The sequence below is a fragment of the Callorhinchus milii genome, unplaced genomic scaffold (genome assembly GCF_018977255.1).
Source record: "Callorhinchus milii isolate IMCB2004 unplaced genomic scaffold, IMCB_Cmil_1.0 Scaffold14, whole genome shotgun sequence".
Taxonomy (NCBI): Eukaryota; Metazoa; Chordata; class Chondrichthyes; order Chimaeriformes; family Callorhinchidae; genus Callorhinchus; species Callorhinchus milii.
The window spans coordinates 15,609,238-15,681,326 of NW_024704755.1; the positions used below are offsets into that span (position 1 = coordinate 15,609,238).

At 39.6% G+C, this 72,089-nt stretch overlaps 5 protein-coding genes across 5 annotated transcripts in view; 4 read left to right on the forward strand and 1 right to left on the reverse strand.

Moving 5' to 3' along the window:
* LOC103185892 (tyrosine-protein phosphatase non-receptor type substrate 1-like) overlaps positions 1-5,042 on the reverse strand; it is a 6,144-nt gene extending 1,102 nt beyond the window's left edge. Inside the window, exons 1-6 of the mRNA XM_007904634.2 lie at positions 4,962-5,042; positions 4,371-4,691; positions 2,854-3,165; positions 1,891-2,004; positions 1,122-1,165; positions 574-684 (exon numbers count right to left, since the gene is read on the reverse strand). Of these exons, the coding sequence (XP_007902825.2) occupies positions 574-684; positions 1,122-1,165; positions 1,891-2,004; positions 2,854-3,165; positions 4,371-4,691; positions 4,962-5,010 (951 nt within the window). The 5' untranslated portion in view covers positions 5,011-5,042. The remainder of the gene's footprint in view (positions 1-573; positions 685-1,121; positions 1,166-1,890; positions 2,005-2,853; positions 3,166-4,370; positions 4,692-4,961) is intronic.
* A 6,360-nt stretch (positions 5,043-11,402) lies between these two features.
* On the forward strand, positions 11,403-20,831 carry LOC103185943 (natural cytotoxicity triggering receptor 3 ligand 1-like). The gene is made up of 5 exons (XM_007904707.2): positions 11,403-11,473; positions 15,004-15,095; positions 15,439-15,759; positions 16,942-17,253; positions 20,719-20,831. Exons 1-5 carry the CDS (start codon positions 11,403-11,405, stop codon positions 20,829-20,831), a joined length of 909 nt encoding a protein of 302 aa, XP_007902898.2.
* A 9,551-nt stretch (positions 20,832-30,382) lies between these two features.
* LOC103185891 (tyrosine-protein phosphatase non-receptor type substrate 1-like) lies at positions 30,383-38,439 on the forward strand. Its single transcript, XM_007904633.2, has 8 exons — positions 30,383-30,445; positions 30,637-30,960; positions 31,776-32,084; positions 32,962-33,075; positions 34,779-34,822; positions 35,207-35,308; positions 37,154-37,270; positions 37,985-38,439. Exons 1-8 carry the CDS (start codon positions 30,391-30,393, stop codon positions 38,138-38,140), a joined length of 1,221 nt encoding a protein of 406 aa, XP_007902824.2. The 5' UTR covers positions 30,383-30,390; the 3' UTR covers positions 38,141-38,439.
* A 10,774-nt stretch (positions 38,440-49,213) lies between these two features.
* Positions 49,214-56,431, forward strand: LOC103171643 (immunoglobulin lambda-1 light chain-like). The gene is made up of 7 exons (XM_042340530.1): positions 49,214-49,296; positions 49,566-49,886; positions 51,361-51,663; positions 52,703-52,810; positions 53,563-53,606; positions 54,568-54,678; positions 55,892-56,431. The coding sequence occupies exons 1-6, from the start codon at positions 49,242-49,244 to the stop codon at positions 54,655-54,657; spliced, it is 921 nt and encodes a 306-aa protein (XP_042196464.1). The 5' UTR covers positions 49,214-49,241; the 3' UTR covers positions 54,658-54,678; positions 55,892-56,431.
* A 13,751-nt stretch (positions 56,432-70,182) lies between these two features.
* Positions 70,183-72,089, forward strand: part of LOC103171644 (tyrosine-protein phosphatase non-receptor type substrate 1-like) — a 7,297-nt gene continuing 5,390 nt past the window's right edge. The window contains exons 1-2 of the mRNA XM_042340531.1: positions 70,183-70,297; positions 70,567-70,887. Coding sequence (XP_042196465.1) covers positions 70,243-70,297; positions 70,567-70,887 — 376 coding nt within the window. The 5' untranslated portion in view covers positions 70,183-70,242. The remainder of the gene's footprint in view (positions 70,298-70,566; positions 70,888-72,089) is intronic.

Sequence of the window (72,089 nt, forward strand, 5' to 3'; positions counted from 1 at the left end):
ACCCGTAGTGGAAGCAGAGACCATGAATATTCTTAAACGGAAATGTTTAAATAGATAAATGAGTGACGACATCAATGAGTGGGGAGAGTAAGCAGAAAAATGTCATGTATGTATGTTTGTAGTTTTGTTTGTAGGTAGTATGTATAATGTATGAACGTATGTAACTCACATTCAATAATTATTATGATTAGATTATCCCATGCTGAAAAAACACAAGGGCAAATTTGACGAAACGATTGACCTGTTTTGGAGTGGTAACATTTTGTGATATGTGAAGTCCCAGTGGTGCTACTCTGCTGCACTTGTCGCTTAACATGAGGAATGGGCATTTGGGTAAATAATGAACGATTGCTCAAAGTATTGCAACACTGTGGTTGCAAAATCGGTGGTTGAGGTGGGCGTGTGAAAATTTTGAGAAGCAAGTAAGAATGTTTAGGAACAATTGTCCCCTACAATCAAGTATGCAAAGCCTGTTGAAAATTATTTATTGTACTTAGATTAGTGAAGTATCCAAAAATCGGTTGGATGAAAGTGATTTGTGTCTTGGTTTTCGCGTGTTTTGTAAATCTTTACCTGGGCATATACTGTCCTCTCCTCCTGATGCTTGGGTTTTCCAACTTTTTTAGAACCAGTTAAATCCAATGTGGCATACACCATCCTCTCAGCATCTGCTTCCATCGCAGTCTGTTAAAACACAGAATGGAGTTACATTGTCATTTGCGTTCACCGCTCTGCAGAATTTTGTTCCGTTCCTAAATAAGTTGTCTGAATGCATTTTTTTTACCAATCTTAACCAAGTTGGAACGTATTTTCTTTCGCACGGAGACCAATCACTTTAAGTTGCATTATATTTCTTCTCGCACAGTTCCTCTGTGAACTGCTGCGATCGCTCACTATCCTTCAGGAACATTGGTACCATTTCTGCCACAACCCCCACCCGATCCACCAGTGAAGCTATCCAACCATTCTACTCCGCGCTACGGTAACGCTTTCCGGAATCACAGCCTCAGCTGCCGGTCTCCTTTCTTTTAAGCATCCCATATTGGTTTAATATATCACTGAGTGGTTTTATATTTAAAATGGTCTCACTTAAATTGCTTTAATTGTGTTAAAAACCTTACCCGTTTTCCGGGGCAGTCCGTTTCATTTGGTATCACGCCTGAACCTAACCATGAATATAATTAAAATCAATCAATGAAATATTTATTCTTTTTTCATGCTCCGTAATTTCAAAGATATTTGGAGGTTCACTCAACATAAAATCGAACATAAAGCTTCAATACACAGTTATATACATAGTACATGTTTCTTCTATACACATTTGGCATTTATTTAAGCGCTGTATTTAAGGTTTCCAAGACGGTACTCGTGTGAATGGTCCTGTATTAATGCAAGTTGTTCTTCTTGTTGTTATTGTTGTATTGGATTATTTAAAAGTTCATCTGATTCAAACGCTTTCTGTCCCAGGATTACAATCCGCTGCCTATCTAAATCTTCCCTTTCACAATGTTTACCTCGCAAGTTCAGCGTCCCATAAAAAAAAAAATAATAATCCCTGCATTTGATATAGCACTTTTCACGTCGGGTGGATGTCCCAAAGCACTTCACAGAACACACTGTAAAGTGAATTGACTGTATATTTGTGGGCGAACGATAAGAAATACACCTTGATTTACAGTGCGCTTTATTCTACTTGTTCAGGTTTGTGGCTCCTGCACTTTGGGACTGGTCCCTTCACTCCCTTTCAGAATAAAAACAAGCAATAATCGAGGTCTATCATAAAACTGTGTCTTCAACTCTATGTCCCGGGATGGGGTGCTTTTACTCGCTGAATAATTTCTACTGATATTAAACTTTTAATATGAGTAAAAAAAACAAATGATTTCTTACCTTTCCGTTTCTTTAGTCTGCATCCGATTGCAAAAAGGATGAAAATAACCAATAATGCACACGCACCACCTGCACATCCAGGTGCAAGTAAATTGTTTGTCCAATCACCGATCCCTACAAAGGACAGAATAACCTAAGGTGGTGAAACCGACACCTTCTAGAGCGAGTCTTCCATCATAGAGTATGTTGCTTGTTCTGCAAAGCAGAGAGACTAAAAGTTGAAGCAATTTGCTGCAACTCTAATTGCCCAAATAATAATAATAATCATAATAATCATTGCATTTGATATAGTGCTTTTCACATCTTCGAGACATCCCAAAGCGCTTAACAGAATGTACTGTAAAGTGAATTGACTGTATGTTTATGGGCTAAACGCTGCAGGCAATTGCACATAGCAGTGACCAACAAACAGTCATGGATTGAAGTGACCAATTTTTTTTTCTTGAGGGATTATTATCATGTGCGTGGAGTCGCCCAATGTTTTGCACTGCCGAAAATCGAACCCAGGTCTCTCACTTGCAGAGCGAGTGCTCTAACAACTGAGCTACAGCACACCTACACGTCAGGAAACGATTTCCACAACACTATGCTCCAACCAATGAATCTAAATTTAGTGATTGTATTGCTAAAGATATTGCATCTTTGTTAAACCGGAAACAACATCGACCTTGTTTATTGTGGCAATACTTTGCAGAAATGTTTCAGTAAAAAAACGTAATGTAATCTTAGCTTCATTGTACAACAGACTTGTCCGTGAAGTGATTCTAAAATGTATATATTTTTGTTGATAAACATGAGGCACGCCACAGCATCAATATTCAAATACGTATACTTTATATAATGATAGCATGTTTCCATGACATCAATAGTGTACCTATAATTTCCAACACGGATTAATACTAGACACCAACCCCGTCACAACTTACCTATCATATAATAATTCTAAGATTGTTGGCGACCTACCTGTGTGAGGAAGCAAAACCGTATAGTTGGCAATCCCTGGATTCTGGAGGCTGACGTGAGATACCAAACAGGTATAAACATCTCCACTCTGAACAGGCTGTGTCTCCTCCAAATAACTGTGAGCTTTAAACAATTGCCCGGGATTCCTCTGCTCAGTGATAGTATTCACTGTTGTAATTTCTATGCCATTTTTATACCAAGTGAGGTTGAGATTCTCCGGGAAAAACTCAGCCGTTTCACACACAAGAGTCAGAAATACAGACAGATTTCTTTCGGGATCCATGCGGGAAATCGCCAGTGGGGTTGGGGGAACTGTAGAACAGATAAAGGGGTAGAATCATGATGTTACTTTGGGGGAATAAACCTTATTCTGATTTCTATTTCCAATTTTCTGACAGTCGAGAAGACTTGGAGGATTGTAAATCGTTGGAAACCTTTATAGCTTTTGGGGGGATGTTGATGTGCACATATCGGTGCCCTATTTGCCTACAAATATAATTATGAAGCCTTTGGAGACTGTCCAGGACGTGATTCTGTGCCATATCAATTGCAGTGACTATTATTGCTATTTAACCCACCAATGCAGCCCTGGGGAGGCTGATTTTTGGTGGGGATATCAACATCGAGGACACATTGAATCTGCCTCTTTGGTGCATGCGTAAGTTCCCACAGCATTTTTGGAAAAGACAAGGGATTTCTCCCCGGGTCCGGCCAAGAATTCCCAGATAAAAAATGGTCATTTACCTCATAAATATTTTTGGAACATTGTTGCTGACAATTGGATGCCGGCTTCGCGTACAAAAGCCACTCGTTTATACAACAATTCATGCCGATGTGAAAGGCGTCAAAAAATATATCATATGTGTTATTATTATCATTAGTAAGCCAAATGCGCCAATATCTTCCATAAATTGTACAAATTGGGCCAACTACTGATTGAAGGCAATTAAATTACATATTTAAAATCATGGGACATTTATCTTGTGGATACTTCAAATTAAATTATCTATATTTTAAACTGGGGGGAAAAATTAATGCAAGGTGAGGATCTTAAAGTTTCAGAGACTGCAAATCAGTTAGAGGGTACCGAACGGTTACTGCTGGAATAAACTGATGAGGGAGACATCACATTCCTTCCAACATGAGGAAATTCTAAAATCGTTTCTAATTATATTTAGTGTATTTGGTGTATTTAAGTTGAAAAGGGACGGACGTATATGCCATTAATGCTCAGATATGTCACATCATAAAACATGATCCATAATATTATATAACGGTGAATTTCGGCGGGCGGCAGTTTGAATTGTGCACAATTGTGTAATAAAAAAAATTATTCGGATTTTGCAGCGTAACTATATTTCTTTCCCCAGAGAGGGAACATTACCATTAATTTGCAGAAAATGACATTGAAGAATACCACTGTAAATGTAACGAAAACAATATAAAAGATTCCGAAACATTTGTTTGCGGGATATTTCAACATAGGAACAGTCTCTATATCCATATCATTCACTTACCGTACACGATTAAACGCGATCCATTTCCATTTCCTACTTTTTTCCCCTCTAACACCAGTTCGCAGTGATAGACTGCAGCATCCTGAATATTCACATCCAGAAACTGGAAGAAGCGATTTCCTTTACTTTTAACTCCAAACCGTTTCCTGCTATCCTCTTGTGTGTGCAGGTATGTCGTCTCTCCCTGCTTCCTCCAGTACACTTGGATACGTGAAGAGTGTAGAGAGAATGGATAGCCGCAGTAGAAGGTGATGTTTGTTCCTCTGTTTGCCGTCAAGTATTCAGGGAATTGAGTAATTTTAACGGAAGTATCACCAAAAACTATCAAAAATGAAATATTGATGTATATTAATATGGACAAGTGGGTAGGAAAGCAAAAAAAATTAAATTAGACAAAGATACATACAGACACACTGAGAGTAAGTCAGTAAACTGTGTTTATACCGAAACTACTCAATAATAATAATAATCCTTGCATTTGACATGGCGCCTTGTCACGTTTTCTCAAAGCGTTTCACAAAATATACTGCAAAGTGTAGTGGCAATCTACTTTCATTGCTAAATAAACTGGGTGATAGAGCAATCACTTACCCGTGGAAATAATCACCAGGACACACAGGTATAACAAAGGACTCAACATAATTCTAACCGCCTGGTGCTGCTGATCTGAATGTTGCTGGACTGTAACAAGCGTTTGCAGATTGATGTGAAGTACATCCTGTGACGTTTTACTTCCTCTCTCTTTAGAAAAGGCCAATTGATTAATAGATTGTCGCGATTTACACTGAAACAGTGGCTTAGAATTGTACCGACAAAAGCAAGGGAAGTGTGCAGAGAAAATGGTGAACGAAGATAAAATGTATCCGAAGTTCAGGTTTCAAAATAACTTTTTACTTCCTGAACCAGCATGTTGTCTCATGCACTAAACCCTGTTGTTTCCCAATGTAGATTCTGGGATGAATTTTATGACACATCTATTTACTTTACAGTTCCTTCATACTTCACTCTACTCTTATTATACACAACAAAAAGAAAATGCCAAACCTACTATTATTTACCGTATATCTATTTAATCGGCAGAGTTTTAAGAGATTTTGTTTTATTAAATAATGATTTATTGAAGTTAATGTGTGAGACTAAAAGTGCAGCTGTGTATCCATATAAACAGTTTACATACATTCAAACTTGTATCTAAAAGATGGAAAACTGCGTATTATTGATTGATAATAACGGACTATAAGCTGTGCACAGTCTAATATATCAGTAGTTCACGCGGAGACTACATATTTCTCCCACGGAAGGTTGATGGTGCAGGAAGCTAATCATTGAGGAGAGTATTGTGTCAGCCCGGTTCAGTTACGAGCAGTATCGCCTCTGAATCGGAGAGTTGTAAATTCACCACCACTACATAAGAACTCTAAGTTCACAGTCTAGACATACAAGAGCAATATATTTTAATATATTGTTGTTGATTTCACGATATCGATGCAATGCTTACTGTGTCTAGATCAGTTATTACTGTGTACATTTATGAAGACTGTGACTGCTTGCCATGTATTGCATAAAAGTACACAATGTTATTTTGGAAATTATTGATCATATGCCCAAACCTGGAGCACCAGGGCATTGAAGTCGCAGTAATTTAGAGAGTTTATCTGCTGGTGTTTTTTGTGGATCTGTTCACTACAAAACACAGTACATTTCCAATTTGCCCGAATGTGGACGGTACAAATAAAGACGAATTAACAGTTAAGAAGACTTAACAATTTACATACTATTGATTTACGGCGTAGTTTTATATTGAATCGCGAGGTCAATGTAGAGATTTTAGATTCCGTCTTCGTGGCCATGTCTATCTGTTTCACTTTGTGCAACTTGGAAGGAAGCCATTTAATTAGTCACAGAGCATATTTATATTTAGAGTTATAGCAAATTGTGAATTTCAGTCCTATCAATTGCGGTAAACCAAATTTGCTATTTTGTATTGACGGCAAAGATATTCTCTTTATACACAAATAAAGCAAATTGCAGACCAGAGGGAGTAATAGCGTCACAAACTTGGAGAGGCAAGCCTTTGGGTTGTATCAGAGGGCCGGAGCCCATGTGCAAAGATCAAGCCTCCAGATGTCGCTCTCTCTCTTTCTCTGGGGCTCCAGGAAACAGACCAAAGATCAAGCCTATGGCAAATGGATGGCCTGGTGGTTTGGAGCAAGGTGGATGGTGAAAATGAATGCTTGTAAGAGAGATTGTAAGACACCGATGTGCACCCCTCCCACCCCACTTAAGCCGCCCCTCTTGGATTGTGTCGTGTAAAGAAATGTGCCATAACGCTGTTGGGCTGCTAAGGTTTCCCTCCTGTTCTGATAAAACTGTGATGCTTTAACCATGCCCCTTATATACCAGTCAGAACTTTTCTTATAAACTATTTTGCAAGTAAATATGTACTCCCTGTAGCCCTGAAGTAAAAGTTCCCCTTTGGAATAGGTTGAGATAAATAGTGAAAAAGTATCAGAATTCTCTATGTTTAATCTATCTGTGTTGGTCTTGGATAAGAGTTGAACTCTTAGTCAGGTATCACCTAGCAATGGTTGTTGGACCCGAGAGTGTGATAACTACAAGAACGGGCACTGGCAGTCAAGATTAAATTTAATTCTAACGATTTTTCTCTTTACAGTTGTTGTAAAGTCGTTTCCAATGTATTAAGCATTATAACCATTATTTCACTCAATAATTATTTCACTTTAAATAGTTACAATGTCATGAAAAGCAAAACCCTATTTCATGATTATACTGTTCAATATAAGGCACCACCTTATCATCTTGTCGACGCCTCTCAATTTGCTTCACGGGATATAAAAATATTGTCATACTAATTTCAAGTGCTTTGAGATGCCGACGTGAAGGGTGCTATATAAATGCAAGTTGTTGCTGTTCACAAATATTAGTTCTGATCGACCTATTATGCAATACACGGCAGTGGGGTAAAGAGGAGAACGTAAAGGTGAAAATGGAAACGTAAAATTGATAAGAGTATAGTTCACATTTAGCCATCATTTCTAGTAATACTCACACAAAGTGACCCAAGATTACAATGCACTTTTTCCCCTGACTCTTCCTACACATCAACAAAGGCAATTTTAATGCCCAATCAAGAATTTTGGAAAATATTAACAAGAACAATAATAAAATTACATTTCTATCGCACCATTCTTGTCAGGAAGATGTCCCAAGGGGCTGCACAGAAAGAGTTTTGGACACAAGTTGGGGGTTGGGGATGGGGAGTATAGAGGGCAAGGGGGGAAGCAGGGAGATCGAAAGCACGGTCAAATAGGAGGGTCTTCAGATGGGTCTTGAAGGAGACAAGGGAGGGGGCGAGGCAGAGGGACTGCAGGATGGAGTTCCAGAGAGTGGGGGCAGAGTGGCCAAAGGCCCACTCACCAATATTAGGGCAAGCAAGGCGGGGGACGTGAAGCAGGCCTGAGCCCACTGAGCGGAGGGAGCGAGCAGGATGGTAGGGGATTACAGGGTCGCAGAGGGGTAGGAGGAGGTGACCGTAAGCACGGTCAAAGAGTAAAGTCTTCAGCTGTGATCTACAAGGTGGAGTGAAGCCTAGCTAGGACTGGTGTGATGGGGTTACTGAGTTTAGTGTCAATGAGATTACAGGCTTTGGAGTTTTTAATCATTTAGCTTGTGGGTAGTGGAGAATGGTGAGAAGGGCATTTGAGTAGTCAAGGTACGAGGTGGCTAAGGCATGGAGAGGGTTTTCTGCTAACGTGCGGGTGAGGTACCATCCAAAAAGTTCAAATAATCCATAATTCAGCTGCTCCTACCCACACCCACACTAAATTGTTATGTATCACCCCAATCCTCACCAAGCTCTACTGGCTCATTGTCTTAGAACGGATCAACTTCAAGGTCCTCACCCTCACATATGAAATCTTTCACACATTTTGAAAGGTTTCAGATGCTCCCGGATTCACACCAAAATTTAGTAATTGTGTAATTTGTAGGCTAAGGTATAACAACCAACAATTAAACAATTCAAAAACAACTCAGTTAAATTCCAATAAAAGAAATGCAATTTTCAAATAAAATAAGTGTAAAAATATTGAATAGGTACTGTGGAATAATGATACTGCAGAATGTTCAGTTGCTGATCAGTCTTCCATTTGAACTACGAGTACAATAAAGCTAATATTCCTTGCATTTGATATAATAAAAATAATAATATCCTTGCATTTGATATAGCATCTTATCACATTTTCGAGACGTCTCAAAGTGCTTCACAGATATACTGTAAGCTGAATTGGTTGTATACGTTGTGGGTGAAACACGGCAGCCAATTGCGCTCAGCTGTGTCCCACAAACAGTCGTGGATTGAGTGACCAAATTATTATTATTTTTAATTTTTTAGGGACTTTGTCAATATATTTCGAAACTTTCATATGATATATTGTAAAGTCGTAATGCTGCGGATATTTTATAGGTGAACACGGACGCCAATTTGTAAACTGCCATGTCCCACATACAGCAATTGATGGCCAATTTTATTGGGGAGACTGTTAGCCAAGTCACCGATATCAATTATTTTCTCTAAGTATTGTTAACATGTTATTGTGAGTATATCTCGAATGACCCAAAAACGTTATTCACAAGAAAATATACATATATAATAAGGTTGAGCGTGCACCAGTAAATAGCTACAACTCAAGCATCTAGCCCTCCACGAGATTATATTACCCACTAACCAATCATACGAGATCCTTACAGCAACACGTGTATGCAGAAAAAGTATACCATACATGTGACTACCGAGTTATCAGATTGTATGCATTGGTTTTCCGAGATAATTCAAAGTAATGTTTGATGGGAAACTGCAAGTGATTAAAGCACAAGCAGGTGCTAAGTGTAGTGTACAGACAATCGTCGTAACTAGAATTAAATCGGGGACACACAACGTTACCACGCTAGCCAATCCTGTTATCAAATTTTGTCAAAATAACAGAACGTTACAGCGCAAAAATAGCCAATTCAGCGCAACTGATTCCTGCCGATACTCCATAAATTACCTAACCTAATCACTTCTCCCTCACGTCTGCACCAAACTTCCTCTTAAATATGTTGTGCTTCAGCCACAATTTCCATCATGAGATCCACATTCTCACCAGCTTTTGGGTAATTGAATTGGGAAGCGTTTTGGATGCATTTAAGTTCACAACTGTTCTGAAAGTCGCACCAACCACATCAAATTATTTCCCGAGCTGACAAAGGCAGAAGGTCAAAAGTCATCGCAACTTATTCATTTTTGGCAATCGCCAACCTTTGTTGCAGACAGCAATGGGTTCAGATGAGTCCCAAAATTGCCATTTATTGCATTTATATATGTCAACCGGAATACCACCAAAAACTATAACAAATTAAATATCGATGTATGTTATATGGACAAATGGTTAGCGTAGCAAGTATTCGGAGAATTAAGTTATGTTGATCGAGGTACGGATCCATTAGAGAATAATTACAAACTACTAGGGAGAGGATGAAAAATTGAGCAAGAAACAGAGAAGTACCGAGAAGAGATAACGAATACGTTGGTGTATGTGAAACAATACATTCAATGTATACAAATGGAAGTTACCATCTCTTATTTGGTTGCTAAACAGACTGAAAGATACATCCCATTGTTTTTTTTAAAAAAAAACACATATAAACTGAATGCACACCTGTGGAAATAAACTCCGGAATCACATGCACAGCGCAACATTTGCTATTATTCTGTTCATTTATCGGGACTGGTTTAAACCCTTTGCTGCTCTGCAACCCAAGGGTTGTCGATTGCCAAATATGAATATGTGGCTTTGAAGTTTGATCTCCTCCCTTTCTCGGTTCAGGAAATAATTGTGTGTGGTTGGTGCGCTTTGTCGAACAATTGTGAATTTAGATAAACCGGGATTCAATCACTGGGGTAACAGATTAGCTGTAATGTTCAAATTAAACAACAACAAATTAAATAGGTACAGAGTCTCAAATACAGTATTTATTCTAATTTGCTGAACTTGCGTTTTGATTTATGCATCCAAAACGGTCCCCAATTCGATTATCTCAAAGGCAGTGAGAATGTGGAACTCACTGACGGAAGCTGTACATATTTTAACAGGAAGCTTCATGCAGCCAAGAGGGAGAAGGGATTTGAGAGGGGTGATTTCGCGAGTATAAAGAGTGACAGGAATTATTTGCTCTGAATTCGCTGTTTCTGCATGTAATGTTCTATGTTATTATACATGACAACATTTGATAAAAGGATGGGTTAACATATGAGTGTTGTATGTATGCGATTCAGTTCTAATTACATGTTTTTCTGTACATTATACTTGACACATAAAATCGGCTTGAGCGTTAATCACTTGCACTCTCACTTCAAATTGATTCAGAAGACCAATGCATACAATCTGATAGGTCGGTAGTCACTCGTACAGTGTACTTTTTTTGCAGGCACATATCGCTGTAAGGATATCGTATGACTGGTTAGTGGGTGATAACCTCATGGAGGGCTAGACGCTTCGGTTGTAGTTGCTTGGTGAAAGCTAAACCATGTTATTTATGTATAGTTTCTTGTAAATAACTGTATTGGGTCATTGGAGATAACATCGTAATAAGTAAGTGAAAATAATTTATACTGGTGGCTTGGCCAACAAGCTCCTCAATAAAATTGGTCAATCCATTCCTGTGTGTGGGACATGGCAGTGTACAAATTGAAATCCATGTTCACCCACAAAACAGCCACAACATAACTACCTTACAATATATGATTCAAAAGAGTGCGAAAAGCCTCATATATGAGGGTGAGGACTTGAAGTTGATCTGTTCGAAGACATTGAGACATTGAGCTTCGTGAGGATTTGAGTGACATGCAATAGTTTAGTACTTGTGCAGTTAGGAGTGGTGGAATTCTGGATTAGTTGAACCTTGTGGATGGTGAAACTGAGGAGATCAGCGAGAAATACATTTGAGAAGTCCAAGACGGAGATACAAAGCATGGTTCAGAATTTTGCTGTTGAATTCCAGTATGAAGTAGAAGCAGATGCCGTCAATTTGATGGAAATGAAGTAAAGCAGCCTTGATTAGGGAATGAATATGAATTAGGAAGGACACCTGAGAATGGAACCAGATGTCAAGGTTGAGGACTCGTTTGGTGAGTTTGAGGAATAGGCGTGGAGGCTAAGGCAGTCAGAACCAAGGGAACTAAGGAAGTTTGCTTCCATCTTGTCCATGTTGAGTTGCAGAGGGTTGGTGCTCATCCAGACCTTAATGTCTAATCAGCAGACAGACAGCACATTAGTGGGCCTGGTATTGCTATTGGAAGTAGAAAAGTAGATTTAGGTGTCATTTGCATAACTCTGGAAGATAACCCCATTTCTGTGGATGATGTTGCCAAGAGGAAGCTATAATCCAAGTTTGCAATGCAAGGGAAAGCCTCAATCAAAATCCATTCATACTAAATTCTGTACCCCAATCACACCAGCCCTAGCTTCTGTCCATCTTACCCCCTCCTTCCGCTCTTTTAGATCACAACTGAAGACCTTTCTCTTCGACTTTGCATAAAGTTAACCCCCCCCCCCACCACCATGCTCAGCGTCAGGCTTCAACATGTTTAAGCGCTCCGAGATGCTGCCCTATATGAAGGGTGCTATATAATGCAAATTGTTGTTGTAGATTTGCCTGGTTCAAAAAACAGCAATATAATGACAAGAATAAGGAATATATTATGACATACTGCACTTATTTAAAGTGAAATAATTACAGAAAATATAACGCTTGCAATGCTTAATACATTGACAACTTTATGCTCGGAAAAGCGGATAATATTAGTAGACAACTGTAAAAACAAAAGTCATTGGAATGAAATTTAATGATCACCGCTCGTGCCCGTTAATGTACTTATCACACTCTCGGGTCCAACAACCATCACTGAGTGTTACCCAACTAGCAGTTCAACTCTGAACCAAGGCCAACACAGACAGATTAAACACATGGGATTGTGATACCTTTTTAGTGTTTATTTCAATCTACTCCGAAATGGAACTTTTACTTCGGCTTAGCCTTTGGTCTGCTTAATAATAATAATAATAATAATACTTGCATTTGATATAGTGCTTTTCACGTCGGGAGGACGTACCAAAGTGCTTCACAGAACACACTGTAAAGTGAATTGACTGTATATTTGTGGGCGAACGCGGCAGCCAATTGCGCACAGCAATGTCCTACAAACAGTCGTAGATTGAAAATGACCAATTTTTTTTATTATTGTTTTTGGTTTTTTCGAGGGATTCCTAAAACAGCAGAAAGAAAACAAGAGAGTGAGAGAGAAAGAGCGACCTCTGGGGGCTTGATCACCCCTTTGTTGCACACCGGCTCTGGCCCTCTCTGATATCCAAAGCCTTTGTTTCCAATTTTGCTACACTAATACTTCCACTGTTCTGCAAATTGTTTATTTGTGTTTATGTAGTAACTTTCTTGGCAACAAAAAATAGCAAAATTCGTTTACCACAACTGATAGGACTGAAATTCAGAATTTGTTTCTAACTCTAAATATAAATAGACTCCATGACTAATTGAATGGCTTCCTTCCAAGCTGCACAAAGTGAAACAGATAGATATGGTGACGTTGCCAAAACATAAAAACTCCTCATTCACCTCATGATTCAATGCAAAACTATACCATAAATCAATAGTGAGTCAATTGTTAAGTCTTCTTAATTGCTAAATCGTCTTTATTTGTACCGTTCACATTCAGGCAAACTGGAAATGTATTTTGGAGTGAATAGATCCATAAAAAGCAGCAGCGGATAAATTCCTTAAATTACTGCTTCTACAATGCCCAGGTGCTACAGGTTTGGGCATATAATTAATATTTTCCAAAATAACATTGTGTACTTCTATGAAGTACATGCCAAAAGATTTGGAGTAAATGTCAAGCAGCAAATGCATGTTTTCACAAATGTGAACAGTTGTAACTGATCTACAAATCTCAGCATTGTAGCAATATTGTGAAATCAAGAACAATTTATTGTAATAGATTGCTCTTGCCTATCTAGACTGTGAACTCTGAGTTCTTATGTGGTGGTCACAAATTTAGAACTCACTGATTCAGAGGCGACACTGCCTCTAACTGAACCGGGCTGACACAATACTCTCCACAATGAATAGCTTCCTGCACCAACCTTCCGTGGGAGAAATATGCAGTCTCCGCGTGAACTACTGATATATCAGATTGTGCACATTTTCGGGCATGATCGACGTGCTTGAAGAGATGATTTATGATGAATAATGCAGTTCTGCATAGTTTAGATAAAAAGTAGAATGTATGTAAACAGTGTTGATCTTGCACTTCACCTCATGAAATGTGAAATGCAATTTCCTGCTGCATTTCACTCACAAATTATGCAGTCAATTCACTCTACAGTACATTATGTAAAGAGATTCAGGACTTCTCGAAGATGTGATAAGGTTCTATGTCAAATGAAAGGATTATTATTAATACATCCTTATTTAATAAAATACAATATCTTAAAAATCGACTGATTAAATAGTATACGGTAACTAATAGTAGGTTTGACTTTTGGTTTTATTCTGTGTAATAAGGGTACAGTCAAGTATGAAGAAGGAACTGTAAGGTTAGTAGATTAGTAGTAGTTTCTCTACATTGGGGAACAACTTCCTTCAGTGCATTAAGCAACATGCTGGTTCAAGAAGCAATGGTTATTTTTAAAAAAGAAAAAAAAAAGAAATATAGTTACGCTGCGAAATCTGAATAAAAAATATTATTATTTTAAATTGTGCGTAATTCAAACTGCCACCCACCTAAATTCACCCTCATATAATAATATCGATCATGTTTTATGATTTGACAACTCTGATCATTAATGTAATATAAGTCCGTCCCTTTTCAACTTAACTACACCAAATACACACATTTATAATCTGAAACGATTTTAGAATTTGCTCGTGCTGGAAGGAATGTGATTTCTCACTGTTCAGTTTATTTCAGCAGTAACCTTTCGGTACCCCACTACTGATTTCTAAAAGTTTAAGGTTCTTAATGTGTACAATTATTTTTCCAGTTTAAAATATAGATAAATTATTAATAATTAATAATTAACTAATTAATAATTAGTAGATGAATAATTATTAATTGATTAATTAATAATTATTAATTAATACATCCTTATTTAATAAAATACAATATCTTAAAAATCGACTGATTAAATAGTATACGGTAACTAATAGTAGGTTTGACTTTTGGTTTTATTGTGTGTAATAAGGGTACAGTCAAGTATGAAGAAGGAACTGTAAGGTTAGTAGATTAGTAGTAGTTAATCTACATTGGGGAACAACTTCCTTTAGTGCATTAAGCAACATGCTGGTTCAAGAAGCAATGGTTATTTTTAAACCTGAACTTCGGATACATTTCATCATCTTTCAGCGTTTTCCCTACATATCTCTTTTGCTTTTGCCGAAACAATTCTAAGCTATTGTTTCGGAGTAAATGGCAACTGCCTACTAATCAATTGGCGATTCCTAAAGAGGGAGTCAAACGTCACAAGATGTACATCATATCAATCTGCATATGTTACAGACCAGCAACAGCTTCAGATCAGTCGCACCAGGTGATGAAAATTATGTTGAGTCCTTTGCTTTTCCTGTGTGTCCTGGTGATTATTTCCACGGGTAAGAGATTACTCTATCATCCCGTTTATTTAGCAATGAAAGTAGATTGAGTAGTTTCAGTTTAAACACTCCAGTTTACAATAACAATAAAATTACATTTGTATAGCGCCTTTCTCAAGTCGCTGGAGTCAAGTCAATGTTTCACACCTGAGCTGGGGGTCAAGATCGGGGAGTGTGGAGTGCAGGGGGAGAAGGAGTGTGATCGAAGAATGGGTCTTGAGACGGGTCTTGAAGGAGTTTACTGATATACTCTCAGTGTGTCTGTATGTATCTTTGTCTAATTTAATTTTTTTTTGCTTTCCTACCCACTTGTCCATATACATCAATATTTCATTTTTGATAGTTTTTGGTGATACTTCCGTTAAAATTACTCAATTCCCTGAATGTTTGACGGCAAACAGACGAACAAACATCACCTTCTACTGCGGCTATCCATTCTCTGTACACTCTTCACGTATCCAAGTGTACTGGAGGAAGCAGGGAGAGACGACATACCTGCACACACAAGAGGACAGCAGGAAACGGTTTGGAGTTAAAAGTAAAGGAAATCGCTTCTTCCAGTTTCTGGATGTGAATATTCAGGATGCTGCAGTCTATCACTGCGAACTGGTGTTAGAGGGGAAAAAAGTAGGAAAAGGAAATGGATCGCGTTTAATCGTGTACGGTAAGTGAATGATATGGATATAGAGACTGTTCCTATGTTGAAATATCCCGTAAACAAATGTTTCAGAATCTTTTATATTGTTTTTGTTACATTTACAGTGGTGTTCTTCAGTGTCATTATCTGCAAATTAATGGTAATGTTCCCTCTCTGGGGAAAGAAATATAGTTACGCTGCAAAATCTGAATAAAAAATATTATTATTTTAAATTGTGTGTAATTCAAACTGCCACCCACCTAAATTCACCCTCATATAATAATATCGATCATGTTTTATGATTTGACAACTCTGATCATTAATGTAATATAAGTCCGTCCCTTTTCAACTTAACTACACCAAATACACACATTTATAATCAGAAACGATTTTAGAATTTGCTCGTGCTGGCAGGAATGTAATTTCTCACTGTTCAGTTTATTTCAGCAGTAACCTTTCGGTACCCCACTACTGATTTCTAAAAGTTTAAGATTCTTAATGTGCACAATTATTTTTCCAGTTTAAAATATAGATAATTTAATTCAAACTATCCACAAGATAAATGCAATTTAATCGCCTGCAATCAGTAGTTAGCCCATTCTTGCGAATTTTATGGAAGATATTGGCGCATTTGTATTATTCATGATAATAATAATAATACGTTTGATATATTTCTACTCATTTCACATCGACATGTATTGTTGTAAAATTGAGTGGCTTTTGTACGCGAAGCCGGCACCCAATTGTCAAACAACAAAGTTCCAAAAATATTTATGACATAGATGACCAATTTTTATCTGGGAATTCTTGGCCGGACCCGGGGAGAAATCCCTTGTCTTTTCCAAAAATGCTGTGGGAACTTACGCATGCACAAAGAGGCAGATTCAATGTGTCCTCGATGTTGATATCCCCACCAAAAATCAGCCTCCCCAGGGCTGCATTGGTGAGTTAAATAGCAATAATAGTCACTGCAATTGATATGGCGTAGAATCACGTCCTGGACAGTCTCCAAAGGCTTCATAATTATATTTGTAGGCAAATAGGGCACCGATATGTGCACATCAACATCCCCCCAAACGCCATAACGATTTCCGACAATTTACAATCTTCCAAGTCTTCTCGACCGTCAGAGAATTGGAAATAGAAATCAGAATAAGGTTTATTCCCCCAAAGTAACATCATGATTCTACCCCTTTATCTGTTCTACAGTTCCCCCAACCCCACTGGCGATTTCCCGCATGGATCCCGAAAGAAATCTGTCTGTATTTCTGACTCTTGTGTGTGAAACGGCTGAGTTTTTCCCGGAGAATCTCAACCTCACTTGGTATAAAAATGGCATAGAAATTACAACAGTGAATACTATCACTGAGCAGAGGAATCCCGGGCAATTGTTTAAAGCTCACAGTTATTTGGAGGAGACACAGCCTGTTCAGAGTGGAGATGTTTATACCTGTTTGGTATCTCACGTCAGCCTCCAGAATCCAGGGATTGCCAACTATACGGTTTTGCTTCCTCACACAGGTAGGTCGCCAACAATCTTAGAATTATTATATGATAGGTAAGTTGTGACGGGGTTGGTGTCTAGTATTAATCCGTGTTGGAAATTATAGGTACACTATTGATGTATTGAAAACATGCTATCATTATATAAAGTATACGTATTTGAATATTGATGCTGTGGCGTGCCTCATGTTTATCAACAAAAATATATACATTTTAGAATCACTTCACGGACAAGTCTGTTGTACAATGAAGGTAAGATTACATTACGGTTTTTTACTGAAACATTTCTGCAAAGTATTGCCACAATAAACAAGGTCGATGTTTTTTCCGGTTTAACAAAGATGCAATATCTTTAGCAATACAATCACTAAATTTAGATTCATTGGTTGGAACGTAGTGTTGTGGAAATCGTTTCCTGACGTGTAGGTGTGCTGTAGCTCAGTTGTTAGAGCACTCGCTCTGCAAGTGAGAGACCTGGGTTCGATTTTCGGCAGTGCAAAACATTGGGCGACTCCACGCACATGATAATAATCCCTCAAGAAAAAAAAATTGGTCACTTCAATCCATGACTGTTTGTTGGTCACTGCTGTGTGCAACTGCCTGCAGCGTTTAGCCCATAAACATACAGTCAATTCACTTTACAATACATTCTGTGAAGCGCTTTGAGATGTCTCGAAGACGTGAAAAGTGCTATATCAAATGCAAGGATTATTATTATTTATTCTTAAAATGGCCAGCATTGTCATCAGAATTGAATTATTGTACTGTATTCCTTTAGAAAGATATTTAGATAAAATATGAATTATTGTGTTGGATAAGTTAGGTATACTTTTGATCAGAACTGTTGTGATTAGAAGTGAATTATCGCATTGCTAGGTTAGGTAAGATTATTTCAAGCTGATTTGTTGAATTACAGTCTTTTGATTATGAATGTTGCATTGATATTGATTAGATGAAGGCTGTATGCTCTGTACGATATCCAGATGACTTGCAGAGAATATTGTTTTACTTACCTTGAGATGAGTTGCAAAAAATCTACTTAAGCGTGACAAGTGTTATGGCATGACTAGAATCATTCTAGATAAGAAAATCTCAGTATGGTGTGCCTTGAATAGTTAAAATAGTCAAGAAGAAAGAAGTATACAGCTGTAATTTGTTCTGTTAATTGTTGATGTGCGGTCCAGCTTTGTTAGACAATATCAAAACAACATTCGTAATCAAGATTATAATTCTACAAATCAGCTTAATCAGAGTCAGCCCAAGGGTGCCCAGGGTTTGGCACAGACTGATTAATCAGATAACAATCAGGTTGGTGAGGACTTGCAAACCTGAGCTGATGTTCAAAAAGGGAACCATGATAAAAAGAAGTTCAGTAGAGTTAAAACGTGTCAGGTCGAGTCCTCAATTTGACTTGGTGTGGGAGCAAGTACATCTCTCGCTACTCCCAGGCAGAATTCCCATCTGAGGTTCAGTAACTCAAGCCGTTAGAATGTCCAAGATTCTCACTAACATCGGAAGAAGAAAGAACAGAGTTGGATGATACAAGGACACAGCTATAAAAGATTCAATGCCCGCTTTGTTCACCAAACAAGAAAAGATCCCCTGCTGCCCTTGAACTCCAATACTTTCACGAGATTGATATCTGAGCATAACATCATTGCCTGTTATGATACTCCTTATTGAATCAATGCGAAGACTTTTTGCCATAGTAAGTAAAATAAGTAAATTAGCTATTAATCAAAAAATAGAAGTGATTTGGGGTTCTCTGATATGGACTTCTAGCCTTCTTATTTTGTCTTGTTATCTTTTCTGGACGCATCTTTTGTCTTTGGCTTCAACAGACTGACCGAACCTTCAAACCCAAGGATGTCTGAAATGATAAAATAACGATGTGCACTACGTGACCCACATGTACATCAGAAATATATGTTGTGGTGTCTTGCGGTTTAAATGCAAATTAGGTCGTGAAAGAGGTGCTGTTCCTCTGGCTCCGGTCTGCTCCACATCCCCCGCCCCAACTGCCTTACCATCGGTGGCCGGGCCTTCAGCCTCTCAGCCCAGGCTCTGGAACTCTATCCCCCAGTGCCTTCGCCGCTTCCTTCCTTTCCTCCTTCAAGGCCGGTCTCAAGACCTTTCTCTTTGACTGTGCCTTCAGCTCCCCTCTCGAGCCTCTACCCCCTCCTCGCTCCCTCCCTCCCTTCCCTCCCCTCACCCTGACCATTTCTCCTCTGCTCGGGTCCTGACCCAACTGTACAGCGCCTCGGGACGTCCTCCCGACGTGAAAGGCGCTTTATAAATGGAATCTTGTTGTTGTTGTTGTTTAATGTGAATATAGCATTGGTTAAATTACTGAAGTGGTACAGAATCTGAAATAATTTCAGCAAATTGAAAGTTTGGCATTCTTCTAAATATCTCAGCACAATAATTCAGCAACCGTGTAAATTCAGAAGTATATTTAATTTTTGCTTGTTAGTACATGATCTATGGTATGAGATGTATTATAGAGTCATTGCTGAATTTATCATTATTTTCAAAATGTGCAAGAAAGAGACATTAAAACTGTGATACCGCTTGGGTTTTCACTAAGAAAACGATCTCCCAGTTACAGTTTATCACAGCCTTGTTCAATTGGTAGCGCTCTCAGTTCTGAGTCAACAGGTTTAAACCACACCTTCCATGCAGAGATGGCGGTGTTTTGCATTGCTAGAGGCAGTGTAGCGCATATGCAGACCTTAAACTGAGGACTCGTCTGCATGTTGATGTGGACGTTAGAGATCCAACGGTATTAAAGTTCTGAAAAATAGAAGCGAGTTCCTCCAAGTCTCCCAGGCACCCCAGTAAGACCTTAAATAAGATTGGTCACTTGTTTCCTAGTTGTTTATGGGACATTGATAGGCATAATTGGGATGCAGCATTCGCCTCCAATTACACAGTCAATTCATTTCATAATAAATCATATGAAGCAATTTGGGATTCCCGCTGCCCTGAAAGGCACTATAGTAAATGCAAATTTTATTATTATTATTAATATCATCAGAGTTAAAGTTAGGCTGGGAGAAAGATGAGCACATTACAATAAATAAATAGCGTTCTTTGAAACACAGAGTTACTCAGCAGTTCATCGTCCAGACTGACACTCCAAGAGAGTATGTGGGGGCTGATGCAAAGTCAGAGGTTCAGTGCCTCAGATCCGAGGTCCCATGCCATTATCTGAAAGGAGAAGGCAGTTTCACTTTACGATAATAATAATAATAATCCTTGCATCTGATATAGCACTTTTCATGTCTTCTAGACTTCTCAAAGCGCTTCACAGAATATATTGTAAAGTGAATTGACCGTATATTTGTGGGCAAAACGATGATTGTGAAGTCCATAATGGACCATGCATTCAGGTGGCTCCTCACTTATTAAATATTGACTGTGTTTCAGTTAAATAACTTCAGAATGAAAGCACAGCCTAATGCCTCTCTTCACATTTCACAGGCGTTGATGGCAAACTCTATGAATTTGCAATTTGCCGGTTCGCATTATGCATTTGTGTTATATTGCTCTTGGTCATCGTCACTGTGGACCATTTCAGAATTACCTCCCTTTAAAGGTAAGGAAATCCTTTCTTTTCAACCACTTTTATCTTAACTTAAAAGTAATTACAATGCCCAGAATAACAACAACAGTGGCGGAGCCTGAATCTGATCTGGGAGGGTGGGGGAGTGGTTTGGTCATAAGCATAGTCGAAGAGGTAGGTTTTCATGCAGGACTTGAATAATGGGTGAGAGGGGCAAGGCTGAGGGATTGAGAGAGAGTGGTCCAGAGTTTCAGGGCTAAAATAAGTCCCAGAATGAGATTTTTTTTGATCAACCCTGGTGTTTAACACACAGAAACTCATCACCATAATAAGAGTATCCAAACCAGACTAAGCCTTCCACATATGAAAGCTACCTAGACATAGTAATTTCTCCATGTCTGGAATTGAGCACATGGTCTCCGAAGTGATTTATTTTGCTCACCTAATTCCACAAACTATTCCCATTTTCAGTTTTCTTTTCATTTCTGCATGTTTGATTTTGGATAAGTGACACCTGAGGTGATGGAATTATAAAATGACCTTGTTAATAAATAGGACACAGTTCAAGGCCTATTTTCTCTGTTTCAACCATCCTTTTCAAAAGAGAGGTTTTGTTTTGAATTTGTTTATTTTGAGGCAGTAATACTGAGGAGTAATAATGTACTGCACTATTAGTTATGAATTCAAAACGAAGAATAGTGCTCCCACCCATCTGAGGGACATTAGTTAAGAAAATAACCTTGTGTTCAAAAATACTTGATAAAGCAAAAATTACATTATTTCTTTAAACATATTACCTAACGGGGCAAAGCAAAACATTTAAGCAATAAACCTACTAATCATACTGTTTTTCAGTCCCACAGGGCATACTGACAGATGAAGGACAATCATCGTATAGTGAAGTGTCTCCTTACAATCGGAAATCTCAACAAATCTTGAAACCCATTTAAGATGTATCGACTGTGCAGTCTTTCAACATGAAATTGAGAAGTACTTATGGACATTGAACAAGTACATAGCATTTTAATTAGTTCATATATTCAAGGATGAAAAATACTTCCCCTTAAAAAGTAAGGTATCATTTGTAACACAAGCATTGCACATGATTGGGGCGGTGGGGGAGAGTATTGAATAACAATGAAGGTGATAAGTAACACATGAAGTATGAGATTTTGCCAATAACTTTCAGGACCATTATTATTTTGTGTTTAACATAGTACAGTTAGTGATTATATGTGATGGTTGGCCTTTTTTTCTGTCGGAAAGGTTTTAATCCTTCGTAATTTATCATGCGCAGCAACACATTACTTCAGATAATACATAAATTCTACCACCATTTTTTTAATTAACAACCACAATGTAATTTGGGCCCCATGTAAGGAATCTAGAACATTCCATGGGCTGTGCAGAGTGCATTTTTCCGAATGCAACTGAGAAACAAAGCGGAATACAATGAGACCAATTATTGTATAATGGCAATGGTTATAATGCTGCAGTTTATCTACAAACAAATGTGTCATGTTTAACATATAAATAAACAAATATTGTACCTGTTGTAACTTCACCTGCACATGTAAGTTAACAACTGATGAATCAGTTACTGCTGTGGATTTGTTAAAAGTGAAGAATAAAAAGTACCAATATAGCTTTGCAAAATTGCATAATTTTCTACTAGCACGAGTTGAATTTACATTGCATGAAATCAATTTTCTGTTGCGAATGTCTGCTAATAGATGCTAAATGACTAAAGAGATGTATCATTCTGCAAATGTCTGTGGAGTTTGAGTAATGTATTGTAGAATTTAAAGCAGAAATCATGCTGGCATAAAATTTCTTGATTTGCTTTTAATAAAATATTGTGATTTTGATGTTAATGAATCATTTTGAAACACTTCTGGCTTCATATGAAACGTGATTATGAGAAAACTTTTATGGCAATTTCATTGCATAACTAAAAAGAACGACTACATGGTTGCGTATAGTAGATAACAGTAAAGGAGAAACTGTTAGGAAAATAGATAGCCCACAAAACTTTAACAGGATTTGCTTGCAACAGAAACATCTTCAAGAGGTTCGCGCAAGAGCATGTTTGCTGCAAAATACACAATCACCACAGTCTATTCTGTAAAGCCCTCTCAGATGTCCTTCTGACTTGAAAGATACTACAATACAATTTACACTTATATAGCATTTTTCAGATCGGGAGGACATCTCAAAGTGTTTGAAAATATTGAATGGGCATCCGTAGCAAGGTGAAAGTCGAGGGGCTCAGGAAGGAGGAAAGATGTAGTGGGAGTCGAGAGGGGCAGCTGAAGGAGAAACATGACCAACATCATGTTTAAAGAGGTATGTTTGAACTGTGCCTCGAGGGAGGAAGCGAGGGAGGGAGGAAGGATTATTTTAATCAAACGAATCATGGTTAGATTGCTGTATAGTTAACAAGAAGGACCGAAATAGGCCAAGAGTAACATCAATTATACTGCAGAAGAAATACAACCCTGGCAATATACACCAAACCCATTGAGCTGGGGTTGGTGTAAAAACAAGGCGAATCAGGGCAAAATTCATCTGGAAAATTCCTTTCCCATTCTAAAGGAACGAGAAGATGTCTCTGCACATATTGGGTGTAACTCACAAAGAACGTTTGCCTTTCAGCTATTTTTATACTAAAAGTTATCGTTATATATAACACAGTGGCATCCATCGGCAAGATGACTTAAGGGGTTTCACTTGATACACTACAACATGTAAGACTAATTTGTAGAAAGATGCCACAGCCAAATTGAACGCAGTAATGTTTCCCAAATATTGCTGTTTTATTTGGTTTAATTTCTTTGAAGCATTATTTGTCAAATGCAGAGAGCCTGGGAACGTACTGAGGAGGAACAGAGTGAGAATTCTGTTTGGGAATTAGGTGAGAGTGGGAATCCTTCAGCAAGAGAGCTACCAGAGAGCAAGAGAACTACCAGGGAGCAAGAAAGTTGCCAGAGAGCAAGAGAGAACTTTCATTCAGCCAAAGAGCAGAAAATCTTTCCTGAGGTAGGGGCAACCTTACATGGAAGCAGGTAAACAAGTCAATTAGCAATTAATTACAGGCCAATTGCTGACCAGTCCTGACCTGAGTGTTTTTGTTTGAGTCCTATATAAAGGGGAAGAATTGTGAGAGTCATACTTGGCCAGAGAGCCCAGGAGTGTGAGGAAGGGGGAAAAGCAACAATGATGATGAGCGCCTTTCACATTGGGAGGATGTCCCAAAGTGCTGAACAGTTAGGTGTTGGAGCCTGTGCATGGGGGAGGGATGGTTTAGGGGTGAGGGAAGGCAGAGAGGTGTAAGGCATGATTGAAGATAAGGGTGTTGAGACCGGTCTTGAAGGAGGCAAGGGAGGAAGTGAGGCGAAGGCACCGTGGGATGGAGTTCCAGAGTGGAGGACAGAGAGGCTGAAAGCCCAGCCACTGATGGTAGGGTGGGTTGTGTGGGAGACATGGAGCAGGCTGGAGCCTGCTGAATGGAGGGAGTGGGCAGGCTGGCAGGGAGAGCATGTCAGAGAGATAGGAGGGGGCAGGCCTTACGTGTGAGGAGGAGGATCTTGAATAGAACAGAGTGAGAAGGGAACAGAGTGAGAATTCTGTTTTGGAATTAGATGAGAGTGAGATTTTGGTGCAGAGGGGGAATTCGGTACAGGTGAGAACTTGTAAAGGAGAGACAAAACCCCCAAGAGCCTGCACAAAAGATCACATTGCTGTGGCGGTAGCTGCCCCATCCCCATTACCGCCACAAGCCACCCCAGAACCAGACCACGGGGGTAACCTTTCCTTCCTCATCTGCATCTCCACCCTCCCTGCCAACCGACCCACTACCCATCCCATCTCCCTGCCAACTATCCACTCCGTATTGGTCTTCAAAATGTCTGCTCCTTCTCCAACAAGAACCTGGTCATCAATTAATTCATCTTCGATGAGCACATTGACAGTATGGCCCTCACTGAAACCTGGATCATCCCAGGTGACACCTTCCCCCTCACTGAGGCCACACCACCCAGCTACACCTACCACCATGCCTCAACCATCATGATGGTGTGGCCCTCAAATCCAGGCCGTCATTTGCCCTAGGGGGTAAATTTCCACATATATGCGGACACCTAACTCTACCTCTGCCTCCACCCTGAACTTCAGGACTACTGGCAGCCTGACCAGCCTCCTGTCCAATATCAAATCCTGGACGAGGAACAACTTTCTCCAACTCTAAGTCAGCAAGACCGAGGCCCTCCTGATCGTCTCGTGCCAGCATCTCCACACCTCAGGAGCTGGCAGCATCAGCCTCCATGGCTGTACACTCAACCTCACTAAGCCAGTCAGGAACCTGGGTATCTTGTTTGACCCTGAACTGTCCTTTCTGCCCCACGTCCGCGTCACGATCGGCACTGCCTACCACCAACTCCACAACATTGCCAGACTTCGCAACTGACTTACCCCTCAGGCTGCCGAAACCCTCACCCACACATTCATCAAGGCTCGATTACGGGAACTCCCTCCTCATTGGCCGACCCAACTCTTCCTTTCACAAGCTGCAGATCATCCAAAACTCTGCAGCTCGTGCACTCCATGCCAGGCTCCATCACTCACCCGACTCCACTGGCTTCATTCCCCAGAGGATCAAGTTCAATATCCTCAATCTCACCTTTAAGGACATCTATGGCCTTTTCCCCTCCTACCTCTCTGACCTTCTGACTCCTTACCAACCTGCCCGCTTCCTCCGGCCTCCTCCCGATGTGAAACGCGCTATAAATGTAATTTTGTTGTTGTTATTGTTGAATATGTGTTTAGTATATAAGGAGTGTGAGCAAGGGAACAAAAGATGTGAAATTACTTGTTTTAACCTATTTGCACTGAAACGGTTGAGATATAGTACAAAACATGTCTGAATATCTGGCAGGCAGCTGAGACCTATTCCATGCACACCGTGTACCATGTGGGAACTCCAGGATGGTTCACGTGTTCTGGACAAACATGTGTGGAGGAAGTGCCTCCGGCTGGTTGAGCATGAGGTCAGGGTCGCTGAGCTTGAGGAGAGGCTACAGACACTGTATAGCATACGGCAGGCTGAAGAATTTATGGTTCAAACTTTTCAGGAGATGGTCACCCCACAGCCACAGAGAGTTCAGGAGGTGGTCACCCCACAGCCACAGAGAGTTCAGGAGGTGGTCACCCCAGCTACACAGAGGACTCAGAAGAATGGTGAGTGGTGACCATCCTATGTGGAGCAAAAAAAGAAGAGGCAGTCCCGAAATCCCCTAAGAGTGCGGCACTCACAAACCGGTTCTCGGTACTGGATACTGGTGAGGACACCTCTGGCGAGAAGAATCAAAAGGTAATAGATGTTCAGGGGGACAATGGGAAAAATGCCACCACTGTTGTTATCGGGGAGACAAACAGTTAAAGGGATAGACAGGTATTTCTACCATAAAAGACAGTACTCGAGCATGGTATGCTGCCTCCCTGGAGCCAGCGTGCATGATGTCATGGATTGGGTGGAAAATATACTACGGGGGAAGGGAAAATGCGGAAGTTGTGGTACATGTTGGGATCCATGATGTACGTGATAAAAGGGCTAAGACTCTACAGGGAGAATACTAAAAGCTTGGGAAGAAGCTAAAGAGCAGGACCCCAATGGTGGTGATCTTGGGATCACTCCCAATGCCTTATGCAAATGAATACCAAACCAGGAGGATCAAACACATGAATGCCTGGCTGGAGAAATGGTGCAGGAAGTAGGACTTCAGTTTCTAAACCACTGCAACCACTTCTGGGGCAGATCGGAACTGTATACGAGGGATGGGTTACACCTGAGCAGGGCTGGGAATAACATCATTGCAGCAAAGATAACAAATGCTGTGGGGAAGCATTTAAACTGATTTTGTGGGGGATGGGGATCAGAATGTAGCATCAGGGAGAGGAAACAAGTTACATAGTGGATGAGGAGAGACAAATAGAAATGAAACAAGGAAGAGTTCAGCAAAAAGTGGAAAGAGACGGGGGAGAAATGTAGAGCGGATTAAGCCGGACTTGGAGTGCATGTGTGTAAATGCATGGAGCGTGACCAATAAGCTTGGTGATCTGCAGGCTCAAGTTGCCACATGGGGCTATGATGTTGTGGCAATTATGGAGACTTGGCTCAAACAAGGACAGGAATGGGAGCTGAATATTCCTGGCTACAAACTTTACAGGAGGGATGAGGAAGAGAAAAAAAGAGGAGGGGTGGCAATACTCATTAGGGTCATGGTCCTGGAAAAGGACGATGTGTTAGAGGTTCCAAAAACTGAATCTATTTGGTTAGTTAAGGAGCAGTAGATGAGCTGTTACTCTTTTAGGTATTTACTATAGACCTCCAAATAGTGGGAAGGAGATAGATGAGCAAACCTGCAAGCAGATTTTGGAGAGATGCAAAACCAATAGAATAGTGATAATGGGTTCTTCAATTATCCTAACATAGACTGGGAACACACAGAGTAAAGGGCAAGGAAAGGGAGGAATTCCTGAAATGTGTGCAGGAGAACTTTCTGGATCAGCATGTTTCCAGCCCAACGAGGAAGGAAGCAGTGCTGGATTTAGTTCTGGAAAATGAAGTGTGGCAAGTGGAGCAGGTTTCAGTAATAGAGCATCTGGATAACAGTGATCACAATATCATTAGGTTTAGAATAGTTATGGAAAAGGGCAACAATCAATCAAAGGTGAAGACCCTCAACTGGAAGCGGGCTGATTTCAGTGAGCTGAAAGGTGACCTGGCCAAGATAGATTGGAAAGAAAGATTGGCAGGTAAGACAGCAAACAAACAGTGGGAAGCCTTCAAGGAGGAGATACTTTGGGGACAGAGCAAATACATTCCCACAAAGGGGAAAGGTAGGACAGTATCCCTGAATGGCTAAGGAAATTAGGATTAAAATAAAACAGAAAAAGGAGGCCTATGACAAATGTCAGGTCCAAAACGCACAGGATAATCAAATAGAATATAGAAAGTATAGAGGAGAAGTGAAACGGGAAATAAGAGGGATGAAGAGATTGCATGAGAAAAGATTAGCAGGAAACATAAACGGGAACCCTAAGGTAATAATAATCCTTGCATTTGATATAGCGCTTTTCACGTCGGGAGGACGTCCCAAAGCGCTTCACAGAATAGACTGTAAAGTGAATTGACTGTATATTTGTGGGCGAACGCGGCAGCCAATTGCGCACAGCAATGTCCCACAAACAGTCGTAGATTGGAAATGACCAATTTATTATTGTTTTTGGATTTTGGAGGGATTATTATTAGGCGTGTGGAGTAAGGAAACTTGCCCAAGGTTTCGCCCTGTCTGGAATTGAACTCAGGTCTCTCACTTGCAAAGCGAGTGCTCTAACCACTGAGCTACAGGACTCCACTGTATCAGCATATCAAGAGAAAAAGGTTAGTCAGAGGTAGGTGGGTCCAATTAGGGACCGTAGTGGAAATCTTCTTGTTGAGGCAGAGGCATGGATGTTGTACTAAATAAGTACTTTGCAACTGTCTTCACAAAAGAAGATGACGCAACCAATGCCACAATATCGCAGACGTGCGAAGAGAAATTGGATATGGTAACAATCAACAGAGAGGAGGTACTAAAAAGGCTGTCAGCGCTCAACCTAGATAAGTCACCTGGTCAGATGGGATGCATCCTAGGTTACTGAGAGAAACAAGGGTGGAAATAGCAGAGGCTCTGGACACAATCTTTCAATCCTCTTTGGACCATGGAGTGGTACCAGAAGACTGGGGCAGAAAGATAAACCTGAGAGCTACAGGCCAATCAGTCTGACATCAGTTATAGGGAAACTTCTGGAGATTATAATCCGGGACATTATAAATTCTCACATAGAAAAATATGGTTTAATAAAGGACAGTCAACATGTATTTGTTAAAGGCAGATCGTGTCTGACAAACCTAATAGAATTCTTTTGATGAAGTGACTGAGAGGGTGGGTGAAGGTAGTGCAGTCGATATAGTCTATCTAGATTTTCAAAAGGCATTTTACAAAGTACCACATAAGAGATTTATAAACAAAATAGAATCCCACGGTATTAAAGGAACTGTGGCAACATGGATCCAGAACTGGCTCAGAGACAGAAAGCAGAGAGCGGTAGTAAACTGTTGTTTTTCTGACTGGAGGGAGGTGTGAAGTGGTGTCCCTCAGTGGTAGGTATTGGGACCACTGCTCTTTCTGATCTATATTAATGATCTGGACCTGGATATCGGGAGCACAATTTCCAAATTTGCAGATGCTTCTAAGCTTGGAAAAGAACTAATTGTGAGGAGGATAGCACCAGACTCCAAGAGAACTTAGACAGATTGGTAAAATGGGCAGAAACGTGACAGATAAGGTTTAATGTGGAGAAATGCAAAGTGTTGTATTTTGGTAGGAAGCACGGGGAGAGGCAGTATAAGCTAGATGGTACAATCTTAAAGGGGACAAATAAACAGAGAGATCTGAAGGTGGCAGGCCAGGTAGATAAAGCTGTTAAAAAAATGCTTACGTGATACTAGGTTTTATAACTAGGAGCATAGAATTCAAAAGTCAGGAGGTTATGTTGAATATTTATAAAATGCTGGTTAGGCCTCAGTTGGAGTACTGCGTTCAGTTCTGGAAAGATGTGCTTTAGGAAAGATGTGAGGGCATTGGAAAGGGTGTAAAGGAGGTTTACCAGGATGGTACCAGGAATGAAGGACCTTAGTTATCAGGAGAGGTTAGCGAAACTAGGATTATTCTCCCTAGCGCAGAGAAGATTAAGAGGGGATTTAATAGAGGTTTTCAAGATCATGAGAGGATTTGATAGGTTGAACCAGGAAAAACTGTTTCCACTGGCATGTGATGAGACGAGCATTCTTAAGAATGGTTAACGTCATTGTGAAATACTTTATTGCAAACCTTTGTTACTGCCCATCATGCAAGATAGTGTCTCAGAGATTGCACCATCATTATAATATAATAATAATTCTTGCAGTTGACATGCAGCCTAATTATGGGGATGAGACATCTCAAAGCGCCTCACAGGATATATTGTAAGGTGATGTGACTGAGTATTCTGTGGTCACCCAGTGCAGCCAACGTGTGCACAGCAATGTTCCAATCATGGCCACGGATTGAGGAAAATTTGTTTTTATTTGGGAGATTGTTGGCCATGATCTGGGGATAAACTTGCCCAAATAGTATCATGGGATATTCTCACATACACATGGACAGGCAAATGGGACATTGGTTTAATCTCTATTCAAAAGGACAACACCTCCTACAATGCACCAGCCTGGGCACTGCACTGAAGTGGCAGCAGAGAATATTTAGGCGGCTTGAACCCCAATCTTCCGACTCAGAGCTGAGAGTGGTGTCAATTAATTAAGCACATCGACTTGTGGATTGGATTCTATTCTTTAAGTGGACAACTACCTTTACAAATTCCAACCAATTGAACCGTGTCTTTTGAATCTGCAGAACCAGGATGTTTAACGTCATTGAGGCATACTTCAGTTGCAACAATCGCAACCCTATATTTCAGACGAGCAAACGGGTTCATGGTCAGTGAGCAGAATGATGCCAAGTGCTATTTTTCCGCTTCTGTCTCTGATTCAGATAATTTCCACAGGTTTGTGTTTATTTTATACCCTTATATCTTAACTGTGTTTAAGAATACGGATACATTTGTTTCCATTATTGTACAGTAAAGAAATCTCTATATTTGCCTTTCTGTATCTCTCTCTCTCATTATATTTTTCCAATTTGTTTCTCTCCTCTTTAAATATAAACAATCCGTGTTTGAATTTATCTTTTGAACAGTTATTGGCAACAATATGAACGTAGTGACCCAATACCCAAAGTTCCAGACTCCCAATAATGGTGCAAACATCACCTTCCACTGCATCTTTGCTGTAGCTCCAACCAATGTACGTATAAACGTGTACTGGTGGAAGCACGGGGAGAGTGGATATCTGCAAACAAAAGAAGACAAAAGGCAAATTTTTGGTCTGGAACATGGAAGAGGCGGGGGCTTCTTCCATCTCCTAGATGTGAGAGTCAAGGACACTGGAGTCTATCATTGTGCACTGATCCGTGAGGGAAAAACAGCAGGAAATGGAACTGGATCACATCTAACTGTCTGTGGTAAGTGTACAGTCCAGGTCATGATTTTTGTACTTACAAACTAATCTAACAAAGGATGCAGACTATTTATATTTGCTTTTTTGAGAAATAAAAAAGTTTAATTGTTTTTGTTACCTATGTGCTTGAGGTCAAATACAATGGGAATGTGACACAAGTTCAACGCATCGATTTACTCTGTCTAATATTTTACAATGCGGCATTATTAATGTTACAATGACAGCATTGAAAGCCAAATATTATCAAAACTTTACCCTTTAATGAGTTCCCATCAAATGCAATCCCAGCTGAAGGTATTTCTGTCGGGCGATAGAATCTGCTTTCTCAACAGTGTTTATATTCCACGTGAAAAGTCTCTTGCAATTAATAAGAACTATTTTCAATCTTAGACTATTCAATCTAAGTACTTTCTTTACTCAACCATCCAACTAACATTCGTTGGAGGGCCACGACAGATCTCTACAGATGAATGAAGCGCTTCAGTTTAAAATGGGTATTTACTTCTCCAGGGATTTGTATTGTCAACCAATTTTCATGTGACTATCTGGGAGCTACTAATTAGCTAATTACCAAACAATTAATTCAAAGCTCACAAGCGAATAATAATAATGACCCTTGCATTAGATATAGCGCCTGATCAGGTAGTTGAGACAGAATATTGTAAAATGGATTGACTCTGTAATTTGTCGGCAGGAATGCAATGCAAATAAACCATAATGAAAGTGTTGTAGAGAAATGAGTGGGACGCAAATCAGATAAAGTTTAATTCTAAAACTGAGTTCAAGTAATGTGATTCTGCTCTTTTTTTTGTTCCACAGTGTCTCCAACTTCAGTGAAGATTTTCCCCAGGGATCTTAGAAATGGATCTGCGAATCTGACTCTTGTGTGTGAAACAGATGGGTTTTATCCAGATAATCTCAACCTCACTTGGTATAAAAATGGCACCGAAATGGCAACTGGGGTAAATACTACGATACAGCAGATTTCGAATGGATTGTATGAAGCTTCCAGCTCTGTGGAAGAGATAGAAGCGGTCCAGAATGGTGTTGTTTATACCTGTCAGGTATCACATCTCAGCCTACAGACTCCAGTGATTGCCAACTACACGGTTGTCCTTCCTGACATAAGTAGGTTATCAAAATCTACTGTCAATTAGATTTAACTGCATTCCAACAGGAATACTTCATTGCGTCCATTCATATCACAAAGTGTAATCATACAATTCGCTTCAAATATTTTTGAAACACAATTCCAAAAACATGTTTATATACCTGCTTTCACCTCGGGAGGATGACCATCTTGACAATACAATCAATATTCAAATTACAGATTTATAATTAATGAAAAATTTGAAGAAGGATTATATACTTTCCATATGATAATTTTTCCTGTTTACTTGCGAGTAAATAAGAATATTTTAAAAGTATCTTACCACTTGATTTCCTTGCGCCAAATATTTTATCCAGATATTGCTGTTATATTTTCTGCTTCCAGGTCTCTGTTAGTTGCGTTCTTATTCCAAACTAAATAGTTAATTCCCCTAATGTCAGGGCTGGTATCAGGATCTGACCCTCTGTAAAGAAGCGCAAAAGAGTTCTGCGTCTCACTTTACCATTGCACTGGGCAGTGAAGGAAATGAAGATTCAGTAGAGCTTGTGTACATGAGGATGGAGACAACATATTACATTAGCTACAACTATCTGCACCTCTGAAAAATAATTAACAAATCCATTACACATTGATCTCCATTAGTGTTCAGTTATATTCTTATTGGAATGAAAGATCGGGCTGTTTAATTTATTTAAGCTGGAAAGCCACATTCTATAGACCCAGTCATGGGAAAAAAATAATGGTTTTCAATAAAATAAATTGTCACTTCTACATTAAACATTCCATTCTAGTACATTGTTCCACTACTTAAACGAAAGATGATTACTTGGAAAATAAGTGAATGATGTGCTCCATATTGTGCAACTTAATTTCTTAGTTCAATTATCTTTTTAGGAAGCGATACTTTGTCGCCTTATTTACTGATTGCTGGATACGCAGGAGGTGGATTGGCATTTCTGGTGCTTATCATTATCATTGCTAAGGGAAGCCAACTAAGGAAAATGAGAGGTAAGAATTATTCTCTTTGTATTCAGATAAATTGAAACTTTGGTTAAATGCAATATCTCTTTGAGTGAGAGGCTTCTCCCAAATTGAACCGTGCCAATTACTATTGAGAATTATTATTCGCTGTTTATATCAATTATTATTTTACAACAAATGTCCGAATTGTATCTTGATGCATTGAATATTGGCAGAAATATTAATATGCAACCCACCATCGGTGCAAAACTTTACATTGAAGACCACGATTTTTTTTAAAAAATGGGAAACCTATGTGAAGATGCAGATCCACTGTGTAGAAAGTTAGGTTGAAGAGTAACAAAGACCCATTATAGGTTAAGACATAACAGCCATGTGGTATCAAACCTGAATTCAAAGTTTTTAGATGATTTATTTACACTGTAGGCTTTGAAATGTAATAATTATCTCCCCATTGAGGGCTCAACCCCGCGCTTGTCCAATGTCAAATGACTAGTCAGTGACTATCCTCCTTTTGGGGATTCGAGGTCTCATTGGAGTTGAACTGGCTACAAGGTGATAAATATGGCAAAGGAATTTCAGGATGGAGTGACCCTCTCTGGGGTCTCAGTAGACCAGTTCTGTACTCCAGGGCACTGCTGCTGACAGCACAGCCGCACTGGCTCATCGGCAGAATTTGGAAGGGCATATCAATCACTGGGGACAATGATTCTTCCAACTCAGATCCTGTTAACCAGGCAAGCCTGGTGAAAAGCGCTATATCAAATGCAAGGATTATTATTATTATTATTAAGCCGAAGCCATAAGGGAAGGATGGTCCCAGATGGACAAGCAGCAAGGCTTGCCAGGCAGTACTCTCAATGGAAAGCGTTGATGTTTTAGCTGGTTAGACTCAATTAATAATATTAATAATAATAATCCTTGCATTTGATATAGCGCCTTTTACGTCGGGAGGATGTCCCAAAGCGCTTCACAGTAAAGTGTAAATTTACTGTAATTTACTGTAAAGTGAATTGACTGTATATTTGTGGGCGAACGCGGCAGCCAATTGCGCACAGCAATGTCCCGCAAACAGTCGTAGATTGAAAATGACCAATTTATTATTGTTTTTGATTTTGGAGGGATTATTATTAGGCTCTATGTGGAGTAAGGAAACTTGCTCAAGGTTTCGCCGTGCTTGGAATTGAACTCAGGTCTCTCGCTTGCAAAGCGAGTGCTCTAACCACTGAGCTACAAGACTCCACAATTAGCATATTAGTCCTCCATCGTACACTCTGGGGTCGCAAGCCTTGGCTCTTACCAACCTGCGCCCGAAATTTTGCAGAATTAGGCAACCAGAATGAATCCCTCCTGGGAGAGAGCACCAATTTCATTCCAGTAAACATCTCTGAAATTTCCATGTATAAGTAGGAGGCTTGGAATTTCAGTTTGGTTTGGATACTCTTAAGCATGGTGATGGGTTTCCCCATGCATTACACACCCAGCTGAATAAATATAATATTCAGTCCCTTTGCATTAATTCTGCTCCAAATAGTAGTAATAATAATCCTGGCATTTGATGTAGCACTTTTTCACATCTTCGAAACATCGCAAAACACTTCCCAGAATATACAGTAAAGTGAACTGACTGTATATGTTGTGGGCAAAACGTTATAAATGTAAATGTGTTTTTTTATTTTTTTTGTTTATACTGTGGAAATTAAGTACATATTTAGTTTCTCCAATTTTAGGTTCACATGGAGTTGTGAATGGATCGGACCATCCAGAAGAGGAGGTAATTTAACATATTTAATTCAGGAGATAATTGGTATGTGAAGCAAGATCATTGCGATGAAAAGAATTTGTTCTTTAGAAGTAAGTGAGAGCATTTTAGATATACTTTCCTTGAATAATTATCCCATATTTCTGTATTATTTCAAGAGGTTGCACAAGTATGAAGTGGCCTACTACAAAGGAGTGCAGTTGATAAAATTATAGATAGTAAAACTGTACATCTCCTTATAAAATGTTTGCCATTGATATGCTCAAGAATTTAAACTGGGAAGCTGAAGTTTATATTTCCTCAGAGGTTATGTTCAGTGTTTTAGCTATAGGTTGCAATCCAGTGAAGACAAGGAAACAAACATGATGCTACATATGTTTTTAATACATGGTCTAGGAAGCAAGGACTGAGATGGTGTCTTATGCTACGTTGGATTTGACTGGTTCCCAGAAAACTAGAAGACCTAAGCATCAAGAGGAGAGGACAGTGTACTCTGAGGTACCACTATAAAGAACACAAAATCTAAATATGGAACGTTTATATCCAATGTAATTTTTTTCTGCAGTAAATATAGTAGGAATACATTTGGTTATTTCCTTATTATTCATATTATTTAAGTCCATGTGTGTACTGCTTGTTTATGGTGTATTTTCCTTCTAAACGTATATATTCTCCTCTGTGCTAGACTGGGGCTATGGGTTGGTGACCTCAACCCTCACAAATTGATTCAAATCATCCCTTATGTGTAAGCTTAAATGGGTACAATTTACTCAAAGAGTAATAAATTGTAACAGATTGCCAGGAATAGTGATTGAAGCCAGGACACTGGACTAATAATAATAATAATCCTTGCATTTGATATAGCGCCTTATCACTGTCTTTGAGATGTCCCAAAACACTTTACAGAATATACTGTAAGGTGAATTGATTGTATATTTTGTGGGCAAAATGCAGCAGCCAATTGTGCACAGCAGTTTCTCACCAGCAGTCATGGATTGAAGTGACCAATTTATTATTATTTAATATTATTCTTTAATTATATAGCGTCTTATCACGTCATTGATACGTCTCAAAGTGTTTCATAGAATAAATTGTGAAGTGAATTGACTGTATATTGTGGGCGAAACGTAGCAACCAATTGTGACAACAGTATCCGACAAACAGTTGTAGATTCAATCACCATATTTGTTTATATTTGGATAGATTATTACCGCAGGAAGCAATCCACCGATCGGGTTCCTACTAACTGCTAGGTAAACAGAGGCGTATGGAGTAAAGTAACTTATATAAGGTTTTGCGCCACCCAGGAAACAAACTCAGGTCCTTTCACTTTTGAGGTGAGCGTATTAACCACTACACTACACAACTCTTAGTTAAAAAGCAGTTGATGCTCTGATGGGAAAAGGGTATTCTGGAATGATGAGATTGTTGGGCCCAAGGGCCTTTTTCGTCCAAACTAATGTTATGATCTTGCAAGATCCTGTGAACTCACGGACATTCATACACAATTTCCAGTAGACTTAATGTAACATCAACTGTTTTCTCCCATGTGTCTCCAACCCAAGGAGTCCTATAGCTCTGTGGCTAGAGTACTTGCCTCAGAAGCGAGAGGACCTGGGTTTGATTCCTGAACAGAGCATCATTGGGCAAGTTTCCTTACTCCACATGCCTATTTACCTACCAGTAACAGCCACAAAATTACATTTGCACAGTGCCTTTTGTGTCGGGAGGAGGTGCTGAGGTGCTGGTAGGTAGGAACCCAGTAGTTAATTGATTGGTAGATCACTTTTCTGGGGTAATAATCCCTTCAAATAATAATGATAATGTGGTCACTCGATCCACCTTTGTTTGTGGGACACGGCTGGACGCATTGGCTGCCGTGTTTAACACACAAAATATACAGTCAATTCACTTAACAGTATATTCTGTAAAGCAATTTGAGACATCTTGAAAACGTGATTAGGCACGATATCAAATGCAAGGATTATTATTTATTATATTATCCAAGGATACTGCGTTTCTTTCCAGCTATCATTACTCATATTTGGATGATGCTCAACTTTTATTAATAATTCTTATAAAAACCTTTGCATTTAATATATCCTCTTTCACAATCGGAGGACATATCAAAGGCTACTTACAATTTTATGGCAAAGTGGAGACTATACCTTGTAGGCAAATTTGTTTTTATTTTTCATGCGGTTAAGTTCAGTTAGCACTGAGCAGTTAATTTACCAACTGAGCTGAAGGGACAATGGTGTCAGGTGTCATCGGTACTTTTTAAGGAAAATTTTAAAGATTGACAAGAGTCTACTAACTGAATTCCAAATATTCGCTTCACAGACCAAGCATGGGGCAGCCAGTAACAAGATGACATACGCTACTCTGGATTTGTCCAGCTCACAGGGAAACGGGAAACCTAAATGCAGCAACAAGAATACGGAGTATGCACAACTACAGGTGAGTAACCACGGTGGAGTAGTAGAGGTCAATAATAAAGAAGCAAGAGCTTCGTAAAATTGCAATAATAGGTGCAGCTACAAATTATTGATGTGTGTATTGATCGCATCCCATAAAATATATGGGTTGTTGCATTTGGTGCCATGTTATGCAGCAATTCTATTATCATCACCACCCGCAGAGAAAGTACTTTGGTGTTCCTTCTTTTTTAAGAGTTTTCAATCAACAAGAAGAAATCACAGCAAAAACGTGTTTCAGAATGGGTTGGTTAATCTGTATAGTTTTGATAATTCAGCTTGGCGCACTTGGTAGACCTCAGTTAGAAGACAGTGGATTCAAACCCCATGTGGGGACTTTGAGCTCACATTCCAGGCTGACGTTCCAGTGCTGAGGTGTGCTGCATTGACAAAGCTGCGGTCCTTCAGATGAGACATCAAAACAAGATTTTGTCTGCCTGTTTTCATGGTGTTCTGGTCCACAATTCCCCAATTTTGCAAAAAAAAAACATTCTCATTCACTTCAAAGCTGTTTATGGGACATTGCTGTGCAAAATCGGTTGCTATGTTCACCTACATATATATAGTCATTTCACAATAAAATCCTTTGAAGTCCTTCCAAAATAAAGATAATAAGTAGTTAATCAATGTTTAATGCTATTTTTGTAAAGTTGGAAAAAAGATAAATTATTGATAATCCAAATAATTGGCTTCACAGACCACGCAAGCCGCAGGTGGAAATAAATTGACCTACGTTGCTCCAGATCTTGCTTGTTCGAAGAAGATGAAAAAGGCTAAATGTAACAAAGATGCAGAATATGTTGAGGTACAAGTGGGAGCCAATAGAGCAGCAGTGGAGGCCACATTCAATTAACTAAAGCCAATTAATGCTCCAAATTATTAGTATCTATTGGTCGTTGAGAGAATAAATATTCTCTATATTCTAGCCACTTTGTATTGCAATTCAATGTTACTTTTCTAAAAATAAACTTCAGTTATTAGTGTTCTTATTTTAGGAAAAAATGGTTAGAATATATTGCAAGGCATAGTCTATATTACTGAATTTGATTTTTAATAAAAAATACTGTTTAGTGCAAGTTAGACAATGTTTCTAAATGCAACTATTGAATTGTGTAACAATAATCTTTGCATTAGATATAGCATGTCCATGTCGTCGGAAGATTTTAAAGAGCTTCACATGATTTATTGTAAAGTGTATTAACTGTGTATTTGCCAGCGAATGAATGTATTTGGAAATGACTGTTGTCACAACCGGAATTGTAGGTTCATACCCGACATTGGGGCTTTCAATGCACAGCCTAGGCCTTTGGCTGACAGTCTAATGCCCTGCATGCAATGTGCTGAAGGTGCAGATCTTCAGACGTTAAACTGAGGCCAGTCTGCCTTTTCGGGTGAATATTAAAGATCTCATGGCACTATTCCAAAAGAGAAGGAAGTTTCTCCTGGTGTCCTTGTCAACATTCCCCCAAATAAAATTAGTCACTCACTTTATGGCTGTTTTGACATATTGGTTGCGCCTTTGACTACAAATACACAGTCATTGCATCTCACAGTAAAAATCCTGTGCAATTCTTTGAGAAGTCTCGAGGAGTTGATAAGTCAAATGCATGGATTATTATATTTGTAAAGAAAGCTAATAGAATAACATGAGCAGATTATAAATGTTCGGAATCATACTTTATCTTGTTTAACAAGATTTTAATAAAGACCATTTTGCAGCAAATCCTGTTGCCTTCTCTTTACATGTTACTTTGTCTCTTCAACACAAAAGCTTAGCTCAAAAACAGTTTAGCAACTATGAGGCAAGTCATTTACCACAGTGAAAAGGTTAAGCTGTGGGCGTTTTACTGGTCACATATCTGCTAATTTATATTTAACAAGAATTAACTGAGCTCCGATTATGTTGTTACTATCTTTGATCAAAACAGCATCAAACTTCACCATCGCTGCGCTCTCTCAGACTAAATATAGAACACCTATATTTAGTTCAGTGTGTGGTGAATGACTGTAGCTATTAGGCAATGTTTCCATTGATCATGCAGCAACACATATACTCTCACATTTTAAGAGCGAGCTCATTGTTTGCAACTTCAAGTGTGTCAGTTCACTGTCAGTGAAGCCTGAACTATACACTGTTCACTATAACCTTTATATGAAGTTGTCTGCAGACTGAGGACTGAAGAAATAGATTTCCTGTTTCTTTTTAAAGTGATACCTTAATTTGCTGCAGTAAAATGAGTTGAATGTTACACCGAACTTCAATTCCTCACGGGTTAAACACACACAGATATTGTGTCACTGGTGATATGATCTCCAAAAGGTACAATGTGGACAATTACTTCAACTCAGTATTCCAGAAGAAAACGGGTAAATTGAAGTATAATCAATTTGAAGCTCTCCATGTTCCTAAATATTCTTTGGTAAGAGGCTCAACCTTTGACCGATCAAATTATGCACTGCAAGTAATCCTATTGCAGAATTTGAAACGTTAGAGGCAGAAAGGGAAGTTTTTTAAAATATGATAACACCGCTTGTGACATCCAGAGGTTACAGCTCAATAAACTGTTGGGGAAATACGTGAGATTCTCATAGAGGGCAGCAGCAAAGGGGTAAAAGAAAGACTTAGATTTGGAATTGGAGCCTGAAGAAGATAGATAGGATTTCAAGATGGTAAAAACAATGCTTAGATGTTATTACTGGGGTTTTTAAGTAACAGGTAAGGGACATTTATATAGGTTTGGTATGGCCATGAGTATAGCAGTCAAGCGTCAAGAGGACTCCTTGCAATCTGAAAACTGAATCAAATGAAGTTCCAGTATTATAACTGCACTCCAAATGTGTACATATTTAATTGATTACCAAAGTTAATTGTTAGGTGCTGACGTATTAGATGATGGGAAAGGTTGTAATTATCCTCATTTGGTCTAAAAAAACTACAAGGAATGCCATTTCTGACTCAGGGAAACCAAGCTACAGTTGTCCCCGAGACCTTGTTTCTTTAAGTAACTGTCCTGGTGGCTATCATACCAGTATTCAGTTCACCTCTACCATCAATCGTAGTTTTTTCACAGGCCAGGTCAATTTGTTAACCCTGACCTATTAATACAATGGGCAAATTGTATGGCAGCCTGTTTCAAATGCTCTGAGATGCTACCCTGCTTGGAGGGCACTATATAAATGCAAGTTGTTATTATTGTTGTTTATAGACCACAGGGAACCATTAAAATGTATACTATTCTACTAAGGATCTGTTGTAAGGCAGCTGAAAACCTAAGCACCCAGATATCTAAGGGAATAACTGAGACTACAAAACCGAGAAACACTGTCTCCAGAGAAAAACAAGTAAATAACTATTATAAAATAAGTTATTAGAGATTGATTATCCCCTCCCAAACATCAATGCCAAGGTCAAATATAGCACGCCTCTTGTCATCTCATCTAAAATTAAACAGGACAGAACCGACCATGAATTAAACCTAAAACATTCCAGTTAGCCTCAGTTTTAGACTTGACTGCAAATTTACTGTAAAAGTCATTCAAGGACCCATCACTGAATGGTTTACCCAGCAATATATGCATAGATAATTGGTTTATAGAAGCCAAACAATGATTTTACCATTAAAGCGTACTGCTGGTACATCCTCCCGAAGTGAAAGGCACTTTACAAATATAATATTGTTGTTGTTGCCATGTTTTCAACTCATTTTGAAAATGATACCATCCCAATATATTTGTATTTCAAACCAAATTGAAGATGAAATCTATGAAATAATATAACAATCGATAAATAACAATGTAGTAAAATAATTAAATTCTTAAAATAACACCACTCTAAAGACCAATTAAATATGTTACAACAAATTGACTATTTTAATTTTTGTGATTGAAGTTATCTTTCATGCAACTTCTTTATCTCTAAAATGTGCGATACAATAAATGATTTGTCTTTTTGTTACTTCATGTATACTGTTTTTATTAGGCAAACATGAAGGGTTACATGTCATTTATTACACATTTGTTTGCCCGTAAATTTGTGAAGAACACTAACATGCCTACTATTTATTTATATAAATTGATCCGTTTGCTCATTGAAATCTTTCTCTCAGTGAGAATTTATTACAATATAAACATCAATAGTGACATGTAACAAGGAGAGGTCTCACTTCTGGAGAGATGGCTTTAGAGGGATTGCAAATATCTGAACCTAATTGTATCTCTCTATTGTTTTTTCAACAAATATTTTTCTTTAGATCTAATTATTTATTGTTTGCACATTCTTTACAGATGGGGTCTCAGAGTAACACTCCTTCTTCTCTGCATTACAAACAATCATTTCTAAATCAGGTAGAATAGAGGAGCAGTAAAATTTCTTTTAACTCTTTAAATAACCTCATTGATATTTACTTGCTCCCACTCTGGGATATCATCCACTGGCATGTCGTTATCCAGATGACACCCAGCTCTATTTCTCTGCCTCCACCCTTGACTCCAGGACCACTGTTGTCCTAGTTGATTGCCTTTCAGATATCTAGTCCTGGATGAGAAACAATTGTTTCCAGTTGAATGTCAACAAGACCGAGACCCTCCTGTTTGGCTCCAGTAAGTGTCTTTTACCTCAAGCACTGATAGCATCAATATTCATAAATGTACTCTCCACCTCACCGAGTACAGAACTTTGTTTGATCGTCAATTGTCTTTTGAAACCCACATCCATGCCATGACTTGTTCTGCTTTCCACCACTTCTGCAACATTGCCCGACACCACCACTGCTTTTCCCCTCAAACCGCCAAGACTGTTACCTATGCTTTCGTTACATCCAGGCTTGACGATGCTAACTCTGCTTGCCGGACTTTCCATCTCTTCCCCCGGCAAGTAACAGGTTATTCAGAACTCTACAATTTATGTCCTCTCCCACATTAAGCTCCATGAGGTTACCATCTCCCTCCACACCCGGCGCCACTGGCCCCCAACCCCCAGAGGATTGAGTGCAAGATCCTCATTCTCACTTTTAAAGCCCTTCATGTTCTTGCTCCTCCCCACTTATGTGACCTACTAAAATATTACCAATCTCCCCCGTTGGGCGGGCAGTGGCTTGCTCCATGTCATCAGCGCTGTCTGTTCCATCATCGGCGGTCCGTCTTCAACCTTTCTGCCCCCAACCTCTGGAACTCCACCAAACAGCCCCTCCACCTCATCTCTTCCTTCAAGAAATGTTTCAAGACCTTCCTCTGACTACACCTTCAGCAGTCCTCCCACCTCCATCCTTGTTGACTCCCAATTTGCATGCAAACTCTTCACAGTCCCACCTTGGAACATCCTCCCAACATGAAAGGCAATATATAAATACAATTTTATGTTTTTGTTGCTGTTCGCATTGAACCTGAACTCCAAACTCTCAACAACATTTGTACTCATGGTGCATTTCACTCCATATACTTGTAAATTAATGGCATGGTTCTTCTGAGGTTTGGGACGACTGCTAATATTAATATTTAATGTCAATAAGTTAATATTTTCCCCTGTTTTGTGAAGATTGATTACGAATAGTCTGCTTTATCAAGAAGTATTCCATTATGTAAATGGCTTCTTGTATGAACTTGAAATGATTGCCTGTAGTATTAGGAGTTTTTGGATAGGTGGCTATAAGTGGATAAGACTATTAGGAGAAAGATCGTATTCCACAAAGTTAACCAGGATTTTGATTAGCACTATATATTAATCCTGGGGATGCATATAAAAGAGTGCAACAATAATATAAAGCACCTGTCAATGCCTGTCTCATGGGTATTGCCTGGGATGATCCAAGTTTCCATGAGGGTGAGGATGTCAACCTACTCATTGACGATGAGGTTGTGAATGGCAAAAGCATGAACATTTTGCAGTGTGATGGGGAGGGTACAGGCAGCAGAGGAGTATGCAAGACGAGGAGTGGGAAGGAGAAGGATGGGACAGAAAGAATGGGGATGTGGATGAGAGAAAAGAGGTTCACTCCTGGGGATTGTGGGCTTTGCAGTAAAAATGGGCAATGAGGTAGTTGGAGTGGCCGCTGTTGGACAACCAATGGCTTGTGTCACGATGAGCCTGGCAGAGCTGTGTGTGGTCAACCCACTGACAGGGGGCTGAGGAGCTGAGGAGAGCAGCGCAGAGGGTTGGGGCACTGGGAACAGAGCTCACAATTAAAAAAACACAAAATGATTGTGGATAGTGGGGTTGAGGATAAAAACATTATCACACTAACAAAAGTTAGTTAAAAGTAAAGAAATACTCCCTCTTGCTCCTTCGCAGGTCCCACTCCCTTGTCGGTCTTGCTCTCGTGATGGCCTCACACTCGCATCAGTCCTGCCCCCTCATCGGGCTGTTCACTCGATGGTCTTGCTTCCTCATCATTTCCACTCTTTCACCGGGAATAAATTCCTGCTTCCCACTCACTTATCTCTCACATGGTTCACTTATTTCTCGGAAAGCGAGAAACGAGGTTCTCCCAATGTCCTGGCCAACAATCCCTAAATAAAGTTGGTCATTCATCATGGCTCATTGTGGGATATTGCTATGTGCAAATTAATTGTTCTTTTGCATGAAATAATAAAGCCACTGCACTTCAAAGTGAAGTACTTTGAGATGTCTCGATGGCACCATAATGCACAGTATCAAATACAAGGAGTGTTATACATTGTTATATAAAATTAATCATTCGCTTAACCATTTCACCCACAAAACATACAGCAAATTCACTTTACAGGATATTCTGTAAAACACTTTCAGACTTCTCGAAGACGTGATAAGGTGCTATATCAATGCATATAGAAAATACAATACAAAATACAATGGAAAATTACATTTGTAAAGCTCCTTTCACATCGAGAGGATGTCCCAAAGTGCTGAAGAGTCGGGGATTAGCGATAAGGACCCGAGCGGGAGGGGAACTGAGGGGATTGGGATCAGGGAGGGTAGAAGACAGAGAGAGGTGGAGGGTGGCCAAAGGCTGGTTGAAGAGGAGGGTCTTGAGGCATTCCTTGAAGGAGGCAAGGGAGGGCGCGAAGCAAAGGGAATGTGGGGTGGAGTTCCAGAGGGAGGGGGCAGAGAGGCTGAGGGCCCAATCGCTGATCGTGGGGCACACCAGGCAGGGGACATAGAGCAGGCAGGAGCCTGCTGAGTGGAAGGAGTGCATAGGTTGATATGGGGTTAGCAGGTAGGAGAGGTAGGAGGGGGTAAGGCCGTGGAAGGCCTTGAAGCAGAGGACGAGGATTTTGAACTCGATCATCTGAGGGATGGGAAATTTGTGGAGCCAGGCGAGGATGGGTGAGATGAGGTCACAGAGCCTGGTGTGGGAGAAGACAAGAGATGCAGAGTTTTGGATGATCTGTAGCTTGTGGAGGGAAGAGTTGGGAAGGTCGACAACCATGGAGTTGGCATAGTCGAGCCTAGATATAATGAAGGCATGTGAGGGTTTCAGCAGCCTAAAGGTGAGGCAGTGGCGGGGTCAGGCTATATATTGCAGAGGTGGGGGGAAGGCAGAGTGGTCATGGCACAGATGTGGGGGAGAAAGGACAGCTGAGGGTCAAACAAGATGCCTAGGTTCCTGATTGACTCAGTGAGGTACAGTGTGCACCCATGAATGCTGATGCTGCCAGTGCCCGAGGTGCGGAGGAGCTGGAAAGCCTCGATGTTGCTGACATTCAACTGTAGAACATTGGCTCTCATCGAGGACCTGATGGCTGACAGGCAGTCTGTCAGGACATCAGTGGTCCTGGAGTTGAGGGTAGACAGCAAGAGATAGAGTTGAGTGTTATCCGCATACATGTGAAAGTTCATCCCATGTCTGCCGATGTCACTAAGGGGGAGCATGTACAGGTTGAAGAGGAGAGGACCGAGGTTAGAGCCTTGAGGAACACTGCACGAGACTGTGCTGGATCTGGAGGAGAAGCCTTTTATGGAGACAAATTTGAGCCGCTGTGAGAGGTAGGATCTGAGGCATTCAAGGACAGAACCTTGAAGGTTGAGGTACGAGGAGAGCTAGTGGAGGAGGATAGAGTGGTCCACAATGTTGAAGGCAGCAGAGAGGTCGAGGAGGACAAGGAAGGAGAGGGAACCCTGGTCAGAGATGGACAGAATGTCATTTATCACCTTGACCAGGGCTGTTTGGAAAACCACAGAAGCACGGAAACCTGATTGGAGAGGTTTGTAAAGGGAGTCAGAGGAAAGGAAGGAGCAAAATTGGGAAGCAGCAATTCTTTCAAGGACTTTGGAAAAGAAGGGGAGGTTGGAGATGGGACACTAGTTTGTGAGCAGGGATAGGTCCAAGGAAGTTGTTTTTAGGATAGGGGTAATGGCAGCTGTTTTAGGGAGGTGGGAGTTGACAAGGAGAGTTTGACGAGGTCTGAGAGTAAAGGGTCAAAGAGGTGGAGGTGGGAGGTAAGGAGAGGGGTTGGGATGCAGTCGAGGGAGCAGGTGTTAGGCTTCATCGGGTTATAGTGGTAGCGAGAGAGAAGGGGGAGACGGGTTTGAAGGTGTGGAGGGAGGGATGGTTATGGGCTGGAGTGTGAGGGAGCGATGGGGAGTGGGTGGCAGTTGGGAGGGTGGAGGCAGCTAAATGGTTTCCTTGATTTTGGTCTCAAGAAAATCCAGCATCTTCTCGCAGTTGGCATTGGAGGAGAGAATGGGTGAGGCATGAGAGAATGGACAGAGGAGCCGGTTGGTAGTTGAGAAGATGAGCCGGGGGTTGACCTTAGCCTTCAAGATTTTCTTGGAATAGAAGGATGATTCAGCAGAGGCGAGGGCGGAATGGTACGTTTTGATGTGATCCAGCCAGATCTGCCGGTAGACCGTTAAATCAGATTTGAGCCAGGTGCATTCGGTGGCACGCACCTGACCCTTGAGTGAGCAGAGGTGGCTGGTGTACCAGGGTGAGTTGGGTGAGTAGAGGGTAAGGTGCTCGAAGGAGGGGAATGAGCCGCTTGAGTAGGGGGATAAAGCAAGAGAGGACCTGATGAGGGCCACACTACCGCCACGGCGATTAGGATGTGGGGTATAGTGGAAGGTATAGCCAAGTGGTGTGGCCTCAGTCAAGGGGAAGGTGTCACCTGTGCCGATTCCAGGTTTCAGTGAGGGCCAGGATATCGATGGTTTCATAAACAATGTTGTCTTTGATGACAAGAGCCTTGTTAGAAAGCGAGTGGACGTTTCGTAGGCTGATGTAGAGGGCACAGTTGGCAGAGGAATGTGTGACATGGGAGTGGGTTGTGGGAGGATTGGCAGGGAGGGTGGGAGTGTGGATGAAGGAGATTAGCCCCTGGGGTTTGGGTCCAGCAGGGCTTGCGGTGATAGTGGGGGACGAGGCAGTCATTGTGGTTGCTGCTGGACAGCCAAAGCTGAGTGCCATGGTGAGCCCGATGGAGGATTCCCAGGCTGGAGCAGAGGGAGGCTGTGAGACGGTCAAATGGGGATAGGAGATGAGGAGGATGTAGAGAGAAGGACAGAGCAGGAAAGTTGAAGGGTAGGGAGAATTTTGGGGGAAAAGCAGCTCGGGTCGGAGATGACAACCAAGGTGCACAAACCGAGACTGAGGCAGGCGGTTAGTGGGGCATGGTCAGCCCACAGATGGAGACTGTGGGGCCTAGACACAGCGCAGAGGTGGGAGAGGGATCCGGACACTCATTGTGTTATCCACCAGATTGCCCAACCTGGAAGAGAACACCGAGCAGCCTGCCGGGAAAAGACTGAGGAGGGTAAGGAAATGCCGATAGACCATACTACACCTGATTCCCGGAGGCCTGCCACCCCTTATCTCTCATACTGGACCCCGCTCTCACACTCACCTCGCGAGGCCAGTACTGCCCAGTTTACCTCACCACCACCGCTCCTGGTTACCTCCCGGCCAATGGCCTCAAATTCACTCCCGGTCGCTCTACTGGGGTTCCTCTTCTCCTCAATCCACTTTCATGGACTGAGCCTTCAACCTTCGCACCGGTCACTGATCGCTCGTTCACTCGGGCCTCAGACCTTGCTGGTTGCATCTGCTCCCAGCACTTGCTGCTTGTTATATCATATGCAGGGATTAATATTCATGGCTGATTGTTGGGCATTCCTGTGCACAAATGAGCTCCTGTGTTGACCATTAAAATACACAGTCAATAACTTTACAGTAGATCCTGTGAAGCACTTTAAGATGTCCTCCTGAAATAAATGGTGCTATATTGATTGCAATTATTATTATTATTCACATAAGACTATATAGATGTGTCAGTGGTAGTATCAGACAATGTAAATAGATGGGCCACTGCTGATATCAGACTATATGGAGGTTCACTGGTGATATCGACCTCGATAGAAGACAATATTGGTGTCACTCATAACATCAGGTTATAGAGAGATCATCGGTAAGAACCTATATTGAGGTACTGAATACCGATAGGCTAAATAGAGACAGTCTGCTTATATTAGATTGTATAGAGGTACAGACTAATAATATCATATCTCACATCCAGGGCCAGATTAATCAATTAACCAGGTAAAACTTTGTTTAGGGCCCCGAAGTCTGTAGGGGGTCTGAGGGCTGGGCTATGATTGACACCTTTACCTCCCAGCTGCGCCTCTCTTCCCGTGGCTCCCTACTGTGAGGCTGCGCGGTGAACGATGAGAAGAGTCATATCTCCAGCTCCACCTTCTGTCTGTCTTTAACTCCACTGCCACTCGCACCAGACTCTTTGAGACATGAAACTGCACAGAGTGTCGAGAAGAGTGGCGGAGATGGAGGTATGATTCGTGCCCCCAGCTCCCTCGCTCCTTCCATCACTCGTCGCGCTGCCTTGTGTCTCATAAACCCTTGTGGAAGGTGAACGACATCTCATCAAAAACTTACTCAGATCCAGGATAGATTGAATGCATTCGCAATAGTGTCTATTAATCACAATTTGACAAGTACACTAAGTTTTTTATCACGTCATTAAATGTTTGCAACTTTGAACTCATGAAACTATTTTAAAATGCTTCTTCCACATTGTGCCATTGGATCTGGAGCCATGTACAAACCTGGGTACCTTGGTCTCCCCTGTTCTTCCCGGCACAAGCTTCAGACTATCCAGATCTCTGTAGTCAGTATTGTCTTCAGCACCAGGTTCAACGAGCCAACCCTATTCTTGCTCACCTTATTGACTCACAATTTCCAGTTCAGGTTCCTCCTTTGTCACATTTAAATCCCTCTATGGTCTTGCCCATATCTACCTGTGACCTCCTTCAACCCTACCTGCTTCTCCCTTTGCTCAACCAGCACAGGTCTGCTTCATGTGCTTCGTCCTATTCGCCAAACTTTCAGCTCTTCTGCCCTCATCGTTCTCTGGAATTCAATCCCGGAACCCCTTTGATTCCTTTCCTTACTCTCTCTTTCAAGGCACATCTCAAAAAGTACCTCTTTGTTTGCACTTTTGGTCATCTTTCCTTTGCCCAACCCCTCCTCTTCCATCCCCAGCTGGGGTGCGAATGTGGCACTGTGTATCATGCAGAGACGATATAAATCAACATTATACTGTAGGATATTGCTGCCAATAAATTTGCTGCCATGTACACCTATAAATATGCAGTCTTTCCATTTCACAGAAAATGTTGTGATGTGTCTTGAGATGTTTTTGCTCTATATCAATTGCAAAAAATACTTATGTGATGAAATAGACTATGGAACAAAAGGCTTCCCCACCCATTGGCTAATCCCCAATCACATTTCCCCCAATTTACTGTCATCTACAAATCAGCACTTTCATATTAGCTGCCTACAAGGCAAGAGATTGTTGACAACCATATAGTAGGCAACAGCCTTTGCAAAATGCATCCAATTAAATTGTGTCTGTTGCGTTCACAGACCTGAAGTCAGAGTCAGTGCCACATTTCTCATTTCTAGCAACTGCAACCCTGAGTTACAGTCCAGCAACAGGTTTATGGTTTGTCTCAGCCAGTGATTAATATGGCAGCAAGTGTTATTTTTAATTCTCTGTTTCTCATGGTGATACATTCTACAGGTGTGTGTTTATATTATATCTGCAATTTTCTGAATAATAATGTAAATACTGTATAATAAATTGTCAAACTGTAATTTTTCATGTATTCTCTTCCATTGATGTTTGGCAAGCAAACAACGTCTTCTTATGTCATTTGTGTATCTCTCAGGTGTCTCCTCCCGATGTGAAAGTCACTATACAAATCTAATTTGTTGTTGTTTTACTCGACTTTACTTCTCGTTATTCATTTTATTGTCTGTATAATCCTGATTTGTAATTCTTTTTGGCAGTAAGTGATGGTACTTTGATCGAAGTAACACAACAGCCCAAACATGGAATTTCACTCGTAGGTGAAAACATCACCTTCAAATGTATTTTTGCTGTCTCTCCAAACCACACACGCATAAAAGTATATTGGTCGAAGCAGGGAGAAGATGGATATCTTCATGCAAACGATGGTAACAGGAAAATATTCGGTTTTGAAGATAAAGGAAACTACTTCTTCAAGCTATTGGATGTGAGAATCCAAGACTCTGGTGTCTACTACTGTGCAGTGATCCATGAGGGAAGAGAATCAGGACGTGGATCTGGGTCGCAGTTAACTGTGTGCGGTAAGTATGAATACGGCAGAGATGGCAATTATTCCAACTTTTAAATATGACACTAATAGTTAAGCGGAGCAGAATGGTTTATTGAGATTTAATACAAAATATTTATGGCATAACTAAATGTTGTAATTCCCTACCGTAGGTTTTCAAAATTGTTATCCCATGCACACCATATCTTATTTCCCACTGTTGTGGCCAATGATTTACCAAATAAAATTGTTATTGACTTCATGACTTTTTGTGGGACACTTCTGTGTGCAAATTGGCTGCTTCATTTGCCTGTAAAATACAAACACTGCACATTTCAGTAAAACCCAGTGAAGCGCTTTGACACAACTCCCTGCTGTGAAAGAACTTCTTGAATCGGACCAAAATAATCATGACATTTAGTGGATTGTCTCGCAATTCAGTTAAAACATTTGAGGGTATATCTGTGGCAATTTGAAACAGATCTTATTGACATTTAAATAGCATAAACATCAACCCCAAACCTTAATTTCCCCCTCAGCTCCCATTAACTAGATTAACAGCAACAAATTATTTCTCTTGTTTATGGAGGCTAAATACAATCCAGAAAGTTCAATACAGTTGAGACTGTCTCTGACCCGTGGTGTTAATCCTCCCCGGACTTTCAATCTGTAACTATAAATTATATACAGGGTATAACTAAATTGAAGCCGTTAAATTTACATTGGTTAGAATGGGAGCGCAGCTTCAATTGGACGACAATAACATTTCATAGTCCTGTAGCTCAGTGGTTAGAGCACTCACTTTGCAAGTGAGAGACCTGAGTTCAATTCCCGGCAGGGCGAAACCTTGGGCAAGTTTCCTTACTCCACACGCCTAATAATCCCTCCAAAGCAAAATAATAATAAATTGGTCATTTTCAATCCACGACTGTTTGTGGGACACTGCTGTGTGCAATTTGCTGCCGCGTTCGCCCACAAATATACAGTCAATTCACTTTAAAGTATATTCTGTGAAGTGCTTTGAGACGTCGAGAAGATGTGAAAAGTGCTCTATCAAATGCAAGGATTATTATTATTATTATTATTTTGGAATGTACTCCCAAAGTGAAAGGAGCTATACAAATGTAATTTATTGTTGTTGTTATCTTTTGTGGTATTAGAAACTGTGACTCTCACTCGCTGTTGGATGAAAAACGAACACCAGCTTTTTATTCTATTCTATATTTGTTTTTTACTCTTTATGAATTATAATGGAAATACAATTCCTATAATAATATTAATTAATAATGTAATAATAATTGTAATATATTATAATAAACTTTAAGAATTAACTTAATAATCAGTCAACTCTCTGTGTCCACATTTTCATCTTTAAAAGGCGGTTCGTAATTCAAAGTTATAACATTTCTACAAAGCAAAGCATTGGATGCGATATTAATCAGCTACCATCAGAATAGTTTGTTCCCCAATCGGGTCTTGTATGATTCTGTTGTGTTTATGTTCTACAGTTGCTCCAACTCCCCTGAACATACTCCATACAATTGCTGAAAAATATTCTTCTGCATCAACTCTTGTGTGTAAAACGGAGGCGTTTTACCCCGGGAATCTCATCTTCAACTGGTATATAAATGGGACCATAATTTCGACTGGGATAAATATTACTCAACAACAGAATTCGGATGGACTGTATCAAGCTTCGAGTTCTGTGGGAGTGACACAGAGTCTCCAGAGCGTTTATACCTGCATGGTATCTCACCTCAGCCTCCGGACCGAAGGAATTGCAAACTTTATGATTCCTTTTTCTGACAGAGGTAACAGTCCGATAATCTTAACTTCAATTAATCTGAACTAAATTCTTACAGGAATATATCCGATAATTAATTCATTCTACAAACTTCAGTCATACCCTTGCTAATCTCAACTGATGAATAGTGTTGGCGACACTCCAGTGCACTGTTGAGTGAGGACTGCATTGTCTGATGTGCAATGCTTGGGATGAGACATTAAACCACGGTTTATTTGTTTAAAAGTTCCCATGGGACTATTCGACAAGAGAAGTAAGTTTCTCCCGATTTCTTCATGCTCCAGATAAAAATTGGTCTGCCATATTCACCTACAAATATGAGGCGACGCGGAGTCTTGTAGCTTAGTGGTTGCACAACTCGCCTCGCAAGTGAGAAGACCTGGGTTTGATTCCTGGGCAGGGCGAAATGTTGGGCAAATTTCCTTATTCCACAAGCCTCCGTTTACCAAGCAGTAAGTGGGAAGTCAGTTGTTAGTCGATTGGCAGATCACGTTTCTGGGAGTAATAATCTCTTAAAAAAAAATTATTTATTCACTCAATTTATTGTTTGTGGAACACTGCTGTGCGCAATTGGCTGCCATGTTTAGCCACAAAATATACAGTCAATTCACTTTACAGTATATTCTGTGAAGCACGATTGAGGCATCTGAAAGATGTGATAAGGTGCTGTATCAAATGCAAGGATTATTATTATAAATAGTTATTACATTTTACGCTAAATCTTGTGGAGATCCTTGACACCACCCCGGCTGATGTCAAATTCAAGTATAATTACTGTAATATAAAGTATTATTACTGTGATGTAAAGAATATCAAGAATATGAAACTCTATATGCAGAATGTAAAACTCCTATTATATATTAATCCCTCATGAAATAAGTAAAATAAAATGTTAATTTTTACTCGCTTTAGTCTATTTTAACAAACAATGTAATTAGCAAGACCAAAGCATCGCTGGATTAATAACACATCCTGTGTAGGACAAGAATTTAATGACATACTTCACAATGTACAGGTATAATTCATAGTTTGTAATTTTCTTATAGAGTATGAATTTCCAGATGATTATTATTTACTGATCGCTGGAAGCGCAGTGGGTGTGTTGTCAATGCTGTTGCTTTTAATCATTGGGATTCCATTAATGAAAAGCAAAGGTAAGACATATTCTGTTTCAATTTGGATTAATTGTGGATCTTTTATCTCAATACCATCCGTGTTCTTTGCACCATCTTATTGGGCAAAAGCGAGGCTATTAGGTGAGGCGATAGAACAGATGTTTAAAGAGCATGTTTCTGTAAAGTTGCCAATAAGATTATAGATCAGTGGGATAGGTACAGAATCGAAATGTCCTGATAGAATCACGTTGGTGAATTTATTTAGCAGAATGCTTACTGGTTTAATCTTTTTAAAATTTAAAATGTAAAGTGTCCAATGGCACATATTCTACTCAAAGCATTTTCAAATTTAATACCTGGATATTAGGGACATATTTCATTTATGATTAATTTCAGGTGACAGTCTGGCTTAGTTAGTAGCACTCATGTCTCTGAGTCAGAAATTTGCGGTTGAATCCCCACTGGATTCAGTCCTTCGGATAAGATTGAAATTGAAATCCCGTTTGTCTATTCAAGATCATATTCCAGATCCCGTGATCCTATTTGTAAAGAGAAAGGAGTTCCTGATGGTGTCCTGGCCACTAGGTCTCCCAGATAAAAATGATCAATTGCCACATAACTCTTTTAAAGATATTCCTATGAACAAATTGATTCCAGAGTTTCCAATGAAATACAGTTACTACATTTTGCAGTAAATCCTTTGAATTCGTTTTGAGAAATTGAGAAATTTCTGATTTGAAAGGTGCTCTATCAAATAAAAAACATATCTCTATTATTGTTGTTTGTTTTAGGAAAACACAGCAAATTAAATGAATCCAACAGGAATGGAGAGCAGGTAATGTAATGAGAATACTCTGCCGGGAGTAATCATTGAGAGAGAATCCTTGTTGGCCTTCGAGAGGGAACTAGACACAGATCTTAAAAAGAATTAGCTACAGGTTGTCAGCTGCAGGTAAATGGTACTGAAAAGGCTGCTCTTGCGAAGCCGGCACAGATATGATGGACCAAATGGCCTTCTTCTGTGATTTAAGTTTCTATGATTTTATTGTCAAGAAATGTGACTGAAGCATAACAAGTGTAGACACAATAGACTCAATAATTGGAAAGAATGAGTGAAACATCGGAAACAAAAAAGGACAATTATTTGTATATAAATAATCAAATACGTTAACACGGGTTCAGAAGGTTCCTGTATGTCCAACCCACACAGACATTTGAGGAGGTACATTCCAAATTGACTGGAAGAGGTTGTATCATGTAGCGTATCATGCTTCCAAAAGGTGAAGTAGCAATAAACGAGGTGGGGTGTGTGTGGTGGTGGTGGGGGGGGGGGGGGGGGGGGTGGCCAGGCATGTAAAGGAGACCAAGGAAGATGATCCTATGAGAGAAATGGAAAATAATTGGAAAACATAGTGCTCTTCAGTCTCGAAAGGAAATTTCTCAAAGTGAATTTTATGGAACTGTACAATATGTTTAATGGGAGTGAGAAAGTAAACCCAGAACAATACCTTCAGATGCACTCAGATAGCAGAACAAGAAGGCTCAGGTTTAGCTGCAAAAGGACAATTTCAGGACCGACACCATGTAGTTAAAAACTGGAGCAGATTACAAGGAGGCGTTGATGAGTCCTGGACGCTGGATTTGTTTAATAACAGGTTGATGATGTGATCAAAACACATTGTGGTGGTTATTCTGTAAGGCTGAAGTCAAATGAACCACAGGGCCTTCTTTATCTGAACCTCTCTTGTGATCTTGTAACAAGTAAAAAACTAAATAATTGCATATTTGTTTTACAGGGGATACAGGAAGCAAATAATGAGACGGTGGCTTATGTTTCACTGGATTTGACTAGTTCTAAAAAATCTCTGAGACCTAAACATCCATAGGAGAGGACAGTGTACGCTCAGGTAAAGCTGAGAAACTCAAAATTAATATACAGATTCTTTTTATCAAACGTACATGGAGGGAGTCCTGCAGCTCAGTGATTAGAGCACTCGCCTCGCAAGCGAGAGACCTGGGTTCGATTCCTGGCAGGGTGAAACCTTGGGCAAGTTTCCTTACTTCACACACCTGATAATAATCCCTAAAATAGAAACAATAATAAATTGGTCACTTCAATCCACAACTGTTTGTGGGACAATGTTGTGCGCAATTGACTACTGCATTTCGCTCACAAATATACAGTCAATTCACTTTACAGTCTATTCAGTGAAGTGCTTTGAGACATCTTTTAGACGTGAACATAATAATGCAAGGATTATTATTTTATTATTCTATTTTATTATTCTATTATTTTATTCTAACTAGATTCAGAGTGTTTCTATTTAGGGCATTTTGAACCACCTTGAACTTAATATCAATTGCATTTGATATTAAAGACCTTACAGAAAACCAGCTTCAAAATTATGACTGCATTAAGAATTTGCGCCTCACCACTTTGTTTCTTATTGTGGTTTAATGTAAGGTGCACTGAGTGTATTTGTTAGTGAATTTGACAAATTCTTAAATGCAATCATAATTTTGAAGCTGGTTTACTGTAAGGTCTTTAAACTAAACTGACTTCAAAGTTAAGACTGAATTCAAGAATTTGAACTACACTTCAACTACACTCTGAGACACAACATGTGTGAAGGGGCTATATACAACAGTTTTTGTTGTAGATTTGAACTAACTTTGGTCATTTACTATAAGCTTGTCTATATTTTGATTTTGTTTTTCCTCTAACATTCCACCCTCTGTTGGCACAAGTATAGATACAGCCAGTCGTCATTCTTTTTGTGTAAGCCAAGACACTGAGCGCACCAAATAGTTGGTCGCAAGATAATTGGTACATATTCTCACTAATAATCACACACACATCACTTTCCGAGGGAAATTATCATCCCCCACTGCTGACTTTCCACCCGACCTTCTTCCTAGCCCAGGGTTTGCTGAGTCCCACTGCACATTCCTTTGCAAGAGATGATTAGAACTTTGATTTGTACCCTTGAGTTCTACAATGAGCAGTGCCTTTATCAACCGAGCTATGGGGGGGCGCGGTAATCAAGATTATAATAGGTCCTTCTCTTAGGAGATTTATGAACACTGAAATATCTAAAGCTTGAAATCTTGGTTTTACAGACCAAACAAAGGGGAGCCGATAACAAGATAATTTACAGTGTTCTGGATTTAACAGACTCAAAGAAAACAGCATGCAGCAACATTGGTGTGGAATATTCTCAAATACAGGTGAAAACCACAGCAGATCAGCAGCTATCTACTGGGAACAAATAGACACACAGAAGTAATGCGAGAAGTCAATTACTGGTGCATTTTGTTTTTAGTTCTCCATCCCTATAAAGTAATGGCTTTGATGCTTTTCAATTAGTGTCTACTTATTTGTGAAAATCCATTGCAGGAAAATATTGATGCTTAATTCTATTCATGTGTACTTATGTGATATTTAGAATCTAGTTTCATGCAAATGTATTAACAGCTCTAATCATGACTAGAAGCCTTGATCGAATAGCTTTTAAATCATCGCACACCCAATTTAAAATTGTACTAAACAATGAAAAAAAATTATAAAGAGTTAAATAAAGCATATAAGCCGTTTGGCCTCATGAAGTGGTGTAGTGTATTTTCTTAACATTTCAATAAAGAACGATTGTGAAACATAAATCATGTGGTTTTCTCATTTAATCACTTTGCGTCTTTACTATTGGTAAAACAACACGTGGTATGGGTTAGCTTGAAAGCTGTTCAACAACATATGGCGCAATTCATTTACCGCAAAGGAAAGGTTAATGTGTAGGCGTTCTAATGGTCATGTGTGTGCTGATATATACCTAACAGGAAGCAACCAAAATTTTGAAATGTGCTATTTCTGATGTATTTCAGTGACACCAAAAGTTCCATTACAAGCGACCCGCTTTCTTATACTAAATATAGACGTTGTTTATTGACATCTTTATTAACAGCTTAAGCATTTATTTCAGATCAGTGTAGTGTGGATAGGTGCAGTTATAATGCACAATTTCAATATCAGTTGAACAACAAACACCTGCTTATATTTTAAGAACAAGTCAATACTGGACATCTTGAAAAATTTCCTGGATCAACATCAGTAAAGCACGGATTGTATAGAACATACACTTCCAATTGATAGATCTTCTTTCAAGTTGTCATAAATCATGCTTAGTTTTGGTCAACAGAGTTTCTGACACATAATGCTGAACCCCATTGCTTAATAAAATTGAATCCAGACTGAAAGTTCCACCTATCCATACCCCACACGTATGGAAAAGTCCCAATTGTCTGGAATGAAGTGGATACGAGTAGTGGATACAGGAGGGTCGCACCTGTTTACCTAATTCTGGAAAATATTAGGGCAGGTTAGCAAATGCCAATGTCTCCTTGAACATAAAGCAACAATCCAATTAGTTATTGCAACCCAGTGTCACAAATGTGCTCCAGATAAATAAATATAAATTTCCTGAGTTAATAGTTGACTGACGTAAATTAAGGAAATAATCACATTTTATTATTTCCAGTTCATCAATCAAAAACTTTAGGAGACTGTCCAACTTAAAAAGTCCACTTCAGAAATGCTCCTTCTTTAAATATCTGTTGATGAATGACATTGGTACTAAAAAGGATTGTCTGTTTATACCGGCTGTTTCATCTCTACAAAATTACTTTTCAATTGTCCTTTTTCACAGTACAGAACATGCTTTAACACAGCATTTTTTTTATTCAGACGAATGCAATGAGACAATCAAACCACACACTGCTTTTACATTCCATATATGGTAAAGTTCATGTCATGCTGAATCCGCTGTAATACAAAGGAATGGTTGTAAGATAGAGGAAAGCGTAAGCAGAAAATTAATGTACAAATATAATGATATAACCGAATGGTAAACAGTGAATTGTGGTCCTCGGCACAGCAGCAAGAATGAAGCAATTATTAAGAGGTGAACGCCTGGTTTAATTGGGAACATCCAAATATTGTTGGACGAAACTCCATGCCTGGACTTTTAACTCACATAGTCCAGGGTGGTTGCAAGGGACAATGCTGAGGGTGTTAAAGGTCCAATCCCTCAACTTAGATGTTATGCCAAGGTCCCATCTGTCTATTCCGGTGGAAATTAAAGATCATATGATACAACTAATTAATTTAATACCATGTTATTTTTAATGTTTAATATATGTGGATCTATCACTGCACTGTATTTCCGTGGTCAAAGAGGAACGTCAAGATACAGCCATTGAAAGAAGTGAGGGAGAAGAGGGCAAGTCGGAGGGATTCTGGGATGGAGCTCCAGAGAGTTGGGGCAGATAGATTGAAATCTTGACCGCTGATGGTGGGTTGAGTAATGAGTAGGCTGGTGCTTGCTGATCGAATGGCAGGGAAAGTACTGCTGAGGAGGTCTCAGAGATATGGTAGGGCAAGAATATGGAGGGATTTGATGGTGAAGGTAAGGATCTTCAACTCGATACATTGGGGGATTGTGGAGCAAATATAGCAGGGAGACGATCTGGACCATAGGTACCTGGATATTATTGCAGAAATGACAAGGGCTGCAAAGTTCTGGAGAGTCTGTAGCTTGCTTCAGGCAGAGTTGGACAGTCTGGTGAGCAGAGCTGGACAATAAATAGAAAGACAATATTGTTGGAAAGGTAAATGCAATTCAGACTTTGTTTAAAAGTAAACTGGCACAGAGGTTGCAGTGCCACCATCTGACATTATAAGGCAAGTGAAGCACTTCCTCCATGAAACATTTTTTTCCATGACCAACTGACCAATAGTGAGAGTTATATTTTCCTTGGAAAAGTTGCATCATTTAAACCATTATTCAGTGATTCTGACATTAGTTTTTAAAAAGTACATTTGAAACTATACATTTAAAAATCAAAACAAATTCAACAACAATAACAAAATGCAATTATATAGCGCCTTTCACATATGGGTAACTAATGACCAGTTGCCAGGAAGAGTAGCTGAGGCCAGGACACTCGACCTATTTAAAAAAACAGCTTGATTCTGTGATGGGGAAATGGTACAATGGATGTTCTGGAAGAATGACATTGGATGGTCCAAAGGGTCAACTTCATCCATACCAATTTTGTGAACTTGTGGTAAGGTTTTGGTGCATTTTATAGGGAAATGGGTTGGACGCTGAAAAAGAGGGAGGAGGCGGTGGACGTTGGTGGATCATGTAGGTTCTAAAGACACAAAGAGTTGGGTGAGACTCTTTGATAGAGAGTGTTGGATCCTGACTTTAATCAGATATATATAGAATGGAGATCTAATTTGATAAGCATTCCAAAGAAAAGCAACAATAGCATAAGCATTCATTTACAGGAAAGCAGCAGTGCAAACTTGATGGGCTGGATGACATGTGCGTCTTCTATAATATTCTACGATTGATGTCTTTAAGATTCTAAATGGGCTTCAAACACAGATTAGATAGTTTTGTCTTAGGAAATAATACTATGGGATATACATTATGGGATAGGTAGTTCAGGATATATTTGTATGCAACCACCAGGAAGGTGGAAGGTGAACTAGATGGACCTTGGTCCTTTTTTCGTCTAGCATTTCTTATGTTTTTATGTTCTTATGGTTATATGAATTCAGCAAATTGAAAATGTTTGTTATGTTTGACCTCTATTAGCCATTTAGATTTTAGTATGAAACGTCTATACTGCTGCAACTTTAGAATCACATTGACTTGGGATTTGATAGTGTGTATTATTTGTTCATTTTAAATATGAATTATAAATGAATGAAATTGTGCTTTGGAACTTTGCAACAACAAATTAATGTGAAAATGTTTTTATTTAGAACAAACTTACATGATTAGAGAAATATCACAACCTTTTAAGTGATTCTTTGAGATATTTTTCAAGAAGGAATTACAATTAGTGTAACCACAGATGGATAAATAAAAATCTAACATGCATGATAAATATGTTATAGAGTACATTACTTCAGAATCATCTCTATGGCACACTTCATGCGAATTGGTAAAAGATAAATTTTAAAATTGTGCAATGAATGCAATGAAAACCCATTTCAAATGGTTATATTATACATAATTAATTATTATTACATACCAAGTCAATAAACTTTCCAAATTTCTGAATTTGCTTATTTAGTTTATATTCCAAATTAATTACCAAACTATAATATCATTTTCCTTTTAAATATTTATGGGAAGGTTATTACAATAAGATATTTTGGTAACACGGAGTTCTGCGAACCCACCAGGCATAAAACCGGGTTTCCTGAGAGGATTACACAGGATTGAATGAATTCCTTCACCAGTATTTCATCTTGAAGAAAGTTTAGCTCCAGGAACACCTCGTTGTAACTATCACTAAGATTAGTGCGAGAATTTTAGTAGTCATGACAAACATTGCGTTTTTAATTTCATCTAAAAAAAACAACCATTATCATTGCTGCCAATGGTATATCTGATTCTAATGAGTCATTAAAAATAGAAGCTTAGTTAGAAATAGTATGTAGACTAGACCACGTACATAATCCCCCAATACTAATGAGACACGACATGTCTCCTTCTCATATTTCACTGCAGGAGACTGTAACTCCTTGTTGCAGACAACCAGCAGATTCAGGGTTAATCTAAAGCGTGATCAGGATGGTGATGAATATTATCTTCCAATGGTCTGTTACAGGGCTAATTTGCACAGGTATGTGTTCATACTGCAGCTTCGTTAAGCAGTTGTCTTGATGAAGCAGTTGTCTTGGCTTCTATACAGAGTGCAGTTAATCTGTTTTTGATTGGTGTATATCTATTTGAATTTCACTGCATTGTTTCTTTCAAATTGGTGTTTACATTTATTCCTAAGAGTAGAGTGACTCAACAACCCAAATACACGACTATCCGAAGTTAAAGTCCAGTAGCTCAGTGGTTAGAACACTTGCCTTTGCAAGCGAAACATCTGGGTTCAATTCCAGGCAGGGCAAAACCTTGGGCAAGTTTCCTTACTCCACACACCTAATAATAATCCCTCCCAAAAAAATATTAAATTGGTCATTTTCAATCCATGACTGTTTGTGGGACGCTGCTGTGCGCAATTGGCTGCCACGTTTCGCCCACAAATATACAGTCAATTCATTTTACAGTCTATTCTGTGAAGCGCTTTGAGACATCGAGAAGACGTGAAAAGCGCTCTATCAAATATCAACAACCGGGGTCCTACTTACTCGATAAGCAGAGGCGTGTGCTGTAAGTAAACTTGCCCAACATTTCGCTCTGCCCAGGAATCTAACTCAGATCTCTCACTTGCGAGGCGAGTGTTCTAACCTTTGAGCTACAGGACTCCACAATGATGATGATGATGATCATTATCATTATAATGATGATTCTTATCATTCAGCAGTGAGGCTGAATATTTGTCTTTAATGGGTATTATTTCTTGACTTATACAATATCCCTGTTTGTTTAAAAATAAAATAGATGAATTATCTTCCATTAAAATAAAGTGAACTAAATTTCCACCTTGGGCTGAACATATTTTCTTGCATCTTATGGGGTGTCCGGCCCAAACAAAAAATATAATTTAGATCATGGCTGTTTGTCAGATATTAAAGTGTGCAAATTGGTTGTCCATCTTTTTGCAAAATACATAGTAACTGCATATTATATTAAATCCTATCAAGTATTTTGAGATGTCATCTTGACATGAAAGGCAATAGATTAAATGCAAATGCTATTTTGTTTAAATTCTACCTAAATTTGGTTGATGATAATACAATCAATTAACAGCTGCAGGACAAGTCATAACTGACACAAAAATCTATCTGCTTTAAGCAGACTTTATATTGAACAGCAAATTGTTATCTTCAATGTAGAAATTAGCGAGTGTAGCCATGATATTCAATAGTTAGCAGAACATCTTATTTCATTGCTCATGTGAGAAACACTAAGTTGCAGGAGTAATGAAAATTTACTGACACCGTGAAGCGGAAATTATAATTCGGCAGCAAATTACTCATTGTGTGACCAAATACAGCTGAGGAACAGAGAACAAATGGCAAATTAGTCTTGCAAACAGTGATGGGAGCAATGGTGCTGTTGATCTCCAAAAGTGTGTGTAATTCTTCTTTCATATGGCAAGAGAGGTGATTAGCAATATTCAAATAACCAAGGCCAGATTGGGGATAGGGATCAGGTTAGGTTGCTGATTTTAATACTTCAGTTACAGTTCCCATCGTGGCATTAACTTGATGGCATTAATGCAGACTTGAGCAGCGAGCTCAGCAAAGTGAAGAGGGAACCGAGTGAGGTGGAACAGAGTAAGAATTCTGTTAAGGAATTTGGTGAGAGTGGGAAAGAGGTGCATAATTAAAAAATATATAATAGTCATATTAAAATAATATAAAACATGTCTGGGAATATGGCAGGGCAGCTGAGACTGGTTGCTTGCACAATGTGTGCCATGTGGGAACTCCAGGATGCTTTGTGTGCCCTGGACAAACACGTGTATAGGAAGTGTCTCCAGCTGCTCAAACTTGAGCTCAGAGATTCTGAGCTTGAGGAGAGGCTGGTGTCACTGTATAGCATCTGGGAGGCTGAAGAGTTGATGGATCGAACATTTCAGCAGGTGGTCACCCCACAGCCACAGAGGGTTCAGAAGGACAGTGAGTGGGTGACCACCTGGCATGGTTGGAAGAGGAGATGGGAAGTGCAGAAATCCCCTTAGAGTGTGGCACACACAAATGAGTTCTCTGCACTGAATACCGGTCAGGGTGATGACCCCTCCGGGGATGGGATTCAAAAGCAAATGGATGCACTGCAGTCATAGGGAAGAGTGTTAATCCAATTGTCATTGGTGACGTAATGGTGAAAGGAGTAGACAGGCATTTCTACAAACAAATATGTGACTCTCGCATAGTATATTGTCTCCCTGGTGCCAGGGTTGAAGACATTATGGAATGGGTGCACAACATTCTACAGGGGAAGGGGAACATCCAGAAGTCATGGTCCATGTTGGGATCCATGACGTAGGGAAAAAAAGGGCTGAGATCCCGCAGGGAGAGTATAAGAAGCTAGGAAAAAAGCTAAAGAGTAGGACCTGATCTCAAATGTGTTGATCTCTGGATTACTTCCAGTGCCTCGTGCAATTGAGTATCAAAACAGCAGGATCAAACACATGAATGCATGGCTGGAGAAATGGTGCAGAAAGGTGGGTTTCACAATCCTGGATCATTGAGATCAGTTATAGGGCAGGTAGGACCTGCACAAGTTGGATGTGTTACACGTTAACAAGGCTGGGACCAATGTCCTCGCAGGGAGGTTAACTTGTGCTCTGGGGAAGGTTTTGAATTAATTTTGAGGGGGGAAGGGAATCAGAATGAAGCATCACAGAGGTCAAACAAGTTACATAGAGGTCTGGGAAAGACAAATAGCAATATAATAAGGAGTAATCCAGAAAAAGGAGGGATGAAGACAGGGGTGAAATGCAAAGCAGACTCAACAGCAACAACAAGGTTCCATTTATAGAGCACCTTTCACATCAGGAGGACGTCCCAAGGTGCTGGACAGTTGGGTCAGGACCTGAGCAGGGGGGAAATGGTCAGGGTGAGGGGAGGGAAGGGAGGGAGCGAGGAGGGGGTAGAGAGTCGAGAGGGGAGCTGAAGGCACGGTCAAAGAGAAAGGTCTTGAGACCGGCCTTGAAGCAGGAAAGGGAGGAAGCGGCGAAGGCACTGGGGGATGGAGTTCCAGAGCCTAGGGGCTGAGAAGCTGAAGGCCCGGCCATCGATGGTAGGGCGGTTGGGGCGGGGGATGTGGAGCAGACCAGAGCCAGAGGAACAGAGGGTACGGGCAGGTAGGTAGGGGGATAGTAAGTCGGAGAGGTAGGAGGGAGCGAGGCCGTGAATGGCCTTGTAGGTGAGGGTGAGGATCTTGAATTCGATCCTCTGGGGGATGGGAAGCCAGTGAAGTTGAGCGAGGGTGGGAGTGATGTGGTCACGAAGCTTGGTGCGGGACAGTACACAAGCTGCAGAGTTCTGAATGACCTGCAGCTTGTGGAGGAGGTGCCGGGAAGGCCGGCGAGAAGAAAGTTCCCATAATCCAGCCTTGAGGTGATAAAGGCATGGACCAGAGTTTCAGCCGCATGAGGGGTGAGGTAGTGCCGTATTGGTTAGTATTGGTAGACTCAGTTGGTATTGGAGTGCGTGCGTGTGTGTGTGTGTAAATGCACGGAGTGTGACAAATAAGGTTGATAAGCTGCGGCTCAAGTTGCCACATGGGGTTATGATGTAGTGGCAATAACGAAGACCTGGCTCAAACAAGGGCAGCAATAGGGGCTGAATATTCCCGGCTACAATGTATTCAGGAGGGATAGGGAAGGAAAAATGAGGGGGGTGGCAATATTGATTACAAACACGTTCAAAGCCCTGGGAAAGGATGATGTGCTAGAGAGTCCAAAAACAGAATCTATTTGGTTAGAGTTAAGGAGCAGAAAAGGAAATGTTACTCTGTTCGATGTATACTATAGACTTACAAATGGTGGGAAGGAGATAGACGAGCAAACCTGCAAGCAGATTTCTGAAAGATACTAAACCAATAGAGTAGTGATAATGGGGGACTTCAATTATCCTAGCATAGACTGGCAAAATAAGAGTGTAAAGGGGAAGGGGAGATAAGGATTCCTGAAATGTGTGCAGGATAACTTTCTGGATCAATATATTTCCAGCCCAACGAGGAAGGAAGCATTGCTGGATCTAGTTCTGGGGAGTGAAGTGGGGCAAGTGGAAATGCTTTCAGTGGAAGAACATCTTGACAACAATGATCACAACATCATTAGATTTAGAGTACTGATAGAAAAGGACAAGGAACAATCAAAGATGAAGATTCTCAACTGGAAGAGGGCTAATTTCAGTGAGTTAAAAAGGGAACTAGCCAAGGTGGACTGGAAAGAAGAGGGTGCAGCCAATGCCACAGTATTGGAGAGGGTAGAGAAATTGGATAACAACAACAACTTAGACTTATATAGCGCTCTCCACACCGGATGGCATCTCAGAGCGCTTGGACAAGTTAAGAGAGGAGAGGAGGCACTAAATATTGATGATGCGCATGGTAGATAAGTCACCCAGTCCGGATAGGATGTATCTTAGGTTACTGAGTGAAATAAGGGTAACGACAGCTCTAGCCACAATCTTTCAATCTTTTTTGGACACTGGGATTGTGCCAGATGATTGGAGGTATGCAAATGTTATTCCCCTGTACAAAAAGGGCCAGAAGGATAGACCTGGTAACTTCAACCCAGTCAGCCTAACATCAGAGTGGGGAAACATCTAGAGACTATACTCTGGGACAAAATACATTTTCACTTATCAAAATATGGGTTAATAAAGGACAGCCAACATGCATTTGTTAAAGTGAAATCATGTCTAACAAACCTAATAGAGTTTTTTTGATGAAGTAATGGAGAGGGTGGATGAAGGTAGTGCAGATGATGTAGCTTATATGGATTTTCATGAGGCATTTGATAAAGTGCAACATAAGTGAGTTGTAAACATAATAGAAGCCCATTGTATTAAAGAGACAGTGAGAGCATGGATACAGAACTGGCAGGGAGACAGAAAACAGTGAGTAATGGTGAACAGTTATTTTTCTGAATGGAGCGAAGTGTGCAGTGATGTTCCCCAGTGGTTGGTATTGGGACCACTGCTGTTTTTCATCTATATAGCTGACCTGGATTTGGGTAAAGAGGGTACAATTTACAAGTTTGCAGGTGATACTGAGCTCGGAAAAGTAGTAAAGAGTGAGGTGGATAGTAGCAGACTGCAAGCAGACAAAGACAAACTGGTAAAATGGGCAGACCCATGGCAGATGATGTTTAATGTGGAAATATGCAAAGTGGAAGAAGGAATAGAGAGACCTGAGCATTTATATAAGTACATCTTTGAAGATGGCCGGACAGGTAGATAAAGCTGTTAAAAAAAACATATGGGATACTAGATGTTATAAATAGGGGCATAGAAAAAAAAAGTTTTAATGAAACTATAAAATACTGATTAGGCCTAAGGCAAGAGTACTGGGTTCAGTTCTGGGCACCACAGTATAAGAAGGATGTCAAGGCATTGGTGCAAAAGAGATTTACCAGGATGGTACGAGGAATGAGGGACTTCAGTTATCAGGAGAGGCTAGAGAAACTGGGATTATTTTCCTTGGAGCAGAGAAGGTTAAGAGGAGACTTAATAGAAGTTTTCAAAATTATGAGGGGATTCAATAGGGTGAACAAGGAGAACCTATTTCCACTGGCTGGTGGGTCGGTAACCCGAGGACACTGATTTTAAATAGTTGTTAAAAGAAACAGAGGGGAGGGGAGGAGAAGATGTTTCACACAGCGAGTTGTTGGATCTGGAATGCATTGCCTGAAAGGGTGGTGGAAGCCATTCAATAACAACTTTTAAGAGAGAAGTACATAATTATTTGGGGAGGATACGTTTGCAGAGCTATGGCGAAAATTCTAAATTTTTCTGAGTTTTCGGATGAGACTCGTCTTTGCTTGAATCTATTTACATGCCTTTTTTCAGATGAGTTTTAAAACTCAAGTTTCTGTGCAAGTTTACATGGTTAGGCTCATCTTGGACCAGTTGACAGTGAAAGGTGACTTTAACTAGTTCTTTGTCGGCTATTGTTGTTCGTGTGAAAGGCTGTTGCCCAAGTTTTGGAGGCATGGTCAGAAATACCAGCATTGAAAGTATTCCACTATTATCTTCAGGTCAATAGAGAGGAGCTCGCCAATCATGGTGCAGTCTTAGCCTTGTGCAGCAAGCAAGATGACTTCTGCAACTTACCAGAATGACACTCTTAATATGGGACTCTTGTGACTTATTATTGTTTAACACAACGAATGTCATCAAAAAGCAACCGGACATTGATTTGTCAATTTCTGGGTAGAATCAGAATGTTTATTTGTTGATATACAGGTAGATACAGCTCGAATGTACCTGTAAAATAATAAGTGCTGAAAAAAAAGTTTAATAAAGTCAGAGCAAACTTTGTGAAATTCAGATATTATTTTTATCTTTTCCTTTTTGGATTCTCAGATTCCTTTGGATCAGATGTTAAACAGATGGACTCTCCTGCCTCTTCATATGAACGTTGAGGATCCCATTGCACCTTTCAAAATATGTTTCCCAGTGACGTGGTCAATAATCCCCCAAATAAGATTGGTCATTCCCTTCATGGTTGTTTTGTGGGACATTGATGTGCGCGAATTGCCTGTCACTTACTCCCACAATAACATATTGTTAGTCCGCTTTTACAATGTATCCTGTGAAGCGCTTTGATTCCACCTCCTGATGTGAAAGACACTTTATCCAATGTAAGGGTTATTGTTATGTTGCTTATGATATGATGAATGATTGTAGGCATCCTTAAAGTAGGTAAAATCTTGTTTCAGGAATGGCAAAATTGAATAGATTCTTAATCAATACACAGACAGGAAATAAAACCTCAGTATCAATCTTGCTTTACCATCGTCTCTTTACCTTTTGCTTTATTTTTCTCTGTAATCATTTTCATCGGCGACATATTTTACGCAATCAGTGTTTGAATTTGTTTTGATAGTTGTTGACGACACTTCGGTCCAAGTAACTCAACTCCCCAAACACACAACTGTAATCAAAGGTGAAAGCATCACCTTCTATTGTGCCATTTCCTACTTTGAAGAAAACTCACATACAAAAGTATACTGGTGGAAGCATGGGGAGAGGGAGTACCTGCAAACACGGCCAGATGCCAGGAAATACAAAATACCTTTTAATAGAATAATATCACTGCTGAATCCACCATTGTTTAAATGCAGTGAGCAATCAATAGAAATTTGAAACTACAACAGCCCAAAAGGTCTTCAGCAAGAAAACAATCCACATGTTACATTACGTAACACATAGAGAGAACGTCAGGTGGACAGAAATAAAATAAATGACATTAAACAAATAATTATTGTGTTTATTGAATGAACGAGAAGCAAAATTGCCAAAAATGCTTCCATCTGAAAGTAGATCTAAAAGTGGAAAATAAAGACTACAAACGATAAATACCACATAAGCATATGAGAATATACTGATTAATATCGAGCTAATTAGCTTTTGCTTTAGAATTCATCTTGTGTGTTGCACTCTGGCTGCCCTAGTATCATAATAATCATTTCTCATTATATTAATATTGACGGTATTTTCCTCCAAAAAGATATTTAATGGCTTCTCTTTATGTAAAATAACAGAACATTGTATTTTTAATTTATATCTGTCTCAAAAGATTTTTCATTAAATTTCACAGTTTGAAGCTTATAACAGAGCATCCTTTAATGTTGTTCCTCAGAGTAGTCTAAAAACTGCATTTCAGTTAAAATACATCATTTATAATATACAGTTTTGCCATTACTTTGCAGGTTTAGGCATCAGTATCTGCAGTATTTTCTGTTTTCCATTGTGCGTGTTTGTAATGCTTGTTTTAGCGGTTATCATTGTGGACTGTTTCAGAATCAACCTCTTTAAAGGTAAGATTTTCATTCATTAAGTCACTCTTACGTAATTGCTGCCATTTCCATTTTTAATTTATTTTGTTTCTTTAACACGAGTCTACCACATCAAGACGTGTTATATATGTTTACTATTACATTTTACATTTCCATATTTTATTACATTTGTTATGTTTAATTGTGAACTGATTTGCTGTTTTAAAATAGTACTTTGGAAACTTAAATATTTTTAAGATACAGCCTAATTTTGATTCACGATGATATATGGTCAGTGAAGACAATCATGTGATTAATATGTTTGCAATTTTCACAATGTTTTATTATTCACAACATTAACATTAATATTAATATTAACTTATTAATATTAATTTATTATTAAAATTAATATTATTAATATTGATTTATTATTATTAACAATATTAACATCCTTTGTAGATGTTAGAAGAGAGAAACAATGAAAAGAGATTGAGTTCTGCTGCTGTAAATCGACTGACTGCAGTAGAAACAGAACATCTGAGGGAGATGCACCGTATGTATCCAAGTAGAGCCGATAAACAAAGTAAACAAAGTATGAAACCAGGTCTTAAAATGTTCCTGTTTATCTCTAAACGTGCAATGCTTTCTACATGGATAGAAAAACATTTACCGTTGAGATAACATGTATATGTAAATTACCCAGCTGTGCTACCTCACTGTCGCTCTGAAGATTCTTTCAATAAAATATATCTCTGCTTTCTTTGCAAATTTTTGCTGTCTGGAGTAATAAACACAAATATCGCTTTGCAAAAAATGATGCCATCTTCAGATTAAACTAAATTGCATCAAATCCGTCTGCTTTGTGTTTCCATATGACTTCTGTGGAATCTAACAGGGAAAAAAACATCGCAATATATAAAGTATCTGCTCATAAGCATCTGATTTTATTGATCTTATACAAGATTCAGTACTATAAGATTCTTTTGTTAGTAGAACAGATCTCCCACAAAATTAACTTTGTTTCTTGCAGATGCCAAAGGCTCTTGGAGGTTGCACTGTTAGTATGTTTCGGACCGATCTGTGCAAGAGACAATTAAAATCTATCCAAGATAAAAGGAAGTCAAAACCCAATACCTTTTATTTCATCTCAAGCAATTGCAAGCCCTCGTTATAGACCAGTGATGCCATCATGCTGATTAGCCTCAGACTTATCGTGAACTTAAGTGTTATTTGACGGTCTTTGTCTTTTTCCAAAGGTTTATGTTTAGAAATTTCTGGATATAAATCCTGTCATTTATAAAGCAAGTAATTTGCCCTATAGCCTCTTATATTAATAATATAATCTGCATAATCCTTAATTTTTTTATAGTGCATCATCACGTCATCGAGATATCTCAAAGCGCTACACAGGAATTTCCTCAAAATCTTTCTATTTGTCCAAATTTCCGATTATCCTTCCCTTCCCCAACTCCTTCTTTCACATCCCCAGCTTGGGTGCCTATCTAGCATTATGAATCATGTGGAGGTGTCTTTCTTAAATAAAATGCGCTATATAAATGAATATTGTAGGATATTGCTGTCGTCAAATTGGCTGCCATGTACACCTACAAATATACAGTCTTCATTTCACGGTAAATGCTTGGGGTGTTTTCATGATATGATAAGGCGCTATGTCAACTGTGGGAACTATTTATATGATGAAAGATATATGGAACAAAAAGGCTTCCGCGCCCATTCACCATCCCCCAGTTTACTGTCATCTGCAAATTAGCACTTTCATCTTTGCTGCCTGCAAGACAAGAGATTGGCAACACCTTTTATGGAGACAACTGCCTTTGGTTTGATGTAATGCATCCAATTAAATTGTGTCTGTTGAGTTCACAGACCCGAAGTCAGTGTCAGTGCCACATTTCACATTTGTAGCGACTGCAACCCTGAGTTACGTCCAGCAACAGGTTTATGGTTTGTCTCAGCCAGTGATTAATATGGCAGCGAGTGTTATTTTTAATTCTCTGTTTCTCATGGTGATACATTCTGCAGGTGTGTGTTTATATTATGTCTGCAACTTTCTGAATAATAATGCAAATACTGTATAATAAATTGTCAAACTGTAATTTTTCCTGTTTTCTTTTCCGCTGATGTTTGGCAAGCAAACAATGTCTTCTTATGTCATTTGTGTATCTCTCAGGAGTCTCCTCCCGATGTGAAAGTCGCTATACAAATCTAATTTGTTGTTGTTCTACTCGACTTTACTTTTCATTATTCATTTTATCGTCTGTATAATCCTAATTTGAAATTCTTTTTGGCAGTAAGTGATGGTACTTTGATCGAAGTAACACAACACCCCAAACATGGAATTCCACTCGTAGGTGAAAACATCACCTTCAAATGTATTTTTGCTGTCTCTCCAAACCACACACGCATAAAAGTATATTGGTCGAAGCATGGAGAAGATGGATATCTTCATGCAAACGATGGTAACAGGAAAATATTCAGTTTTGAAGATAAAGGAAACTACTCCTTCCAGCTATTGGATGTGAGAATCCAAGACTCTGGTGTCTACTACTGTGCAGTGATCCATGAGGGAAGAGAATCAGGACGTGGATCTGGGTCGCAGTTAACTGTGTGCGGTAAGTATGAATACGGCAGAGATGGCAATTATTCCAACTTTTAAATATGACACTAATAGTTAAGCGGAGCAGAATGGTTTATTGAGATTTAATACAAAATATTTATGGCATAACTAAATGTTGTAATTCCCTACCGTAGGTTTTCAAAATTGTTATCCCATGCACACCATATCTTATTTCCCACTGTTGTGGCCAATGAGTTACCAAATAAAATTGTTATTGACTTCATGACCGTTTGTGGGACATTTCTGTGTGCAAATTGGCTGCTTCATATGCCTGTAAAATACAAACACTGCACATTTCAGTAAAACCCAGTGAAGCGCTTTGACACAACTCCCTGCTGTGAAAGAACTTCTTGAATCGGACCAAAATAATCATGACATTTAGTGGATTATCTCGCAATTCAGTTAAAAAATGTGAGGGTATATCTGTGGCAATTTGAAACAGATCTTATTGACATTTAAATAGCATAAACATCAACCCCAAACCTTAATTTCCCCCTCAGCTCCCATTAACTAGATTAACAGCAACAAATTATTTCTCTTGTTTATGGAGGCTAAATACAATCCAGAAAGTTCAATACAGTTGAGACTGTCTCTGACCCGTGGTGTTAATCCTCCCCGGACTTTCAATCTGTAACTATAAATTATATACAGGGTATAACTAAATTGAAGCCGTTAAATTTACATTGGTTAGAATGGGAGCGCAGCTTCAATTGGACGACAATAACATTTCATAGTCCTGTAGCTCAGTGGTTAGAGCACTCACTTTGCAAGTGAGAGACCTGAGTTCAATTCCCGGCAGGGCGAAACCTTGGGCAAGTTTCCTTACTCCACACGCCTAATAATCCCTCCAAAGCAAAATAATAATAAATTGGTCATTTTCAATCCACGACTGTTTGTGGGACACTGCTGTGTGCAATTTGCTGCCGCGTTCGCCCACAAATATACAGTCAATTCACTTTAAAGTATATTCTGTGAAGTGCTTTGAGACGTCGAGAAGATGTGAAAAGTGCTCTATCAAATGCAAGGATTATTATTATTATTATTATTTTGGAATGTACTCCCAAAGTGAAAGGAGCTATACAAATGTAATTTATTGTTGTTGTTATCTTTTGTGGTATTAGAAACTGTGACTCTCACTCGCTGTTGGATGAAAAACGAACACCAGCTTTTTATTCTATTCTATATTTGTTTTTTACT

Excerpts from the sequence above, each read along its gene's own strand:
- LOC103185943 (XM_007904707.2), top strand. The coding sequence starts at position 11,403 with ATGGTTCAGAATTTTGCTGTTGAATTCCAGTATGAAGTAGAAGCAGAT. Across the intron at positions 11,474-15,003 it reads GTCAATTTGATGGAAATGAA|ACCAGCAACAGCTTCAGATC; the intron begins GTAAAGCAGCCT and ends CATATGTTACAG. Across the intron at positions 17,254-20,718 it reads GGTTTTGCTTCCTCACACAG|GCGTTGATGGCAAACTCTAT; the intron begins GTAGGTCGCCAA and ends CACATTTCACAG.
- LOC103185891 (XM_007904633.2), top strand. The coding sequence starts at position 30,391 with ATGATGCCAAGTGCTATTTTTCCGCTTCTGTCTCTGATTCAGATAATT. Across the intron at positions 30,446-30,636 it reads GATTCAGATAATTTCCACAG|TTATTGGCAACAATATGAAC; the intron begins GTTTGTGTTTAT and ends TCTTTTGAACAG. Across the intron at positions 34,823-35,206 it reads CGGACCATCCAGAAGAGGAG|GAAGCAAGGACTGAGATGGT; the intron begins GTAATTTAACAT and ends TACATGGTCTAG.
- LOC103171643 (XM_042340530.1), top strand. The coding sequence starts at position 49,242 with ATGGCAGCAAGTGTTATTTTTAATTCTCTGTTTCTCATGGTGATACAT. Across the intron at positions 49,887-51,360 it reads GTCGCAGTTAACTGTGTGCG|TTGCTCCAACTCCCCTGAAC; the intron begins GTAAGTATGAAT and ends TATGTTCTACAG. Across the intron at positions 51,664-52,702 it reads GATTCCTTTTTCTGACAGAG|AGTATGAATTTCCAGATGAT; the intron begins GTAACAGTCCGA and ends ATTTTCTTATAG.